The sequence below is a fragment of the Rutidosis leptorrhynchoides genome, chromosome 3 (assembly GCF_046630445.1).
Source record: "Rutidosis leptorrhynchoides isolate AG116_Rl617_1_P2 chromosome 3, CSIRO_AGI_Rlap_v1, whole genome shotgun sequence".
Lineage (NCBI taxonomy): Eukaryota > Viridiplantae > Streptophyta > Magnoliopsida > Asterales > Asteraceae > Rutidosis > Rutidosis leptorrhynchoides.
Window position 1 is genome coordinate 550,587,472 of NC_092335.1, and position 72,089 is coordinate 550,659,560.

The following is a 72,089-nucleotide window of genomic DNA, read 5'->3' on the forward strand; positions in this document are numbered from 1 at the left end:
GTCAGGCCACTTCTATAAATTCCAGTGTTTTCGCTCGATTAAAATCACACACATACACAAATATATATACTCCGTAATATTATTTATTTATTATTATTATTATTATTATTATTATTATTATTAATAAGATTATTATTAATCGTATTATTTTTTTATTATTAGTGTTATTATTTTTGCGATACAAAAATAATAATGTACATAAAATATTACGACGGAGTGCTGTCCAAGTAATTTTCAAAACGAGTTTCCGAGCGAGCTAGAGTTAAGGAAAATATGAGTTATTGCCAAGGAAATTATGGGTAATGTTCGGGGGTATTTTTGTGAATCAAACCTCGTGTTTATCATCTCCGATGCGTCTACGTGCTTTCCTGCAATATTGTATATCAATATTAAACTGTGAGTTTCATTTACTCCCTTTTTAATTGCTTTTGCAATATACATTTTTGGGCTGAGAATACATGCAATTTATTTTAAACGCAATGGATACAAGTACATACTTAATTCTACACTGAGTTTAAACCGAAAATCCCTTAGCTTTGGTAACTAGTAACTGCCAGTACATAGGATGCGGACTGGTGGGCGCGAATAATAGTATATGGATCCATAGGGCTTGACATCCCCGTCCGAGCTAGAGCGCTAGCCTTTTAACGGACGTGTGTTATTTGAGTTTAGGACACGTTGGTTTACGTGTATTAAAACGAATGGGGTATTTATCATTATAACGTTAGAGTTTAGTTACCAGGGTGCTCTGTTATGTAGAATCTATTGATAAACGTTTCTGGATGAAACAACTGAAATCTTGTGATCCATTTTTATATAATCTATTGATAAACGTTTCTGGATGAAACAACTGAAATCTTGTGATCCACTTTTATATACAGATTATGCGAAACACTAAAACTATGAACTCGCCAACCTTTGTGTTGACACTTGTTAGCATGTTTATTCTCAGGTTTCCTAGAAGTCTTTCGTTGTTTGCTTATATGTTAGACAAGCTATGTGCATGGAGTCATACATGGCATATTTTTCAAGGAAACGTTGCATTCACCAAATCATCACCATGTATCTTATTTTGACTGCATTGTCAATGGAAGTACTATTGTAAACTATTATTTACAGTGATTGTCTATATGTAGAAATCATCAGATGTCGAAAACCTTTGATTCAAATATTCATTTATGGTGTGCCTTTTCAAAAGAATGCAATGTTTACAAAACGTATCATATAGAGGTCAAATACCTCGCAATGAAATCAATGAATGACGTATTGTCCATATGGATTTGGAGCGATCGTCACACCAAGTAATTAACTAGTAACATTAGTTAATTAAAAATGATCAATATTAATTAATCATGAGTGTAAATAATATTCGAAAATATTATTCGTGAAAAGTACGTGTGTCACAAAGACAAATCGGGTCACGAAAAGTTAAATACGGTAACAAGTAACATGTATAAGAACACGTTTAGTAAAGCACAAGCATTAATAATAAATTATTAATAATTAAACGTTGGAAAAACCAGGGTCGTTACACAATCGGATGAAGATGATAATCAGATGATAACATGAAAGAAAACCATAAAAATTGGGTTTTATCCTGGAATGAGACTTGCCCGACTAAACGTAATAAATTACACAACAACCCCTCCAACTTTTATCTTTTAGACTTGAGCCACTTGAACTTCTAAACAGCAACAAATCAAGTATGAAAAATCCAACTTTAGCCACTAACAATTCCAAGCTTTAGCATAACAAATCCAAAAATTAAACCTGCAAATTAAACTAGATCAAACCGTAAGTGAGAATCTAAAACAAAAAGAAATAAACTTGATTTATATTATTTAACAAGGATTATATGTTTAAAAGGTTATGGTGTGTTCATTGTTGTTAGCTTGATGTATGGTAGATTAGAAATTATCATACTGTTTGTACAATTTAGAAAGGGAAAATTCCATTAAAAGGTAACTATTTTGCATGATTTTCCTATTATAGATAATATATTTAGCTTCGCATCAAAAAAAGGAGGACGTTTTCAAAAGTTAATCAAAAAAAGGGTCTCGTTAACTTTCTTCGTTAAATCGTGACATGGCTTGTTAAATCATGACGTGGCTTTCCACGTCACCATTTTGTTCACTTTGGATTTTGTTTTAGCGAGGTATGTCTATACCATTTAGATACAAAACGTCAGAACCCTAAATCCCTAAATTGCTAAATCCCTAAATTCGCATTATCTAAACCCTAAATTGCTGCAACGTCTCAAATTGATACCTTAATTACCTGAAATTCGCACCAGATCAAAACCGTAAATCTCCATGGAACCTTCTTCAAAGTTATGTAAAGTATTTGTTCGCTACGGTGGAAGGTTTACAGAAGATCCGTTCAATTATGTTAAAGGACATTCAGTCACAATCTCAGGTGTTAATTGACATTTCATACGATTAAGGTTGTGAATTTGGGGATTTAGGGTTGCGTTTTTGTATAATAATAAATTTGGGGATTTAGGGTCACGTTTTTTGTAACGTAATGAAATTGGGGATCTAGGGTTCAGATGCTCGTTTACATACAACTCGCCACATAAAACGAAATCCGACGTGGAAAAAAATGGTGACGTGGAAAGCCACGTCATGATTTAACAAGTCAGGTCACGATTTAACGAAGAAAGTTAACGAGGCCCCTTTTTTGATTAACTTTTAAAAACATCCTCCTTTTTTTGGTGTGAAGTTAAATATATTACCTATAATAGGAAAACCGTGCAAAATAATTACGTTTTAATGGAATTTGCCCATTTAGAAATGAGATGCTTTTGTTTGATATATAAGTTGAGTTCTAACTGAATTAGAAAATAATTACGGAGTATGACATAATATGAAATTTTGTATCATATTATGTCACTATGGAAGATTAAAAATTATGATCATGTTTGATTAACAATTGTGACTATGTTTTGGTCTCTAATAAGGAATTAGGGATTTTTTTATTGTCTATAACAAGAAAAATGTGACCAATTTTTGATCACAAATAGTAAATATTAGTGACTATTTTATTCCTCTCTAATATTAGTAACCATAATTAATTGGTCTCTTACTATATTTTGTGACAAACCGATAATAATGAAAAGTGACTAACATACTTTAGTCACTAATGTGACCTGATGACTATTTTTTTTACTGTTTAGTGATAGTTACTAAAGCTATTTTTTCTTGTAATGATGTAACTACCAAACAACAACTAAGCTACATTAGATGTACGTAATTACGTATTATAGTTGATATTCAAAACCTACGTAACACATGGACATGAAAACGTATTGTATATCATATCACCAAAAAAAAAAAAAAAAAAAAAAAAAAAAAAAATGAAAAAAATAGAAAGATGACAGAAAGAATCCAACTAAAACCACCTAGCTAAGCCACCCACCGTCCCTCCAATATTTTATACGACCTCCCTTTCTCACTATCCCTCTTTTTTATCTTTCATCTACAAAATATAATTAATTTTAAATTTTAATTTTATGTGATACAAAGAATACAAAGATTGTGGGTATTGTTACTTTGTTTGTTTGCTGAAAATTAAAGCAACCATATTCATATCTTTTTTAACAGCAAACAAATATATTAAAAATAACTACCAAGATTCATAACCAGAAGAAATAAATTAATATACGATGGTGGGTTTATTTTCAAGGTTTTCTGTCAGCAAATACGGTGCTCATCGTCGGTCACAAAGTACTGCTGCAATCGTAAGCAAACAATTACCCCATTTACCTTTTCTAATTTTCTTTTTAATTTACAGTTACGTTTTTGATTCATGGTTGACATTTTGGAAAGGTTGAAATTTGACTTTGATTAGTCAACTGGTTGAAGATTATCTTTACTTTGGTTCTCCAGTTTACAATTTTTGTGGTCAGGAAATAATTGAACATTTGAAGTCAACTTTTCATTTTTCTCTATATATCATATTTGACTTCAGGTGGTCATATGAGATTATAGTTAAAGTAAATATGGACAAGAAAGAAATGTAAGAACACTCAAAATTTATATATTTTAATCATGTTAGTATAGAAATTTATAAGTGACATTTTTGTTTCTCAAATTTGTGTATAAGGATGTTTCTGTAAGTTTAAAAATTAAGATAGTAGATGCACAAATTTGCATACTTGCATCCGTTATGGATGCACAAATTAGAAGTTGTGATTTTGCTAATTTTGTTACTGAGCACTACAATAAGTTTGTTAAAGTATAACTTGTAGTATTGATATTTATGGATGAATATTGGCTTATTGAATCATATACTGTATTCATTAATTAGTATATACTTTATTTAGGGGTTCCAGTTAGCATCAAGTTTGAAATCGGTAACCATATTTTTTTTATAAACCGACCCGCTTTGCGAACCAACCAATCTCGAGGCGACCAGATTATTTGTATTACTTGAAGTTGTTTGTAATAAATTTTAGTGTCAGACGAACAGGGGCGGTGTTCTAGTATTCATTCACTGAGCTACAAGTGAAATACGCGATGTAGTGGAAATTTTTTTGGGCTTTTAACTAGTGATAGCAATAGATAGTGTAAATTTGTTTGGGTGAGACTATCGGATAGTGTAAATTTTCTTGAGTTTTTAACTAGTGACACCCATGACTAGTGACTACGATTCTTAGATCCGCCACTAGACAAACAAGTTTTTCTACTCGTTGGCTGTTCATATGGGGCTTATTGACTTGTATTTTTGATTATATGTTTGGTTGCTTAATCTCATGAAGGATGAAAGGGAGATTGTTCCCCAAGATACAGTGGTTATAGAAACTATGAGTAACGTTGCAGGAGTTATGTCGACTTCTCATCATGGAATCGAAGTAGCCGTTGAGTTTAAGCCCGTTGAGCATCCTCTTGAGCCTCTTGATGTTGATCAACCCATCCAGTGCCCGTTGCCCGAACCTTCAATTCTCAATGTAAGCGTCCAATAATATATTATTTTTTCATTTGCTTACAAAATCATCTGGTTCTCTATTCTTCAATTGTACCACTGCCTGCTTCTACACACGTTAAAAAATATGTTGAGTTTTTGTAATAATCAAGAAACAATCAGATTTTGCTGATCCTTTTTTTTTTTTTTTTTTCCTTTCTTTCTATTATTCTATTTGACTATTTGATTTAAAATCTTGTGTTTGTTAATTATTTATGTGGAGCTGCTCCTGTGAACTTTTCATATATAGAGTGCTTTTTTTTTTTTTTTTACCTTTTGAGTCAAGTAATTTTGCACAAAATATCACTCTAAACGTTAAACAAATAAGATTTTCATGTTCAGGCTACCCGCGGAGAGCAAATGTTTTACTCGGATGTAAAAAAGTTCATTTTGGCAGGATTAAATGGTCATTTGATGTAAAATTGTTGATTTATTTTCATCCTAAAACTGTAAAAATGTATTTATGGATCTTTTACTTTTACTACTAGTTAATTTTGAGACTTTTAACTGAGTATTTGTATTGTTGCATAAAAGGATGGAAGAATATGGAAAGAGCGTGTATCTGCAGGGGTGCAGAGAAGGGCAGACTTGTCCATAACGGAGGAAGAAGCAGGGGGCCCACCTCAACCCGAAACACCCAGAATGAAATCAAGACCTCGAACAAATCGCATGATACTACCATCAATCAGTGCACCTGAACATAACATTCTCAAACTCCTTGAAGAGTCGGGAATGTAAATATATGCCGCGATTTCTTGCGAATTTGGAAACCATTCTTCGGTCTATATTCATAGTTCTCAAACTTCCTCCTACATATTTATCCAAATCACCTCTATATGTATTATCCTCAAAAACATGAACAGAAACACACATATACTATGTATATACGCTATAGCTGTATATGGCTCATAGTCTTTTATACATGTAATCGAATTGATATCTATTGGTCTGTTGTAGTCTTGTAGATGTGGAAAATTCGGCTAACTTTATTACCTAACATAATTTCAAATATGATAAATTCACCATTAGATTTATCAAATGTACATGGACTGTTACAAAGACCTTGAGGGAACTTTTCATCTAAACAATGAAAAGCCTAAAATGTACATGAGAAGTTACATAAGACCTTGAAACCTCCAAGCCATTTATACCAAACACGACATGAACTATTAAAATTATCTATGATGCACAACATTTGTAATCCTCGCGCTAAGCATTTTGTATCAAAAGCCAAGGTTGTGATAATCAAATATGAAGTTGATGTAACTAGCGAAGATTAGCGTTTGGTACCCATAAAACCAGTGGCGGAAATAGCATGGGGCAAGGGGGGGCAGATGCCCCCAGTCGATTTGCAATTTTTAGTGTAAAAATTTTGGGTTTTTCGATTTTGCCCTCGGTGGAAAAAATCTTTTGCCCCAAAACCACCGTATTTTGCCCCAAAACCTCCGTATTTTGCCCCAAAACCTTCATATTTTGCCCAAAAACCTCCACATTTTGCTCAAAAATCACCATATTTTCCCCCAAAAACTCTATATTTTACCACAAAAAAATTGATATGCTTTAAAAAAAATTTCGCCCCGGGTGAAAAAAATTCCTGTTTTCGCCACTGCATAAAACCGAAGCAGGACAGCAATCAATCCACTCTTCATTCACCAAAACACGATCAATACAAGACCGTGTACCTCGTGACCATTCCACGCGATTCTTGCATTTTGTAACGGTTGATCGATAATATTTGCCCATAAAAAAATTATTGAAATGGGTCATATTTGCAAATGGCAATTATTTCACTTTTTCCTAGTTTCCCAAAATACCCAAAGGGCCATTCGACTATTCGGCCCATGAAACGATTTGGTTCCAAACCGCACATTTTAAAGATTCAAGTTGAGGGGCATAAACCTTTATAATAAGAGCCTTCGAATATTCACACATTTGGTCCCTGACAATTTACACCCTTACCAATCTTTTACAATAATAATTAATAGGCGTATGACTGACAGACGATCTACATAACATTTGCAAGGGATGATTCACAGAAAATCAAATCTTTAACGAGACGATCTACATCACATTTGCAAGGATGATTCACATAAAATCAAATCTTTAACGAAACGACTAATAATTTGAGACAAATATCATACACTAGCCATGTAATTATGTCCTTTATCAACACTTTACCAAGTACTACGTGACCCTAGTTTGGTACTAGTTTGGTAGTACAAACACTTGTCTTTTGAGCAAATTTTTTTTTCATTTTAAAAGAAAAAAAAAACGATAACCTTTATCGAATTCGAAGATCAATAACTACAGTCGTACAAAGGGAAAACCAAATCAAGGAAAACAAGCGACAGTATGTTGTAACCTAAAACAAACGGTCTCAATCACCAACTAGGGAGACACACTTTGCTCGGAATAAAAATTGTCTAATACTCCAACAAAGGAATCTAACTACCGATTGCACTACACAAAGAAAAATAAATAACCAGCGTCGACGACTGGGAAAACGTCGACCGCAACCGCAAATAAACAAGAAAATACAAACAACCAAAGACAGACCGGAAAACAACCGAATATATGTATAGGGGAGAGAGAGAGAGAGAGAGAGAGAGAGAGAGAGAGAGAGAGAGAGAGAGAGAGAGAGAGAAAGATCAAATGATTAAAAAGGGTTACAAATCATACAGATCCAAACAATTTGTTGTGCAAGAACCTACGTTCAAACGAACCGTTCGCTAATGAGCAACAAACATATAATAACATAAGCCACCGAGTTCTAACCAATCCTCAGCGACTGACCACCAGAACAACCATACCTCGAATGCCAAACAACCAAAATCCCAAGGTTTCAATATAAAACCCCAACAACCTATCCCTGCCAACAAGCACCAAATCATCAAGCGCCTGCCGTGAACCTAACAGAGAGCCACCAAGAGCCATCGATCAGACTAAAAACGACCGCGCGGGTGTGACGATCGCTCCAAATCCATATGGACGAACACGTCATTCATCGATTTCATTGCGAGGTATTTGACCTCTATATGATACGTTTTGTAAACATTGCATTCTTTTGAAAAGGCACACCATAAATGAATATTTAAATCAAAGGTTTTCGACATCTGATGATTTCTACATATAGACAATCACCGTAAATAATAGTTTACAATAGTAATTCTGTTGACAATGCAGTCCAAATAAGATAGATGGTGATGATTTGGTGAATGCAACGTTTCCTTGAAAAATATGTCATGTAAGACTCCATGCACATAGCTTGTCTAACATCTAAGCAAACAGCGGAAGACTTCTAGGAAACCTGAGAATAAACATGTTAACAAGTGTCAACACAAAGGTTGGTGAGTTCATAGTTTTAGTGTTTCGCATAATCTGTATATAAAGGTGGACCACAAGATTTCAGTTGTTTCATCCAGAAACGTTTATCAAAATATTCTACAAGATTGAGCACCCTGGTAACTAAACTTAGCGTATATATAATTTGTACCCTTTGTATAATCATCTTAATAATACACGCAAACCAACGTGTATGCTTCTCAAATAGCATACGTCCATTAAAAGGCTAGTGCTCTAGCTCGGACGGGGATATCAAGTCCTATGGATCCATATACTACTACTCGCGCCCACCAGTTCTTATAACTGGCAGTTACTAGTTACCAAAGCTAAGGGATTTTCGGTTCAAACTCAGTGTAGAATTAAGTATGTACTTGTATCCATTGCGTTTAAAATAAATTGCATGTATTCTCAGCCCAAAATATTTAAAGCATTTAAAAGGGGATCTATAAACTCACCTTAGCAGCATATAAAGTCGTTCACCAAAATGTGATCGAAACTCGGATTACCAAATACCCGTAGATCTCAACATATCAATATTGTGATTTAATATTGTAGGAAGGTACGTAGATGTAACGGAGATGATAAACACTAGGTTTGATTCACAAATATACCCCCGAACATTACCCATAACCTCCTTGGCAATAACCCATAATTTTCTTAGCTTTATCCCGCTCATAAATCTATTTTGAAAGTGACACGCTCATGACCTCGTCGTAGTATTTTATGTATAATACTAATAATATTACTAATAATAATTAGATTAATAATAACATTAATCTTAATAATAAAAATAATAATAATAATAATAATAATAATAATAATAATAATAATAATAATAATAATAATAATAATAATAATAATAATAATAATAATAAATATAAGATGTATCGTATATGTGTGCGAGAAAACAGAACCGAAGTCGAGCTTTTATATAGACTTGGCCAGCAATATGGTGCCATGCGATCGCATGGCTTCCAAGCCTTTCTCCCATGCGATCGCATGGGCAAGATTTCCAGCTCACGATCTTTTAACATTTAGCTTGTCGACATAATATTATATAATATATATAATATATTTAATTTATATAATTAATTATATATTATATTAAATTCACATGCATAGTTGACTTGTAATTTTTGTTCCGATAAGTCGTACGTTGTTACTCGACTTATGTCCCGGTTCCGGTTTCTCGAACGCATTTTCGTACACTTAGAAAACTCGCTTTTTACGTTTCGTGACTCGTACCTTTGTTAAAATATAGTCTTAAATTATCCCTAAACCATACCACTCGAGGTATAACTTATACATTTGAGTGTTTTGGTCATTTACTTCTATAAATCATCGTCTCGCTATTTGTTAATATATATATATATATATATATATATATATATATATATATATATATATATATATATATATATACATATATAATACATACATACATTTTCATTTTGAAATAGTGTTTACTGTAGCAAAGTTACTGTAGCAAAGTCAATTTCACTGTAGCAAATAGTGATTTTTGAAAACACTGTAGCATTTTGGGTACTGTAGCAATTTGAAAATACTGTAGCAAATTAGTGTTTTACTGGTTCATCTTAAACGCTTTAGTTAACTTATCTAAATATCAACCGAATCAATAAACGAATGTTACTATCGTTTACTAAATAACTTGAAATTATATATATGTATATATCTTTTTAATATACATAAATCAATTTTTAAATACACATAAAATTTAATAATAAATATTTCAACTTATCATATATATTGTAACATCCCGCCTTTTTTCGGTTACTTTCCGTTTAACTATTTTAAAGTCCGTTATATATTTATAACATCTTTCGTTAATACGCATTTTAAATTATCTCGATTAGGTAATTCACGCACCCGATTCAAACTTGAGGGACTAAAATTGACACGGGGCAAACTAGTTGACTAGGTCAACTAGTCCACCCCAATCACCACCATTCAATCATCTCCATCTCTCTCTCTCTTTCTCTCTAGCAAGAACACACACACATTTACCAAATTCATTCAATCATCATCTAAATTCGATCTAGGAGGCTTACAACAAAATAAATTACATATTCGTGATCCTCTCTTCATCCTCTTCATTTTGGTACCAACTTCATCTCGTTTGGGTAACATTTCTAAAACTCTAGATTTCTCTAAATTCGTGTTTTTGACTTGAAATGCTGTTAGTTAGTGTCTATGGCTCATTGTGATGTCGTGTATGTAATTTGTATGCTCGATCTTGTTATTTGGTGTAACTAGCATGAACACTTGAAATGGGTTAGTTTAATCTTTGATTTTGATTGATTAAATGTTGTTAGATGTTAAACCCATTGTGTTAAAAGTGTTACTAGCATTGTTAGTTTCGTTTTGGTATGTTGGATGATATGAAAACCTTGCGTTAACATGATTATTGATTTTGTGATTCTTAATTAGGGTTTGATGAACCTTAAAATGAACTTTTGATGCATTGAATGCTTGTTAATGTTGTTAGTAAATGTTTAGTTGCAATGTACGTTTAATTACCTTCGAAACGGCATATCGTATGTGTAGATTGGACTACCGAATCATGAAATGAATTTGTGAACTTGAAACTTGGAAAACGAACTCTAAATGATCACTTGACGAGAATTCGGTTATTGTAAATGATAAACTCGATTGATGATATGTGGTTAGTTGTATCCTTTGTCAAAATACCTTTCTGATGATATAAGATACATGTTTTCGTTGTTTGCGGATCATAAAATGTGTTAGTTTGGTTTTTGGTTCGTGTACTTACAAGTTTTCTGCATCAGACTGGAATACCAATCTGGACGCCGTCCAGACCCTTGGAAGCCGTCCCAGATTTCAAAGCTGGACGCCGTCCAGATATTTGGACGCCGTCCTAGCCTTCAAAGCTGGACGCCGTCCAGACAATCTGGACGCCGTCCAGATACACTGGCAGACTTCTGTCTTCGTTGGTCATTTTACGAAAAATGTTTGCTATGCTATGGACCTCCGATTCACATGTAACTTGTTCTAACATGCTCATATATGATTAAAAACCTCAGAAAAATAGTTCGGGACCCGACCCGAACGTGTTGACTTTTTCGTTGACTTTGACCCGACCAAGTTGACTTTTAATCAAACTTAACCAAATGTTTGTGCAAATCGTTCTAACATGCTTTTATACTCGTATCTTGCATGAAACATGACAATTTGACTCACATGTTGTAGTATTCGAGTCGTAACGAGCCATAGGACTAATTGAACATCTTTGACCTATCGTGTTTACCGTTATTGATACAACCTATTGTTTAGGTCAAGACTAGCATTGTTCTTTGCACACGTTTACTTGTTGAAGTACTTTACTACTCGTGCACTCAAGGTGAGATCATAGTCCCACTTTTACTCTTTTGAAACTTACATTTGGGATGAGAAAACATAAACGTTCCTTTTTAACTAAGTGAACACAAGTACAGGAAAACAAACATTCTACATACGAGTTTAGAACAAAAATCCTCAATTCGATTATCATTAGTTACACTTGCCAGGTGTAAGCGAGAACTTATGTTATATGGCCATATGGGTTTGACAAACCCTCATTCAAATGGTTCGCTACCGTTTATGAATGAAATATATTTTCGAGAAACAGTGTATGTTCTAGCACTAAGGTGATGGGGTTCTATGGAAGGAATGTTAAGCATTGATAATTGGGTGCTCGTGATAACAAAATTTTTGGAATGGTTAACTATTATTGAAATGTTATAAATCTTGTGGTTCATTTGTACTTACTTACTTAAACCTATGATTTCACCAACGTTTTCGTTGACAGATTTCTATGTTTTTCTCAGGTCCTTGAACGATACATGATACATGCTTCCGCTCATTATTTTGATACTTGCATTGGATGTCGAGTATATATGCATACATGGAGCGTCTTTTGGCTACTTTTAAATTGTGTCGCATAAGTTTCATTTGTACTTATAACTTTGTAACGTAACTTGTGGTGGAACTATTCTTGTAAACTTTGAACAATCTTTACATTTGAAATGAATGCGACATATCTTTTGGTCAAACGTTGTTTTAAAGACTTATGACCACGTAACGGGACCTAAGTAGACGGCGCCGTCAATGACGATTTTGTCGGGTCGCTACAGATGGTATCAGAGCTTTGGTTGTAGGGATTTAGAGTTCATTGGTGTCAACCTCGAGTCATAGGGTACATTGGTGAGTCTAGACTACAACCGGCATATAGACTTGAAGTAGGAATTACTTGACTACTTGTGCATTTATACTCGAACGCTTCTACTCATATCTACTCTTAGTTCATCTTAATCTCACGTTGTTAAATTTGATTGACACGCCACCTTGACTATATGAAATGATGTCGAATGCACATATGAATCAGGGTAATATAATTTCCGGGATTATATTACGGTGACTCATATGAACGTTCCGACAATGTGGCATAAAGAATTTAAGGCGAGTCAAGGAAAATTTTCTCTCTATCTTTATTTCCATATCACGGTTAGTATTATTTAGAATACTAACCAACGGTATTCTTTTGTTTTGAAGGAACAATGCCTCCTCGCCGTGCGGCACGCCGTGAAACTCCCGAACAAGCTCTACAACGCATGATAGCCACCGCCGTAGATGCGGCCATGGCTGGTCACTCATCCAACAACAATAATAATAACAACCACAACAACAACAACAACAACAACAATGGAGCCGGTAACTCAAACGAGGGATGCTCCTATAAAGCTTTCATGGGGTGCAAACCTCACACTTTCGATGGAACCGGAGGACCGGTTGCTCTCACTCGATGGTTTGAGCAAACGGAAGCCGTTTTTAGCATAAGCAGTTGTCGGGACCAAGACAAGGTCAAGTACTATACTCACACTTTCTCCGGCGTCACTCTCACTTGGTGGAACACCTATGTACAATCGGTGGGTACCGATGAAGCCCACGCTCTCTCTTGGTCCGATTTGAAAGGAAAGATGATCACCGAATACTTTCCGCGCGAGGAAACCCGAAAGCTCGAACAAGAGCTAAGAACTCTAAAAGCGGTCGGAAACGATCTCAAGGCCTATAATCAACGATTTTCTGAACTAGCCTTGATGTGCCTAAACCTTGTGAACCCCGAGTCTTTAAGGGTTGAACTTTACATGGATGGTCTTCCAAAGAGCATCAAACACGGAGTAATGTCATCCAAACCCCCTAATCATCAAGAAGCTTTGAACATGGCCCGCAAATTGATAGAGACGGTGGATGAAATCATAGTACCGGCACCTAAAGCCGAGGACAAGTCGGGTAACAACAAAAGAAAATGGGAAGCTCCCCAATCAAGCAACAACAACTTTGCCAAGAAATCTTTCACCTCCGACGGCAAGAAGGGTTATGCCGGAAATCTACCTCTTTGCAACAAATGCAACAAACATCACTTTGGCGAATGTAGTAAGCTAATTTGCCATCGGTGCCAAGGAATTGGTCATAAGGCCAACGATTGTAAAAGTGCCACTCCCGTCGCTCGAAAGTGGCCCAATGCACCAAAGACGGGCACTTGTTACGAATGTGGCCAAACGGGTCATTATAGAAATGCATGCCTAAAGAAGAAAGATAACCACAACACGCGCGGCCGAGCTTTCAACATCAACATCGAGGAAGCCCGGGATGACACTGAACAAGTCACGGGTACGTTTCTTCTCAACAATTCTTATGTCTCTTGCTTATTCGATTCGGGTGCCGATAAATGCTTTGTATCCAAGACTTTGACTCATTCTTTTAGCACTCCACCTCTTCCATTAGATACCACTTATACCATTGAAGTGGCTAACGGGAAACTATTAAGTGCCGACACATATTACTGGGGGTGTACGTTAAACATTTTGGGTAAGGAATTTGAAATTGACTTGATACCCATGGAACTAGGAAGCTTTGATGTAATAATCGGTATGAATTGGTTAGTCAAAACGAAATCTCACATCCTTTGTGATCTTAACGCAATCTGAATTCCTATCGAGAATGGTGAACCTTTGATTGTTTATGGCGATAAGAGTTGCACCAGACTCAACCTCGTTTCGTGCCTTAAAGTTAGAAAACTACTCCGTAAGGGTTGTTTTGCGATCCTTGACCACGTTAAGAAAGTCGAGTCCGATGAGAAGCATATCGATGGTGTGCCAATTGTTAGTGACTTTTCCGATGTATTTCCCGACGAATTGCCGGGTCTTCCACCTCATCGACCGGTAGAATTCCAAATCGATCTTATTCTGGGAGCCGCACCCGTAGCACGTGCACCGTATAGACTTGCTCCATCCGAAATGCAAGAATTGCAAAGTCAAATCCAAGAACTACTTGACCGTGGTTTTATCCAACCTAGCCATTCACCATGGGGCGCTCCGATTTTGTTTGTTAAAAAGAAAGACGGATCCCTACGAATGTGCATTGATTATCGTGAACTAAATAAATTGACGGTTAAGAACCGATATCCTCTTCCTCGCATCGATGACCTCTTTAATCAACTACAAGGGTCTTGTGTATATTCGAAAATCGATCTCCGCTCGGGTTATCATCAATTAAGGGTTAAGGGGGAAGATGTCTCCAAAACCGCTTTCCGGACTCTTTATGGTAGTTATGAATTCCTTGTCATGCCATTTGGTCTCACTAACGCACCGGCGGTGTTCATGGATCTTATGAACCGCGTGTGCAAACCGTATCTCGATAAATTCGTTATTGTGTTCATCGATGACATATTGATCTATTCTAAAAATGAAGAAGAGCACGAACAACATCTCCAACTTGTGCTTGAACTCTTGAGACAAGAACGACTTTATGCCAAATTCTCCAAGTGTGAATTTTGGTTGAAGGAAGTTCAATTTCTTGGTCATGTTGTAAGTGATCAAGGTATTAAAGTCGATGTAGCGACCCGACAAAATCGTCATTGACGGCACCGTCTACTTAGGTCCTGTTACGTGGTCATAAGTCTTTAAAACAACGTTTGACCAAAAGATATGTCGCATTCATTTCAAATGTAAAGATTGTTCAAAATTTACAAGAATAGTTCCACCACAAGTTGCGTTACAAAGTTATAAGTACAAATGAAACTTATGCGACACAATTTAAAAGTAGCCAAAAGACGCTCCATGTATGCATATATACTCGACATCCAATGCAAATATCAAAATAAAGAGCGGAAGCATGTATCATGTATCGTTCAAGGACCTGAGAAAAACATAGAAATCTGTCAACGAAAACGTTGGTGAAATCATAGGTTTAAGTAAGTAAGTACAAGTGAACCACAAGATTTGCATCAATGAAATAATAGTAATACATTCCAAAAGTTTGTTTCACGAGCACCCAATTATCAATGCTTAACATTCCTTCCATTGAACCCCATCACTTAGTGCTAGAACATACACTGTTTCTCGAAAATATATTTCATTCGTAAACGGTAGCGAACCGTTTGAATGAGGGTTTGTCAAACCCATATGGCCATATAACATAAGTTCTCGCTTACACCCGGCAAGTGTAACTAATGATAATCAAATTGAGGATTTTTGTTCAAACTCGTATGTAGAATGTTTGTTTTCCTGTACTTGTGTTCACTTAGTAAAAAGAAACGTTTATGTTTTCTCATCCCAAATGTAAGTGCAAAAGAGTAAAAGTGGGACTATGATCTCACCTTGAGTGCACGAGTAGTAAAGTACTTCAACAAGTAAACGTGTGCAAAGAACAATGCTAGTCTTGACCTAAACAATAGGTTGTATCAATAACGGTAAACACGATAGGTCAAAGATGTTCAATTAGTCCTATGGCTCGTTAAGACTCGATCATAATAGCATGTGAATCAAATTGTCATGTTTCATGCAAGGTACAAGTATAAAAACATGTTAGAACGATTGCACAAATATTTGGTTAAGTTGATTAAAAGTCAACTTAGGCCGGGTCAAAGTCAACGAAAAAGTCAACACATTCGGGTCGGGTCCCGAACTATTTTTCTGAGGTTTTTAATCATATATGAGCATGTTAGAACAAGTTACATGTGAATCGGAGGCCCATAGCATAGCAAACATTTTCCGTAAAATGACCAACGAGGACAGTAGCCTGTCAGTGCATCTGGACGGCGTCCAGATTTTCTGGACGGCGTCCAGCTTTGAAGGCTGGGACGGCGTCCAGACTTTCTGGACGGCGTCCAGCTTTGAATACTGGGACGGTGTCCAAGTATCTGGACGGCGTCCAGGTTGGATTTCAAGTCTGATGCAGACTCCTAAGTGCACGAACCAAAAACCAAATAAACACAATTTATGATCCGCAAACAATCAAGTCAAGTATTTTATACCGTTGGGAAGGTAATTTGACGAGGAAGACAACTAAACACATTTCATCAATCAATCTACCTATTATAACAACCAAAACCGCATCTAATGCTCAACAATAATCGCATACAAGTTCATAAATGCAATTCAATGATTCGGGCAACCAATTTACATGAGTGATATGCCGTTTCGAAGGTAATCAAGCATACAATCCAACTAAACACTTACCAATCAGAATCCATGGCATTCAATGCATCAAGAGTCCATTTCAAGTTCATCATACCCTAACCCAAATTCACCAAAATCATAAATCAAGTTCAAGAACTTTTCTAAAGCAACCTACACATCAAATTGGAACTAGTGATACTAGGAACACAATTAGAACATGAACTTTTAACATCTAACAACATATGATCATCCAAAATTCAAGAACAACACACCAAAATTCAAGTTCATGCTAGTTACACTAAAACAACGAGATCGATCATATAAATCATATAATCATGTTAGACTTGAGCCATAGACACTAATTAACACTTTTATAAATTAAAAACATCAAGAACACAAAATCTAGTGATTTTAGAAAGTTACCCAAATGTAATGAAATCGGTATGGAATCGAAGAGGAAGTTGCAAGGATTCCAAAAATGTAATTTGTTTTGCAAAACACCCGCTAGTTCGGATTTGGATGATGATTCTTTGAAATGGAGTGTTGAGAGAAAATGGAGGAAGTAGTAAAATGAGAGAGAGATGAATGAATGGGTAAGAGGGGTTTGACCCTTTGACCTAGTCAAAGGTTTGATCCTTTGGCGAGTTTGGTCCCTCAACTTTCATTCGGGTGCGTGAATTACCTAAACGAGATAATTTAAAACGCGTATCAACGGGAGATGTTATAAATATATAACGGACTTTAAAATGAATAAACGGAAAGTAAACGGAAAAAGGCGGGATGTTACATTACCTACTCCTTAAAAGAAATTTCGTCCCGAAATTTAAGTAGGCGTAGTAGTCGTTGTTTCTTCCTCGAGATCTTGCGTTTCCGAATTCACGAATAGATGAGGATACTTCCTTTGCATTTGATCTTGTCTTTCCCAAGTAAACTCGGGTCCCCTTTTGGCGTTCCAACGGACTTTAACAATCGGGATTCGGCTTTGTTTCAATGTCTTGACGGAGGTGTCCACAATTTCAACCGGTTCCTCCACAAAATGAAGTTTGTCATCAATAGTAAGTTCCTCGAGAGGGATGACGATATCGGGTTCGGCAAGACACTTTTTCAAGTTAGATACATGGAAGGTAGGATGAACGGAGTTCAATTGAGGCAGAAGATCTAAACGATAAGCAACGGTTCCAATACGCTTCAAGATTTCGAAAGGACCAATATACCGCGGATTTAGCTTCCCGCGTTTCCCAAAACGGATTACACCCTTCCAAGGTGCGACTTTTAACATTACTCGGTCACCGACTTGAAATTCAAGATCGTTGCGTCATTTGTCGGTATAGCTCTTTTGACGACTTCGGGCCGTCCTAAGCCTATCTCAGATTTGAACGATTTTCTCGGTGGTTTCGTGAATGAGTTCGGGTCCGGTGATTTGCACGTCGCCTACCTCGGCCCAACAAAGAGGTGAACGACATTTGCGGCCATATAGCGCTTCAAAAGGTGCGGCTTTAATACTCGCGTGATAACTATTGTTATAAGAGAACTCGGTGAGAGGTAAGTGCTTGTCCCAAGCTTTTCCGAAATCAACCACGCAAGCTCGTAACATGTCTTCCAAGGTTTGAATTGTGCGTTCGCTTTGTCCGTCAGTTTGTGGATGATATGCGGTGCTCATGTCTAAACGCGTTCCCAACGCTTCTTGCAATGTACGCCAAAATCTAGAAACAAAACGGCCATCTCGGTCGGAGATAATCGATAAAGGTACACCGTGTCGGGCTACGATCTCCTTAATGTAAAGTTGTGCAAGTTTCTCCATTTTGTCCGTTTCTTTCATGGCAAGGAAGTGTGCGGATTTGGTGAGACGGTCAACAATAACCCAAATGGTATCATAACCGCCCGTCGTTTTTGGTAGCTTGGTGATAAAATCCATCATTATCCTTTCCCACTTCCATTGCGGGATCTCGGGTTGTTGAAGTAGTCCGGACGGTCTTTGGTGTTCAGCTTTGACTTTGGAACATGTCAAACACTTGGAAACATAAGTAGCTACGTCCCTTTTGATGCTCGGCCACCAATATAGTTGTTTAAGGTCGTGGTACATCTTATTGGCACCGGGGTGAATCGAGTATCGTGACTTATGGGCTTCATCTAAAATAAGGCTTCGTAGGTCCCCATAACTAGGCACCCAAATCCTTCCGGCGTAATATCGGAGTCCGGTCTCCCTAATTTCGAATCGAGAGACGAGAATGTTCAAGAGCTCGTGTGAAAGGTTTTCATCCTTGAGAGCCTCATCTTGGGCTACCCGAATTTGGCTATTAAGGTTTGTGTGGATGGTGATGTTTAAGGCTCGGACACGAAGAGGCACCGCTCTTTCTTTTCGACTTAAGGCATCGACTACTACATTTGCCTTTCCGGGATGGTAACGAAGCTCGCAATCGTAATCGTTTAAGGTTTCAATCCACCTTCGTTGTCTCATGTTTAGTTGCTTTTGATCGAAAATGTGTTGGAGACTTTTGTGGTCGGTAAAGATAGTACTCTTGGTTCCATAAAGATAGTGTCTCCACATTTTAAGTGCAAAGACAACGGCTCCGAGTTCGAGATCATGCGTCGTGTAGTTTCGTTCATGAATTTTGAGTTGTCGAGAAGCATAAGCAATGACTTTCGTTCGTTGCATCAATACACACCCAAAACCATGTTTCGAGGCATCGCAATATATAACAAAGTCATTATTGCCTTCGGGAAGTGACAAGATAGGAGCGGTGGTTAGCTTCATTTTCAAGAATTGGAACGCGGATTCTTGCTCGGTCGCCCAAATGAATTTCTTTCCCTTGTGAGTTAATGCAGTTAGAGGACGTGCAACCAAAGAGAAATTTTCGATGAATCTACGATAGTACCCGGCGAGACCCAAGAATTGACGAATGTGAGTAGGAGTAGTAGGAGTCTCCCATTTACTAATGGCTTCGATTTTTGTGGGATCGACTTTAATACCTTGATCACTTACAACATGACCAAGAAATTGAACTTCCTTCAACCAAAATTCACACTTGGAGAATTTGGCATAAAGTCGTTCTTGTCTCAAGAGTTCAAGCACAAGTCGAAGATGTTGTTCGTGCTCTTCTTCATTTTTAGAATAGATCAATATGTCATTGATGAACACAATAACGAATTTATCAAGATACAGTTTGCACACGCGGTTCATAAGATCCATGAACACCGCCGGTGCGTTAGTGAGACCAAATGGCATGACAAGGAATTCATAACTACCATAACGAGTCTGGAAAGCGGTTTTGGAGACATCTTCCCCCTTAACCCTTAATTGATGATAACCCGAGCGGAGATCGATTTTCGAATATACACAAGACCCTTGTAGTTGATCAAAGAGGTCATCGATGCGAGGAAGAGGATATCGGTTCTTAACCGTCAATTTATTTAGTTCACGATAATCAATGCACATTCGTAGGGATCCGTCTTTCTTTTTAACAAACAAAATCGGAGCGCCCCATGGTGAATGGCTAGGTTGGATAAAACCACGATCAAGTAGTTCTTGGATTTGACTTTGCAATTCTTGCATTTCGGATGGAGCAAGTCTATACGGTGCACGTGCTACGGGTGCGGCTCCCGGAATAAGATCGATTTGGAATTCAACCGGTCGATGAGGTGGAAGACCCGGCAATTCGTCGAGAAATACATCGGAATAGTCACTAACAATTGGCACATCATCGATGTGCTTCTCATCGGACTCGACTTTCTTAACGTGAGCAAGGATCGCAAAACAACCCTTACGGAGTAGTTTTCTAACTTTAATGGACGAAACGAGGTTGAGTCCGGTGCAACTCTTATCGCCATAGACGATCAAAGGTTCACCATTCTCGATAGGGATTCGGATTGTGTTAAGATCACAAAGGATGTGAGATTTCGTTTTGGCTAGCCAATTCATACCGATTATTATATTGAAGCTACCTAGTTCCATGGGTATCAAGTCGATTTCAAACTCATTACCCAAAATGTTTAACGTACACCCCCGGTAATATGTGTCGGCACTCAATAGTTTTCCGTTGGCCACTTCAATGGTATAAGTGGTATCTAATGGAAGAGGTGGAGTGCTAAAAGAATGAGTCAAAGTCTTGGATACAAAGCATTTATCGGCACCCGAATCGAATAAGCAAGAGACATAAGAATTGTTGAGAAGGAACGTACCCGTGACTAGTTCAGTGTCATCCCGGGCTTCCTCGGTGTTGATGTTGAAAGCTCGGCCGCGCGTGTTGGGGTTATCTTTCTTCCTTGGGCATGCATTTCTATAATGACCCGTTTGGCCACATTCGTAACAAGTGCCCGTCTTTGGTGCATTGGGCCACTTTCGAGCGACGGGAGTGGCACTTTTACAATCGTTGGCCTTATGACCAATTCCTTGGCACTGATGGCAAATTATCTTACTACATTCGCCAAAGTGATGTTTGTTGCATTTGTTGCAAAGAGGTAGATTTCCGGCATAACCCTTCTTGCCGTCGGAGGTGAAAGATTTCTTAGCAAAGTTGTTGTTGCTTGATTGGGGAGCTTCCCATTTTCTTTTGTTGTTACCCGACTTGTCCTCGGCTTTAGGTGCCGGTACTACGATTTCTTCAACCGTTTCTTTCAATTTGCGGTCCATGTTCAAAGCTTCTTGATGATTAGTGGGTTTGGATGACATTACTCCGTGTTTGATACTCTTTGGAAGACCATCCATGTAAAGTTCAACCCTTAAAGCTTCGGGGTTCACAAGATTTGGGCACATCAAGGCTAGTTCAGAAAATCGTTGATTATAAGCCTTGAGGTCATTTTCGATCGCCTTTAAAGTTCTTGGCTCTTGTTCGAGCCTTCGGGTTTCTTCACGAGGGAAATATTCGACAATCATCTTTTCCCTCAAGTCGGCCCAAGAGAGGGCGTGAGCTTCATCGGTACCCACCGATTGTACATAAGTATTCCACCATGTAAGAGCGACACCGGCGAAGGTGTGAGTGGAGTATTTGACCTTGTCTTGGTCCCGACAACTGCTTATGCTAAAGATGGCTTCCGTTTGTTCAAACCATCGGGTGAGCACGACCGGTCCCCCGGTTCCATCAAAAGTGTGAGGTTTGCACCCCATGAAAGCTTTATAGGAGCATCCTTCGTTTAAGTTACCGGCTCCATTGTTGTTGTTGTTGTTGTTGTTGTGGTTGTTATTATTATTGTTGTTGGGTGAGTGACCGGCCATGGCCGCATCTACGGCGGTAGCTATCATCCGTTCGAGAGCTTGTTCGGGAGTTTCATTGCGGCGTACACGACGAGGAGCCATTGTTCCTTCAAGACACAAGAATATCATTGATTAGTATTCTCAATAATACTAACCGTGATATAGAATAAAGATAAAGAGAAGTTTTTCCTCGACTCGCCTTAAATTCTTTATGTCATAATGTCGGAACGTTCATATGAGTCACCGTAATATAATCCCGGCAATTATATTACCCTGATTCATATGTGCATTCGACATTATTCTATAAAGTCAAGGTGCCGTGTCAATCAAATTAAACAACATGAGATTAAAATGAACTATGAGTAGATATGAGTAGAAGCGTTCGAGTATAAATGCAAAAGTAGTCAAGTAATTCCTACTTCAAGTCTATATGCCGGTTGTAGTCTAGACTCACCAATGTACCCTATGACTCGAGGTTGACACCAATGAACTCTAAATCCCTACAACCAATGCTCTGATACCATCTGTAGCGACCCGACAAAATTGTCATTGACGGCGCCGTCTACTTAGGTCCCGTTACGTGGTCATAAGTCTTTAAAACAACGTTTGACCAAAAGATATGTCGCATTCATTTCAAATGTAAAGATTGTTCAAAATTTACAAGAATAGTTCCACCACAAGTTGCGTTACAAAGTTATAAGTACAAATGAAACTTATGCGACACAATTTAAAAGTAGCCAAAAGACGCTCCATGTATGCATATATACTCGACATCCAATGCAAGTATCAAAATAAAGAGCGGAAGCATGTATCATGTATCGTTCAAGGACCTGAGAAAAACATAGAAATCTGTCAACGAAAACGTTGGTGAAATCATAGGTTTAAGTAAGTAAGTACAAGTGAACCACAAGATTTGCATCAATGAAATAATAGTAATACATTCCAAAAGTTTGTTTCACGAGCACCCAATTATCAATGCTTAACATTCCTTCCATTGAACCCCATCACTTAGTGCTAGAACATACACTGTTTCTCGAAAATATATTTCATTCGTAAACGGTAGCGAACCATTTGAATGAGGGTTTGTCAAACCCATATGGCCATATAACATAAGTTCTCGCTTACACCCGGCAAGTGTAACTAATGATAATCGAATTGAGGATTTTTGTTCAAACTCGTATGTAGAATGTTTGTTTCCCTGTACTTGTGTTCACTTAGTAAAAAGAAACGTTTATGTTTTCTCATCCCAAATGTAAGTGCAAAAGAGTAAAAGTGGGACTATGATCTCACCTTGAGTGCACGAGTAGTAAAGTACTTCAACAAGTAAACGTGTGCAAAGAACAATGCTAGTCTTGACCTAAACAATAGGTTGTATCAATAACGGTAAACACGATAGGTCAAAGATGTTCAATTAGTCCTATGGCTCGTTAAGACTCGATCATAATAGCATGTGAATCAAATTGTCATGTTTCATGCAAGGTACAAGTATAAAAACATGTTAGAACGATTGCACAAATATTTGGTTAAGTTGATTAAAAGTCAACTTAGGCCGGGTCAAAGTCAACGAAAAAGTCAACACGTTCAGGTCGGGTCCCGAACTATTTTTCTGAGGTTTTTAATCATATATGAGCATGTTAGAACAAGTTACATGTGAATCGGAGGCCCATAGCATAGCAAACATTTTCCGTAAAATGACCAACGAGGACAGTAGCCTGTCAGTGCATCTGGACGGCGTCCAGATTTTCTGGACGGCGTCCAGCTTTGAAGGCTGGAACGGCGTCCAGACTTTCTGGACGGCGTCCAGCTTTGAATACTGGGACGGCGTCCAAGTATCTGGACGGCGTCCAGGTTGGATTTCAAGTCTGATGCAGACTCCTAAGTGCACGAACCAAAAACCAAATAAACACAATTTATGATCCGCAAACAATCAAGTCAAGTATTTTATACCGTTGGGAAGGTAATTTGACGAGGAAGACAACTAAACACATTTCATCAATCAATCTACCTATTATAACAACCAAAACCGCATCTAATGCTCAACATTAATCGCATACAAGTTCATAAATGCAATTCAATGATTCGGGCAACCCATTTACATGAGTGATATGCCGTTTTGAAGGTAATCAAGCATACAATCCAACTAAACACTTACCAATCAAAATCCATGGCATTCAATGCATCAAGAGTCCATTTCAAGTTCATCAAACCCTAACCCAAATTCACCAAAATCATAAATCAAGTTCAAGAACTTTTCTAAAGCAACCTACACATCAAATTGGAACTAGTGATACTAGGAACACAATTAGAACATGAACTTTTAACATCTAACAACATATGATCATCCAAAATTCAAGAACAACACACCAAAATTCAAGTTCATGCTAGTTACACTAAAACAACGAGATCGAGCATATAAATCATATAATTATGTTAGACTTGAGCCATAGACACTAATTAACACTTTTATAAGTTAAAAACATCAAGAACACAAAATCTAGTGATTTTAGAAAGTTACCCAAATGTAATGAAATCGGTATGGAATCGAAGAGGAAGTTGCAAGGATTCCAAAAATGTAATTTGTTTTGCAAAACACCCGCTAGTTCGGATTTGGATGATGATTCTTTGAAATGGAGTGTTGAGAGAAAATGGAGGAAGTAGTAAAATGAGAGAGAGATGAATGAATGGGTAAGAGGGGTTTGACCCTTTGACCTAGTCAAAGGTTTGATCCTTTGGCGAGTTTGGTCCCTCAACTTTCATTCGGGTGCGTGAATTACCTAAACGAGATAATTTAAAACGCGTATCAACGGGAGATGTTATAAATATATAACGGACTTTAAAATGAATAAACGAAAAGTAAACGGAAAAAGGCGGGATGTTACAGTCGATCCCACGAAAATCGAAGCCATTAGTAAATGGGAGACTCCTACTACTCCTACTCACATTCGTCAATTCTTGGGTCTCGCCAGGTACTATCGTAGATTCATCGAAAACTTCTCTTTGGTTGCACGTCCTCTAACCGCATTAACTCACAAGGGAAAGAAATTCATTTGGGCGACCGAGCAAGAATCCGCGTTTCAAATCTTGAAGACAAAGCTAACCACCGCTCCTATCTTGTCACTTCCCGAAGGCAATGATGATTTTGTTGTATATTGCGATGCCTCGAAACATGGTTTTGGGTGTGTATTGATGCAACGGAAGAAAGTCATTGCTTATGCCTCTCGACAACTAAAAATTCATGAACGGAATTACACGACTCGTGATCTCGAACTCGGAGCCGTTGTCTTTGCACTTAAAATGTGGAGACACTATCTTTATGGAACCAAGAGTACTATCTTCACCGATCACAAAAGCCTTCAACACATCTTCGATCAAAAGCAACTAAACATGAGACAACGACGGTGGATTGAAACTTTGAACGATTACGATTGCGAGCTTCGTTACCATCCCGGGAAGGCAAACGTAGTAGCCGATGCCTTAAGTCGAAAAGAAAGAGCGGTGCCTCTTCGTGTCCGAGCTTTAAACATCACCATTCACACCAACCTCAATAGTCAAATTCGTGTAGCCCAAGACGAAGCTCTCAAGGATGAAAACATCTCTCTCGAACACTTGAACGTCCTCACCTCTCGATTCGAAGTTAAAGAAACCGGACTCCGATATTTCGCCGGAAGAATTTGGGTACCTAGTTATGGGGACTTGCAAAGCCTTATTTTGGACGAAGCTCATAAGTCAAGATATTCAATTCACCCCAGTGCCAATAAGATGTACCACGACCTCAAAGAACAATATTGGTGGCCGAACATTAAAAGGGACGTCGCTACTTATGTTGGAAAGTGCCTAACTTGCTCCAAAGTCAAAGCCGAACATCAAAGACCGTCCGGACTACTTCAACAACCCGAAATCCCGCAATGGAAATGGGAAAGGATAACGATGGATTTTATCACCAAACTACCAAAGACGGTTGGCGGTTATGATACTATTTGGGTCATTGTTGACCGACTCACCAAATCGGCGCACTTCCTAGCCATGAAGGAAACCGACAACATGGAGAAACTCGCACAACTCTACATCAAAGAAATCGTAGCCCGACACGGTGTACCCTTATAGATTATCTCCGACTGAGATGGCCGTTTTGTTTCTAGATTTTGGCGTACTTTGCAAGAAGCATTGGGAACGCGTTTAGACATGAGCACCGCATATCATCCACAAACTGACGGACAAAGCGAACGCACAATTCAAACCTTGGAAGACATGCTACGAGCTTGCGTTGTCGACTTTGGAAAAGCTTGGGATAAGCACTTGCCTCTCGCCGAATTCTCCTACAACAATAGTTATCACGCGAGTATTAACACCGCACCATTCGAAGCATTATATGGCCGAAAATGTCGTTCTCCTCTTTGTTGGGCCGAAGTAGGCGACAAACAAATCACCGGTCCCGAACTTATTCATGAAACAACCGAGAAGATCGTTCAAATCCGAGATAGGCTTAGGACGGCCCGTAGTCGTCAAAAGAGCTATACCGACACTAGATGCAACGACCTCGAATTCCAAGTCGGTGATCGCGTAATGTTAAAAGTCGCACCTTGGAAAGGTGTAATTCGTTTCGGGAAACGCGGGAAGCTAAATCCGCGGTATATTGGTCCTTTCGAAATCTTGGAGCGTATTGGAACCGTTGCTTATCGTTTAGATCTTCCGCCTCAATTGAACTCCGTTCATCCTACTTTCCATGTATCTAACTTGAAAAAGTGTTTAGCCGAACCCGAACTCGTCATTCCTCTCGAGGAGCTTACTATCGATGACAAACTTCATTTTGTGGAGGAACCGGTTGAAATTGTGGACACCTCCGTCAAAATGTTAAAACAAAGCCGAATTCCAATTGTCAAGGTCCGTTGGAATGCCAAAAGGGGACCCGAGTTTACTTGGGAAATACAAGATCAAATGCAAAGGAAGTATCCTCATCTATTCGTGAATTCGGAAACGCAAGATCTCGAGGAAGAAACAACGACTACTACGCCTACTTAAATTTCGGGACGAAATTTCTTTTAAGGAGTAGGTAATGTAACATCCCGCCTTTTTCCGGTTACTTTCCGTTTAACTATTTTAAAGTTCGTTATATATTTATAACATCTTTCGTTAATACGCGTTTTAAATTATCTCGATTAGGTAATTCACGCACCCGATTCAAACTTGAGGGACTAAAATTGACACGGGGCAAACTAGTTGACTAGGTCAACTAGTCCACCCCAATCACCACCATTCAATCATCTCCATCTCTCTCTCTTTCTCTCTAGCAAGAACACACACACATTTACCAAATTCATTCAATCATCATCTAAATTCGATCTAGGAGGCTTACAACAAAATAAATTACATATTCGTGATCCTCTCTTCATCCTCTTCATTTTGGTACCAACTTCGTCTCGTTTGGGTAACATTTCTAAAACTCTAGATTTCTCTAAATTCGTGTTTTTGACTTGAAATGGTGTTAGTTAGTGTCTATGGCTCATTGTGATGTCGTGTATGTAATTTGTATGCTCGATCTTGTTATTTGGTGTAACTAGCATGAACACTTGAAATGGGTTAGTTTAATCTTTGATTTTGATTGATTAAATGTTGTTAGATGTTAAACCCATTGTGTTAAAAGTGTTACTAGCATTGTTAGTTTCGTTTTGGTATGTTGGATGATATGAAAACCTTGCGTTAACATGATTATTGATTTTGTGATTCTTAATTAGGGTTTGATGAACCTTAAAATGAACTTTTGATGCATTGAATGCTTGTTAATGTTGTTAGTAAGTGTTTAGTTGCAATGTACGTTTAATTACCTTCGAAACGGCATATCGTATGTGTAGATTGGACTACCGAATCATGAAATGAATTTGTGAACTTGAAACTTGGAAAACGAACTCTAAATGATCACTTGACGAGAATTCGGTTATTGTAAATGATAAACTTGATTGATGATATGTGGTTAGTTGTATCCTTTGTCAAAATACCTTTCCGATGATATAAGATACATGTTTTCGTTGTTTGCGGATCATAAAATGTGTTAGTTTGGTTTTTGGTTCGTGTACTTAGAAGTTTTCTGCATCAGACTGGAATACCAATCTGGACGCCGTCCAGACCCTTGGACGCCGTCCAGACCCTTGGACGCCGTCCCAGATTTCAAAGCTGGACGCCGTCCAGATATTTGGACGCCGTCCCAGCCTTCAAAGCTGGACGCCGTCCAGACAATCTGGACGCCGTCCAGATACACTGGCAGACTTCTGTCTTCGTTGGTCATTTTACGAAAAATGTTTGCTATGCTATGGACCTCCGATTCACATGTAACTTGTTCTAACATGCTCATATATGATTAAAAACCTCAGAAAAATAGTTCGGGACCCGACCCGAACGTGTTGACTTTTTCGTTGACTTTGACCTGACCAAGTTGACTTTTAATCAAACTTAACCAAATGTTTGTGCAAATCGTTCTAACATGCTTTTATACTCGTATCTTGCATGAAACATGACAATTTGACTCACATGTTGTAGTATTCGAGTCGTAACGAGCCATAGGACTAATTGAACATCTTTGACCTATCGTGTTTACCGTTATTGATACAACCTATTGTTTAGGTCAAGACTAGCATTGTTCTTTGCACACGTTTACTTGTTGAAGTACTTTACTACTCGTGCACTCAAGGTGAGATCATAGTCCCACTTTTACTCTTTTGAAACTTACATTTGGGATGAGAAAACATAAACGTTCCTTTTTAACTAAGTGAACACAAGTACAGGAAAATAAACATTCTACATACGAGTTTAGAACAAAAATCCTCAATTCGATTATCATTAGTTACACTTGCCGGGTGTAAGCGAGAACTTATGTTATATGGCCATATGGGTTTGACAAACCCTCATTCAAACGGTTCGCTACCGTTTACGAATGAAATATATTTTCGAGAAACAGTGTATGTTCTAGCACTAAGGTGATGGGGTTCTATGGAAGGAATGTTAAGCATTGATAATTGGGTGCTCGTGATAACAAAATTTTTGGAATGGTTAACTATTATTGAAATGTTATAAATCTTGTGGTTCACTTGTACTTACTTACTTAAACCTATGATTTCACCAACATTTTCGTTGACAGATTTCTATGTTTTTCTCAGGTCCTTGAACGATACATGATACATGCTTCCGCTCATTATTTTGATACTTGCATTGGATGTCGAGTATATATGCATACATGGAGCGTCTTTTGGCTACTTTTAAATTGTGTCGCATAAGTTTCATTTGTACTTATAACTTTGTAACGTAACTTGTGGTGGAACTATTCTTGTAAACTTTGAACAATCTTTACATTTGAAATGAATGCGACATATCTTTTGGTCAAACGTTGTTTTAAAGACTTATGACCACGTAACGGGACCTAAGTAGACGGCGCCGTCAATGACGATTTTGTCGGGTCGCTACATATATTCAAATAGATATTTAAACCAATAAGTTTAATGTACGGTATCAAACAATTAATACATTGTTACCTTTTCAAGTTATAGTATATATGTATATATTTACATATAATTGTTCGGGAATCGTCGAAAACAACCGAAGGGTATTTAAATATATAAAAGTAGTTCAAAAATTTTGAGATTCAGTTTTACAGACTTTGCTTATCGTGTCGGAAATGTTAATCATACAAAGATTAAGTTTAAATTTGGTCAGAAATTTCCGGGTCATCACAGCGGGAGACCGAAAAACCTCCGAGAGACTACCCCGAAAATTTTTATTTTTCGAAGCCGAAACCAAAAGTCGGTGACGGCGGCAACAACATCGACCCACCCGAATATGACACGACAACGGGGCAGATGGTGCGAGCGAGACAAAATGAAAAGCGATAAAACGAGGACCCAACACAAAGACAGCCCGGATTCTAGCAAGAACACCGGAGCTCCGACCACAAAGCCACCATCTCAACTAGGATCTACCCGACCGAAAAACGTACCAGAGTTCGACCAAAACTCCCGCACCCCGACCGAAACCAAAAACAGAGGAACAACAAGACCAGAAAGATGCCAAAAAAAAAGAAAGAGTACGTCAATCTTAAGAAATCAAAAGGGAAATCCGACATCAGCCGAAGCAAAAATCCGACACCATCACCAATAGCAGAAAATGGAAACCAAGATGAAAAAAGGAAAGCTTACCCCCCTTGAACCTCCTAGAGTGAGCGTAGACTGCCACATTGTGCGATTCGTCGCATGTGAGCTGCCTAAGGAAGAAGAGGAGGGTATAAGTATGTGGCGAACGAAAAGCTGACAGAACCAATCCTCAACCGAGAAAACGAACCTTAACAAGCAAACAACCCAGTAAAACAAGCCGAAATGCAGAGGGCTAAGGTCCTCGCTGCATGCCTCCGACGTCAAACCGGATAAACCTGCCGGAGAAGAAACGAAACACATAAAGAAAGGTCGAAGGGGAAATGATGAGAGAGAAAGAAAAAAGGCAGAGAAAGAAAATGTCCGACAAACCACTGACGAGATGCATGAATGTCACAGAACGGCAAGGCTTCGAACTTGTAATTGTAATTTGTAGGGCCGTCTTACTGATTCTGAGTGCCTTGTGCAGACATAAAAATATGCCCTTAAACGTTAATTACGTTTTAGGTTAAACTGATCCGATCTGCTTTGTAAATTAACACTAATTTTTTGGGTTAAATGTATAAAATTATAAAGGATTCCCAAAATTTTGGGCCCGTGAAATTTCGGACGCTATACGACTGCACACTTTACACATGTCCTAAAACGTCAATGGTAATTTGCAATTTCTCATGTCCTAAAACGTCACTGGTAATTTGCAATTTCTAATTAAAACGGAGTACTGTAATAAAATAACGATCCTTTGTTTATTACCTTAACCTCGTTCCGTTCCAAATAAAAGTTCATTTGTTGCTTGATGCGCGAACGGGTCGTGGGTCGGGTTAATAACCAAATATTTAAATCAATAGAATTCATCTTTTAATCAGCTTCTTGTTTCTTTGAGGAAAAGAAAACCATCAAACCGCATCAAATTAGGGTTTATATTCAAAATCCACTCCCTTAATCTTCGGAATCGATCAGGAAATGGCAGCTCTGCAATACCTGGATTCACTTTGTACTACTCACCCTGAACTCTCCGAATGGTACAATACGCTTGCCGATTTGTACCAACGGAAGCTATGGCATCAACTTACCCTCAAACTCGAACAATTCGTTGCACTCACTGTTTTTCAGGTACATTTATCGTGAAATTTAGCATATAGACTGTTTATAACTACATCTAGGGTTAATTTTGATTTAGTTTGAATAAAAATTTGAGCTTGTGTGTCCTGCAACTTTGACTTTGATGTTTTATTAGTATAAGTTTTTGGCACTATAACTAATATGATTTATGTGAGTATAGATGCAGTATTGCTTAATTGATAAAATTTTGGAAATATATATGTATAGTAATTGAAAAGTGTTCATGTTGAATCTATGTTGCAGTGAAATGATATTTATAATGATTTGTGAATGTTAGTGTTGACAGTTCTGAAAAGTTGGGATATAGGGTGAAGACATGAGTAAAGAAGAGATATCGTAAATTATTACTTCCATTAAACCCGCACAATGTGGCGTTAACGATGGCATAGTTATTGGTTTTTTCTTTTATATATGGTAAGAGAAGGAAATCGACTGTTTACAATCAAGCTAATGAAGGAAGGAAAGTGTCTTGTAGTTGTATTTGTATTAGATAATAGATTTTTATATTTATATCTAGTATGAGAGTTTGGTTAATTAACAAGGAAGGCTTTAGGTTTTATTAAACAAAAGAGAGAGCATAAATACCCTCCTGAAGTCTCTGTATTTTCTATCAGTGTTTACTCCTGAAGTCCCTGCGCCCTAACGTTAGTGTTGTATGCAAGTTGACGTCCTTTAAAATCTGAAAAGTAATTTACTTGGTCACAAAATATGTAGTTCGTTTTAAGTTTTAAGATGGAGCAAGTATACAGATGCCTTTGTAGTCAGGAGTGGAGTTTCAATGCTTTTGTTTTCCTGATTGAACTAAAGAGTGAGTAGTTAATAGACTTGATAGTGATGGTATGCGTCTATAGCTCTGATTGTATGCATTAAGTTTTCAAAATTAAATTTAGCATACAACACGTCTATAGCTCTTTTTTTTTTTTTTTTTTTTTTTTTTTTTTTTTTTTTTTAATGTCATGGATATGTTTGCTTTTGGTGACTTGATCTAGCACATCATGTTATAGGTCATTCATGTTAATTGTTTGCAGTTATCCCTAGTCCAAACATATGAACTTTTATAAATTTAACAATTTACCATTATCGTAATGCAACTCTCTCCTAAATTATTTCAGGCGGGTGATGCTCTCATACAACTCTATCACAATTTCATAACTGATTTTGAGACTAAGATCAATCTTCTCAAGCTTGCACATTTTGCTGTTATAGTCTCTCGCCAGTATTCAGAAAAAGAAGCTGCCATTAGTTATCTTGAAGGAGTAATTGAAAAGCTTCGAGCTACAAAAGAGACACGTATAGAGGAACCAATCCTTTATATTAAAATGCAGATAGCCATCTTTAATCTTGAAAAAGGAGATCAAAAGGAGTGCAAAAATCTTCTAGAAGATGGGAAGAGTACCCTTGATAGCATGACCGATATTGACCCATCCGTATATGCTAACTATTATTGGGTTTCATCCCAGTACCATAAATCTCGCCAAGAATTTGCCGAGTTTTACAAGAACTCTTTATTGTATTTGGCCTACACCTCTGTTGAGTCTCTTTCAGATTCATTTAAGCTGGTATGTTCTTATATTTACAATATGTTCATCTTTTTCTTTATTTTAGATACGTATAAGTATTAATTAGTAAAATCACTGTTCTTATGGATTTACATTATTAATTTTAATTTTTATTCTTTATGGTATGTTAGAGTTATAAGAGAGGTTAGCAGTTATGTTAGAGTTGTAACTTGATATGTCAAAGGTTGTAGTTTAATTTTTGGACAATATTGGTTTCTACTTCTATTTTTGTAGGTATGTGTTATTGTGCTATTGTGCTATATGTTTCTCTCTTATTATAGAGTACAATTAACAATTTTGTATTCTTATAGAAAGCTGACAGAGTTTACAACAAGCCTTATCTCTTTTATTAATAATGTGATTAATTGCCAAATAGTTCATCATACTTGGTGAAAGGAGTATCTGCTGGTTTCAGTGTTGCAAGTATATGTCTTTCCACTTATATACAAGTCATAACTATATTTTAGTAATTGGACAGAACATGGAAAATTAGATAGGTTTAATCAAAGGTGAGTAACTTCTAATTGTAATTTTGATATATTACAGGCTTTAAACAGTATGGGATGGACGATATTGTCTAATAAGGCGATGAACAATTAGTCATCTGTATATCTAAGATAAAAAAATGATGCTTTTCAAACATCTTACAGAGGTGCACAACTAACAACGATCTAATCCATCATGCAGAAGTAAGGGTTAGGATACAACAAAACTTATCTATCTTAAATGTTTCTCGCTGCTGTCTGTGTTTCCACGTTCCATCCGTCCCTTTATTTCTTCTATATAGAGAAAAAGGGAACAAACAGAGCTATAAGATAAAGACATAGAAGAATTTCAGTTCCATCCACGGTTGTCCAATCTTCAGAGAATTTGGCTCTAAGGTATCTCCAACCCTTCTTAATTACCACGTATGACACGGTAATTAATGCGAAGGTCATTACTATAAGATACGTTCTCCTTGAAACTGCATTTTTATCACTGCCAAGTCAGCATGTATCAGCTGGGCCACCTTGAATAGTAAAGTCATGCTGCTAGTGCGCACTATATAAAAAATAAAATAATACACGATGAGAATTCAGCAAGTTAGTTCAACATAATATTGAACTATGCTGAATTCTCATCATATACTACTTTATCTTTTTATATAGTCAATGGACTTTGGCTGGTAACATGACTTTACTAATCGGGGTGACACAACTGATACATGCTGATCTATGCTGATACATGCTGATCTGGAAGTGATTAAAAACGCAGTTTCGAGGACAGCGTATCTTATGCTAATGACCATTGCATCAAATATCGTGTCATACGTGGTAATCAAGAAAGGTTGGAGATACCTTAAATCTAAATTCTCTAAAGGATACGATTGGACAACCGTGACTGCAACCGGATTACTTCAGTGCCTTCATTTTGTAGCCTTGTTTGTCACTTCTTCTCTAAAAAGGAGGGATAAAGGGACTAATAGAACGTGGGAACACAGATAGCAGCGAGAAACTTTTAAGATAGATAAATTTTGTTGTATCTTAACATTTGCTTCTGCATGATGGATGAAATCGTTATTAGTTATACACCTACGTAAGATGTTTGAAAATCATCATTTTTTTATCTTGGATATACAAATGACCAATTGTTCATCGCCTTGTTGGAAAATGTCGTCCATTTCTTTCATAGCCTACAATATATCGAATTTACAGTTAAAAATTACGCACCATAGATTGAACCTATCCAATTTTCTATGCTTTGTCCAATTACTAAAATATAGTTATGACTTGTATAGAAGTGGAAAGACATATACTTGCAACATTGAAATCAGCAGATCTTCCTTTCACCAAGTACGATGAACTATCTGGACATTAATCACATTATTGATAAGAGAGATAAGACTTGTTGTAAACTCTGTCAGCTTTCTGTAAGAATACAAAAACTGTTAATTGTACCCTATAATAAGAGATAAAAACATATAGTACATAACTACAAAAATAAAATTAGAAACCAATATTGTCCTACAACCTTTGACATATCAAGTTTTAACTCTAACATAATTTGCTAACCTCTCTTATAACTCAACATATCAAGTTAGAACTCTCCGATAATTCCGATTACTCATTTTTAGAAATCAACCGATCTAAATTTCCAAAATCCGAGTAATTGATTGGTCAGCATCGGTCAATGGGTCCAAATCGGAAAATTATTTAAAGTTAATATCGGTCAACATATTGGTATGAATTTAAATTAGAATGTTACTTGAACGAATAATGATTACATTTATGTTCCCAGAGAATTATATTAACGTTTATGTTTATGGATTTCTTGTATATTTACGCATATAATTTTCAAATATATTATGTATAAAAATTCCAATCTCCCGATTACTCCCCGAGCTGTCGATTACTCCTTCAAGAATCCTGACTGATTAACTCCCGGACTGTTATGTATCTTACTGTTTTGTTTTCTATTTTGTTAGGATCTTGCATTTGATCTATCATTATCTGCTTTGCTGGGAGACAACATTTACAACTTTGGAGAACTTCTTGCACATCCAATAGTGAGTTCATCTCATCACCTTTTGACATGGCATGTTCTTGTTCTGTTTTTACTGCATGACCACCATTTGATTTTTGTCAAACTATATATGTTACCTTATGTTAAACTCAATAGTTAAGTTTGTATTCCTGCTATCGAGAAAGTTCACACAATCAATTTCTAATGTGTTAAACTCACTGTTGTAAAAGTCGGTTGAGTCGGCCGAATTTGGTAATCTTTCTCGTTTCGCCCAAAAACACCTAAAAAGTCGGTCAACGTTAAAAAGTCGTTCCACGCTGTTAAAGTCGGGCTAAGTCGGGTTTGATTAAGTCAAAGTCAAAGTTGGTCAAAATTTTTAATATTTTTAAAATTAGATTTTGTACCCTATATCTATGTTTGAAATATCTATGTTTTATGTTTGATATATTATGTGTAATATATATATGTTAAATTATTTATCACTAAAAGTCAACGTTGGTCAATGCCTGACTTACGACGCATCACTCCAAGGTCTCGACTGACTAGTCCCCGACTTGTGACTTTTGCAACCTTGGTTATAATAAAGCTGAAGATGGTCTTCACAAGTATTCTGATTGCATACACGTACACTTGAATATCTTGATTATTCATATATTCAAATGCATAGTTCAGATGAAGATCCTAGGTTCTTTATATACGTAAAGTTTCTGTTAATCTTTTCAGAAATTTCTGTTAAATTTCCACAAAAGTTATAAATACTAGAATTGATAAAAAAAAAAAAAAACATTCTTTAACTAGCCCAAAAGTATCTGTACATCATTTTGGTAACTAAAAATTAAAACTTGCTTGAAAAATATTTAATCATGAACATCTGCAGATAAAAAGTCTGATAGGGACGAAAGTTGAATGGCTCTACTACATTCTTGAAGCATTCAACTCAGGAGATCTTTTTCGTTATCAAGAACTATGTCGTGTTCATGCTGCTTCTCTTAATGCCCAGCCCGCTTTATTGGAGAATGAGAAGAAGCTTCTAGAAAAGATTAACATTCTCTGTTTGATGGAAATCATCTTCAGGTCTCTAGTTTCTTTGCATAATCTCTACATCTTTTGAATTCAAATGTTGTGATGATTAGGGCTGCAAAAGTTGTTTTTAATATATTTGTTGTTGCTTGCAGTCGACCATCAGAAGACAGAACAATTCCATTGAGTATCATTGCAGAGCAGACAAAACTGACAGTTGAAGATGTGGAATACCTTCTCATGAAGAGTTTATCTGTAAGTAATTGTTCCTTAGTCAATGAAATCCCAACTTTTTGGTCATAAATAGAGGTGGCCAATTCGACCCATTTACTTAAGAATGGATCAATTGGGTCAAATGGGGTCAAACGAGTCGGAAGTCGCTCAAAGTTTATTCTTAATGCATAAAACCTCATATATATAAATTTCTTTCAATTGTATTATTGTTGATGGTGCAGGTGCATCTTATTGAAGGGATAATTGATCAAGTTGAGGGAACGGTTTACGTGTCATGGGTGCAACCTAGAGTTTTGGGTATAAGTCAAATAAAATCTTTGCGTGATCGGTTAGACAGCTGGGTTGGGAAGGTGCATACGGCTTTGACATCTGTTGAAGCAGAAACACCTGATCTAGTTGCATCTTAAAGTCATTTTACCTATCATCTTTTCTTTTGTAACTGTCTGAAAGCCCTAAGAATAGCTTGCCAGTGTTGTTAAAGATAAAGTTATTAGTGCGGGGGTTATTTTGGGCGATCTCTATGTAAGATGCCTATTCGTTTTGGCTTTTTTTAAGGAGTCTATCTTTGAAAGAAGTCTCTTGTGTACTTTACTTTTGGTTTTTGACTTTTTGTTGGAGTTTGATTATATTCAAGCGGGAAAAATTCTTGTTCGGTACATGTTCCGATAAAATTATTGCGTATCACACTAATTGATAATACCTTTAATGCTATCTTAATTTCATAAGCTCGTATACTCTTTTTATGTTTAGGTTCGTTTTTTATTTTATTACCCAACAGCTTGATTAAAGATTAATTCTTAAACTTTTTATTTGTAAGTTCAGATCCCAACAATTTGTAAAGTATGTGTCTTTATGTGGTGAGACTTGGTCATGAACTTCCAAGATGAAATATTACCCATTTTTGTTAGGAAAAAAGGTAATTTGTAGTACCATTAGAATGAGTATATGGACACCCATAATAATCACGTATAAATGATGTACCATATGAATTGATAAAATAAATATGCGGTGTTCACGTCAATATTTATCGTGTACACATCATCAGTCGATACCTTACTAGATAGTAAAACTGCATCTGCACACAGTCCACTCAACTAGTTTCATGTTTGGAGATGATACATGCAACTAGTTAGTCTAGTTTCATATATAGAGGTGATACACGGTCAGTTTAAGCTTATAGCGTAACCATGGATTAGTGATTCCAATCCGGAGTCATACAGCTGGTTTGAGTGATGCTTACCTACTTAAAAGTTATCTGGTTTTACGCTATCGGATGTTTACACGCATTTATGCTGTTCGTTTTTTAACACATAGACACAATAATTGATCCTATATACTAATAAAAGAAGCAACAATTTACGACGTTTAATGTGTTACTCATGTCATGTCGTTTTGTTGGTGCTTTAAGCGCATAATTTAAGATTATTATATATATATATATATATATATATATATATATATATATATATATATATATATATATATATATATATATATATATATATATATATAGGTGCATGATCAATGGGGAAGTAACCAATCGGGGGGAAACGGGGGGAAGCAATTTTTTTTTTTTTTTTCGTTTTTTTTGGAATTTTTTTTCAGGCATCAAGATCACACGAAAATATGAACATTTAGAAGAGACACTTCATGATGAATGTTATTATTTAGGCGGAAAAACGATCGACAAAAATAACATTCAAGATAATATTGTTCGTGAAGAATATGAACGTTTTTTTTTCCATGTTTTGTGAAGTAAAATTTAGCCCGATTTAGGGTTTAGGGTTTAGGGTTTAGGGTTTAGGGTTTTGTCCATAAACCCAAAACACCAAACCCTAAACCCTAAACTCTAAACCGTTCGTGTTAAAAACTCAATCTAAATCCTAAATATAAACTCTACATCTAAACCCTAAACCCTAAATTTCTAAACCCTAATATCTAAACCCTATAAACCCTAATATCTAAACCCTAATATCAAAACCCCAATAGCTAAAACCTCAACATACGCTCGAAAAACACGATAATTGTTATATATTACTTCTTCGAGCGTTTTCCCGCCAAAATAAAAACATTTATCACAAAGTGTCTCTACTAAATGTTCATATTTTCATCTCATCTATAATGTTCGTGAACAAAGTTTTTTCAGAAAACGAAAAAAAAAAAAAAAAGTTTTTTCTTCCCCCCGCTTCCCCCCGATTGGTTACTTCCCTCTTGATCCTACCACTATATATATATATATATATATATATATATATATATATATATATATATATATATATATATATATATATATATATATATATATATATATATATATTTATGTATATATATATATATATACATATGTATATATATATACATATATACATATATATACATATATATATACATATATTAATGATACCGCAACCCGCATGCGCATTCCATACGTATGCGGGCACTCGCTAGCATGCATATGCGTGTACCTTGTATGCGGTATGCGGCATGCGGTGATGTATCGAATGCCTTTGTTTCCGGTACGGCGGTTACTTGGTCATCAAGTCGATATCTTTTCCATAATTATATCCGTGATTCGGGGGAGTTAGTTATGGACGAGATTATCATTATCTTGGATGGTTCTAGAATTAGGGTTTGCCTATATATACAAACCCTAATTATCATTCTAGGAACAACCAACATTACGTAACCACCACCTACTACACATCCTACGTAACAAGCTATCATCATTCATCTTCTCAAGGTTTACAGGTTAGTTTCTTATTAGCTAGCACCTACAGCCTTGCTAGGGGCCTTCTGATCAACGACCGTTATCGAAGGTGGACTTAATCACTTGGCCACCCCGCCGACATCATCATGTCGGCCAAGGTTATTCACGGTAGCCGGACCGGAGAGCCTTGTTCTAAGATCCTTAAACCCCCCTTTTTACGTATTGAACAGGCATATTGACCCTATGAAAAATATATGCATGATCAAGTGGTGCTTTCATTGAGAGTTGAATTAATTCAAGACATGTTTAATTGTTTTTTCTTTTAAAAAAAGTTTTGAATTGTAAGGCTCAATCTTCACAAAATTTCTGAATTTTTTGTCTCTTTTACAGTATCATGACTTCCGGGGACTCATCGGAACGTACTCAAACAGACAATCAAAACACGTCGTCTTGTAATCAGCAGACGCAAGCTATGACTACAGGGGCGGGATATACGCCTTACCCTCCGCCAGTGTCCGGCGAGCCTTTCCAAAGGTACAAGCCGATATATCCGGATGGAATTACACCGCCAAGGGCAAACTCACCAGTCACAACCACGCGGCTGGATTTTTCCTCGGTAGATCCAAGGGTCATCTTGGTAGGCACCAGCGGTGAAACAGTAGGTCCGCATGTGGTATGCTGCGGCCAGGTACCTATTTACAGTACCACGATTTCAATCCCTCTGCAGACGCAGAGTGTTCAGCAAAATTAGTCGTTTACACCATTGCAACCTTGGCAACCGCCGCGTCCAGTATCGCAGTTTCTGACCCCTGCGGATGCGCATGCATTACTAAATAGTTGGGGGTTTGGTGTCATTATAGATGCAAACTCTCATTGGACGCCAATAACTGCGCAACAGCAAAGCACTGCGCATACAGTTGGGCTCTTAATAGCATACCCTCAGGTTTCGCAGACATCTGCGCCACATGTTTCGGTCCCTTTGCAGCTACCTGTATACTCTGCGCCGTCAAGTCTTCCCTCTTTTTCGACGCAACAGTCGTGGTTATATCCGCAGACGTCGGTGTAACCTTGGTAAAATATTCAGGGACAGGCAAATCTGGTAGGTCAATTTATGCAGGCTGCACCTCCTGACATGGTTCACTTATTTTCACAGCCTGACTTTGTTCAGGATATGATGAAGCGTTTCTTCGCGGGGCTAAAAGGGGACCCTGTTAAACCACCTTTTGAGCTGCCAACCACTTTTGATAAGTTTCCTCCGCATATAACTGCATATCCGTTTCCATCAGCACCAAAGATACCTCACACGTTAGGTACTTACAACGGCTTGACTGATCCAGATGACTTCCTGCAGCGTTTCGAGGGCGCAATGCGCACCCAAGGTTGGGTGGATCCGGTTGCGTGTCAGATATTTCCCATGACGCTGCAGGGCATTGCTCGCGAATGGTTTAATAAACTCCCGGCGGGCAGCATATGAAATGTCCCGTTCTTATTGATTAAAAACGTTCCATATTAATTGATTTCGTTGCGAGGTTTTGACCTCTATATGAGACATTTTTCAAAGACTGCATTCATTTTTAAAACAAACCATAACCTTTATTTCATAGATAAAGGTTTTAAAAAGCTTTACGTAGATTATCAAATAATGATAATCTAAAATATCCTTTTTACACAAGACCATTACATAATGGTTTACAATACAAATATGTTACAACAAAATAAGTTTCTTGAATGCAGTTTTTACACAATATCATACAAGCATGGACTCCAAATCTCGTCCTTATTTAAGTATGCGACAGCGGAAGCTCTTAATAATCACCTGAGAATAAATATGCTTAAAACGTCAACAAAAATGTTGGTGAGTTATAGGTTTAACCTATATATATCAAATCATAATAATAGACCACAAGATTTCATATTTCAATACACATCCCATACATAGAGATAAAAATCATTCATATGGTGAACACCTGGTAACCGACATTAACAAGATGCATATATAAGAATATCCCCATCATTCTGGGACACCCTTCAGATATGATATAAATTTCGAAGTACTAAAGCATCCGGTACTTTGGATGGGGTTTGTTAGGCCCAATAGATCTATCTTTAGGATTCGCGTCAATTAGGGTGTCTGTTCCCTAATTCTTAGATTACCAGACTTAATAAAAAGGGGCATATTCGATTTCGATAATTCAACCATAGAATGTAGTTTCACGTACTTGTGTCTATTTTGTAAATCATTTAAAAAAAACCTGCATGTATTCTCATCCCAAAAATATTAGATTTTAAAAGTGGGACTATAACTCACTTTCACAGATTTTTACTTCGTCGGGAAGTAAGACTTGGCCAATGGTTGATTCACGAACCTATAACAATATATACATATATATCAAAGTATGTTCAAAATATATTTACAACACTTTTAATATATTTTGATGTTTTAAGTTTATTAAGTCAGCTGTCCTCGTTAGTAACCTACAACTAGTTGTCCACAGTTAGATGTACAGAAATAAATCGATAAATATTATCTTGAATCAATCCACGACCCAGTGTATACGTATCTCAGTATTGATCACAACTCAAACTATATATATTTTGGAATCAACCTCAACCCTGTATAGCTAACTCCAACATTCACATATAGAGTGTCTATGGTTGTTCCGAAATATATATAGATGTGTCGACATGATAGGTCGAAACATTGTATACGTGTCTATGGTATCTCAAGATTACATAATATACAATACAAGTTGATTAAGTTATGGTTGGAATAGATTTGTTACCAATTTTCACGTAGCTAAAATGAGAAAAATTATCCAATCTTGTTTTACCCATAACTTCTTCATTTTAAATCCGTTTTGAGTGAATCAAATTGCTATGGTTTCATATTGAACTCTATTTTATGAATCTAAACAGAAAAGTATAGGTTTATAGTTGGAAAAATAAGTTACAAGTCGTTTTTGTAAAGGTAGTCATTTCAGTCGAAAGAACGACGTCTAGATGACCATTTTAGAAAACATACTTCCACTTTGAGTTTAATCATAATTTTTGGATATAGTTTCATGTTCATAATAAAAATCATCTTCTCAGAATAACAACTTTTAAATCAAAGTTTATCATAGTTTTTAATTAACTAACCCAAAACAGCCCGCGGTGTTACTACGACGGCGTAAATCCGGTTTTACGGTGTTTTTCGTGTTTCCAGGTTTTAAATCATTAAGTTAGCATATCATATAGATATAGAACATGTGTTTAGTTGATTTTAAAATTCAAGTTAGAAGGATTAACTTTTGTTTGCGAACAAGTTTAGAATTAACTAAACTATGTTCTAGTGATTACAAGTTTAAACCTTCGAATAAGATAGCTTTATATGTATGAATCGAATGATGTTATGAACATCATTACTACCTTAAGTTCCTTGGATAAACCTACTGGAAAAGGGAAAAATGGATCTAGCTTCAATGGATCCTTGGATGGCTCGAAGTTCTTGAAGCAGAATCATGACACGAAAACAAGTTCAAGTAAGATCATCACTTGAAATACGATTGTTATAGTTATAGAAATTGAACCAAAGTTTGAATATGATTATTACCTTGTATTAGAATGATAACCTACTGTAAGAAACAAAGATTTCTTGAGGTTGGATAATCACCTTACAAGATTGGAAGTGAGCTAGCAAACTTGAAAGTATTCTTGATTTTATGTAACTAGAACTTGTAAAATATATGAAGAACACTTAGAACTTGAAGATAGAACTTGAGAGAGATCAATTAGATGAAGAAAATTGAAGAATGAAAGTGTTTGTAGGTGTTTTTGGTCGTTGGTGTATGGATTAGATATAAAGGATATGTAATTTTGTTTTCATGTAAATAAGTCATGAATGATTACTCATATTTTTGTAATTTTATGAGATATTTCATGCTAGTTGCCAAATGATGGTTTCCACATGTGTTAGGTGACTCACATGGACTGCTAAGAGCTGATCATTGGAGTGTATATACCAATAGTACATACATCTAAAAGCTGTGTATTGTACGAGTACGAATACGGGTGCATACGAGTAGAATTGTTGATGAAACTGAACGAGGATGTAATTGTAAGCATTTTTGTTAAGTAGAAGTATTTTGATAAGTGTCTTGAAGTCTTTCAAAAGTGTATGAATACATATTAAAACACTACATGTATATACATTTTAACTGAGTCGTTAAGTCATCGTTAGTCGTTACATGTAAATGTTGTTTTGAAACCTTTAGGTTAACGATCTTGCTGAATGTTGTTAACCCATTGTTTATTATAACAAATGAGATGTTAAATTGTTATATTATCATGATATTATGATATATAATATATCTTAGTATGATGTATATACAGTTAAATGTCGTTACAACGATAATCGTTACATATATGTCTCGTTTCGAAATCATTAAGTTAGTAGTCTTATTTTTATATATGTATTTCATTGTTAATACACTTAATAATATATTTACTTATCATTTAACATAATTAACCAAGTGTATCAATATCTTAATATGATTCATATGTACCTAGTAAGACGTTGTTATAACGATAATCGTTATATATATCGTTTTCGAGTTTCTTAAATTAATAGTCTCATTTTTATGTATATAACTCATTGTTAAAATACCTAATGAGATACATACTTATAATAAAAACATGTTAACTATATATATAACCATATATATGTCATCGTATAGTTTTTACAAGTTTTAACGTTCGTGAATCACCGGTCAACTTGGGTGGTCAATTGTCTATATGAAACATATTTCAATTAATCAAGTCTTAACAAGTTTGATTGCTTAACATGTTGGAAACATTTAATCATGTAAATATCAATCTCAATTAATATATATAAACATGGAAAAGTTCGGGTCACTACAGTATATCCGGGTTCATGGATCTGCGGACGAAGTTTTTGCTGCAGTATCAGAATCAGAGACCGCACAAAGGCACTCATATCAAATGTCACGACATTGTGCAGAAACTCAAGGAGTCTTTGGGAGAATTTCTCACGAGATATACTAATGAGTGCTTGCGCATATCGGACCTAAAGCCAGAGCAGCAGATTTCCGGAATGATACATGGTATAAGTACAGAGCGTCATCCAACGCTGGTAAGGCGTCTGCGCCATACCGTGCCAACAACTTATGCTGAAGCGCTTAATGAATGCCATGATTATATGCGGAGTGGCGAAGATAATGATATTCCAACAGCTAGCTCACGCAACGAAAGGAAAGACGATGATGATCGTTCGCTCGATCAAAATCGCGGTAACAGCTCTCGCGAAAGATACCCTAGTGGTGGTCCTATCAGAAATGATAAAGGGCGATTAAGTGGTAATTATCGAAACAATAATCAGCGCGGCATTAATAATCAGAATTATGCGCTGCTCAAAAGTTTGTCTAAAACACCAAAGGAAATTTTGGCAACCGAACCAGTGTGTGCGACCTTAGCGGTTCCAACTCCGTTGACTGAATTTGGTAAGCGGGATAAAACAAAGTATTGCGAATTCCATGACGATTACGGTCATGACACTAATCGGTGTAAAAACTTAATGGAGCGAGTGCTTGAAGCGCTGCGCGCGGGTAAATTGGATCACCTGAAGCCACCAAAGAAGGATAAGGGAAAGGCTGCAGAAGAAGGTTCAAAAACCAAAACTTTCGCATGGCAAAAAGTAGATAAAAACAAAAACGCCGATATAACCATCAATATGGTTGACGCAGAGAAAGTTAGCCAGCGAAGGAAATACAACGACTCTCAGGATTGGGAACTACTTCCAATCACATTCCCTCCTGTAATGTCAATCGACACAGTTAACGAGTCTATTATCATCAATGGTCGCATTCCCAATTGTGGAATACAAATTAAGCACATGCACGTTGACACCGGAAGCGGAGTCGATATTATGTATGAGCATTACTATCGTTTCCTTCCCGCAAAAGTTAAAGCACAGTTACGCAGCCCGATATTATGCTATCGGGCTTCTCTGGAGAAAGCTCATGGCCGTTAGGCCAGATATAGCTAATAATAGAGCTTGCGGATGATAAGAATCCACAGTTAGTGAGACACGAGTTTGTTGACTTTTATGTGGTTCGTTCGACTTCGCGTTACAATGCGCTACTAGAGAGAAATTTCATACGACATTTTAACATTATACCATCGGTGGTGCATGGCTTGATTAAGTTTCCTACAATAGGAGGAATTGCCACGATTGCGTCACATCAAACAACCGAGTTATGTGGCTCAGTAGTGCCTGTAAGCATTCCCAGCGTGGGAGATCAACTTGCAAGCAATACGGTCATAGCTAACCGCTTGCACCTGGATAAGCGAATCAAAATCGGCGCAGGCTTGTCAGCCGAAACTAAGGCCAAATTGCATGGAATATTATCCACTAACGCAGATGTTTTCGCATGGCATGAATCAGACATGACAGGGGTTCCGCGTGATATTGCAGAACATAAGTTGAATGTTAATCCATCACTCACACCCGTTAGACAAAAGAAGCGGCATATGGCTCTTGAGCGCAATGATTGGTTGTGCGCAAAGGTAGATAACCTTGTCAAAGCAAACATTCTGCGAGAAGTGCGGTACCAGACATGGGTTGCTAATCCTGTGTTGGTAAAAAAGGCTGACGGTAATTGGCGAATGTGCGTTGATTTTAAAGACATTAATAAAGCGTGTCCTAAGGACAACTACCCTCTCCCGGAGATAGACTGGAAGGTAGAATCATTATCAAGTTTTCGGTACAAGTGTTTTTTGGACGCATATAAGGGTTATCACCAAATCTTAATGGCTGCGGAAGATGAGGATAAAACTGCTTTTAACACGCCACAGGGTATTTATTGTTATACGAAGATGCCTTTCGGATTAAAAACGCAGGCGCTACTTATCAGCGTGTAATCGACGCAGCCTTCAAGCACCAAATCGGCAGAAATCTTGAAGCATATTTCGATGACTTGGTAATTAAAAGTAACACCAAAGAAGAAATGCTCGCGGGCATCCTAGAAACGTTTGCGTCTTTGCACATGATCAACATGAAGCTTAACCCGCTCAAATGTAGTTTTAGGGAAGAGGAAGGCAAGTTTCTAGGTCACGTGGTGACAACGCGGGGAATCAAGGCGAATCCCAAAAAGATTGAAGCCATTGACAGTTTACCATCTCCAAAGACAAAGAAGAATGTGCAGAGTCTAACTGGGAAGCTCGCGGCAATCACGCGGTTCTTGTCAAAAGCCGCTGAACGACAGTTACCGTTCTTCAATACTTTGAAGAATTGTTTAAAGAAAAAAGACTTTGTATGGACTCAGGAAGCGAAATCAGCTTTTCAAGATATGAAGAAGGTGCTTGCTGAATTACCAACACTTAGTGCACCATTTGCAGGCGAAACGCTTACGCTGTACCTTGCGGCGTCCAAAGAAGCTGTCAGCTCGGTCCTTATCGCAGATCCCGGAAAGACGCAAGTGCCGGTCTACTTCGTAAGCAAGACGCTTACAGCAAGCGAAGTAAACTATTCACCAATTGAGAAGCTAGTGTATGCGCTAGTTCACACAGCGCGACGTTTACGTTGGTACTTTCAGGCGCACCCAGTTGTAGTTCTAACTGATCAGCCGATCAAACAGGTGCTATATAAGCCTGAGATTTCTGGCCGAATGGCTAAATGGGTAGTTGAATTAGGAGAACACGAAATAAATTTTTCTTCGCAAAACGCGGTTAAAGGACAAATACTTGCGGATTACCTAGCAGAATTGCCTGCGGATGTGGAGGCATCGGCTGAGCAGCAGGATGCACCTGCACCACCCTTGTCATCATGGGAGTTATATACCGATGGTGCCTGTAGCGCAGCTGGCGCGGGTGCAGGTGTAATTTTATCTGGCCCAGATGGCGAAGAGCACACATATGCGTTGCGGTTCAATTTCGCTGTTACGAACAACGAAGCAGAATATGAGGCTTTGTTAGCAGGTATGCGGATTGCGCATAAATTAAATGTTAAAGTGTTGCACGCTTATGTGGATTTAAAGTTAGTATGCAACCAAGTTAGTGGTGATTTCGAAGCGCATGACATAGCCATGCAGCAATATCTGTCGCTTGTTCATAATCTCGCTGACCAGTTCTTTAACGCCTTGAATCGAGTAAAATTTTTTTTTTTTTTTTTTTTAAATTCAAGTCACTGGCCGGACAAGGCTTATGCCGCGGCGCGGCAAGCCTTGTCGCGGCGCGACACAACACATAAAATTTTAGACTCCTTAACCCTGGTCCTGTTTTGAACTTCAGTGCATTGCCGCGGCGCGGACCCCTTTGCCGCGGCGCGACATAACTCTGTTCCGGGTGCCTGACCTGCAACATTGTATATAAACCAATTTTTGCACATTCCATCATTCTCAAACACATATAAAACAACATTATTCATACCCAAACATCTGAAATCAGTTTCTAACATCGTATACCATCTAATAACAACATTTAGACATCAAACGTGTTTCCATGAAACAAAACCATCATTTGGTCCCAAATTCAATAATGACAAACATGACACTTCAAATACATGGCGTTTGATAAGCGGTAACCATAGAGCGTGATTACAAAAGGGACTTGCAATACCACTTACGCTAATGCCAATGCTCCTCTAGCACTTCACACGGGCTCCTTACCTTCACGATGAACCTTAGCACCTAAAACATAAAACATCATGGGGGTAAGCTTTTACACTTAGTGAGTTATAGGAAAGCAATAAACATAAAACATAAACATAAATCATTTGGGCATAATCGAAACACTTATCCTTCAACCCTTAGGTTGCTTGCATACTTTCGGATCCGATCATTCATACCATAGACATGACTTACTAGGCCGAACCTAGTAATCATGTCTAAGCTAACCATAGACATACTAAATATGCCTAAGCTATCATCATCTCATACGTAGACACCCAAAGTGTCTAAGCTAACACGAACCATAGGCAAGATTACTAGCAATGTGATAACCTTGCCTAAGCTAAACATCAACCATAGATACAACTATTGAGCTAACCCAATAGTTCTATCTAAGCTACATACTAGTGCACTTAGTCGTTACTCTCTTGCACGGATGCAATCCGAGAACACTAAGCCACTCTTGACCCGCCCATATTACCCCCTATAAACTCACCTTGTTTAAATGGATTTCCTTGGTCACTTGAGGCTCCTTTACCTTGATTAGCACCTTAAATATTTGGGATGTTACAACTCTCCCCCTCTTGGATCGTTCGCGTCCTCGCGAACCATTCTTGATGCAACGACGGATAATACTTCAAGAGCCATTCTTCGGGTTCCCATGTACACTCGGAACCTTTTCTAAATTGCCATAATACCTTCAATAATATTACCGACTTATTCCTCAAGTGCTTAACCTTTTGATCCATAATTTTTATCGGCTTTTCCGCATACCTTAACTTATTATCGACCTCAATTTCATTCAAAGGAACATAGGTTGATTCATCCGCCAAACACTTTCTCAATTGCGACACGTGAAACGTGTCATGTATATTACTCAATTCATCGGGTAAAGCCAAACGGTAGGCTACCTTCCCAACTTTCGCCACTATCTCAAATGGTCCCACGAACCTTGGACCCAATTTTCCCCTCTTTCTAAAACGGATAATGCCTTTCCATGGAGAAACTTTCAGCATCACTTTATCACCTACTTGAAATTCTATCGGCTTTCTCCTCTTATCAACATATGACTTTTGTCGATCTTGTGCCGCCTTCATTCTTTCACGAATTTGATCAATCATCTCGGTGGTTTGTTGCACTATTTCCGTGCTCCCCAATTCTCGTTGACCTACCTCGCCCCAACAAATCGGGGTTCTACACCTCCTTCCATACAACATCTCATATGGTGCCATTCCAATCGTAGAGTGATAACTATTGTTATATGAAAATTCAACTAAAGGTAAATGAGTATCCCAACTCCCACCAAAATCGATGATACATGCTCTTAACATATCTTCAAGAGTTTGTATAGTCCTTTCACTTTGACCATCCGTTTGCGGGTGAAACGCGGTACTTATGTGTAACTTAGTACCCATTTCCTCTTGAAATTTCCTCCAATATCGAGATGTGAATCGAGTGTCTCGATCCGAAACTATGGAAACCGGCACTCCATGCCTTGCAACAACTTCTTTCATATATAACTTAGACATTGCTTCCGAGGACGAAGCTTCTCTTATTGCCAAAAACAATGCACTCTTAGTCAATCTATCAACAATAACCCAAATCGCATCGTGTTGTCTAGGGGTCTTAGGTAACTTAGTCACCAAATCCATCGTAATATGCTCCCATTTCCAAACCGGTACCTGTAAAGGTTGCATCTTACCGTAAGGCATTTGATGATCGGCCTTCACTTGAAGACAAGTAAGACACTTGTGCACATACTTAACTATATCCCTCTTCATTCCCGGCCACCAATAGTCTTTCCTTAAATCTCTATACATTTTCGTAGCACCGGGGTGAATCGAATACTTAGACTTGTGAGCTAAGTCAAGGAGCTCACTTCTAACATCACTTTGCAAAGGTACCCAAATTCTCCCATATCTAAGCCTTAAACCACGAGAATCTACCACAAAATCGTCAACTTGCCCCTTGATTCTTTCTTTTCTCACGTTTTCGGGCGATAATGCTTCACCTTGTGCAACACGAATATCATCAAATATTTGAGGTGCTATTACCATAGCCAAACTTGTTATCTTAATCGGTTGATGACTAGACTTCCTACTAAGAGCATCCGCTACTACATTCGCTTTTCCGGGGTGATATAAGATCTCACAATCATAATCTTTCACTAAATCAAGACCCCTCCTTTGCCTATCATTCAAATCCCTTTGATCAAACAAATACTTTAAGTTCTTATGATCGGTATAAATGGAAAACTTAACACCATAAAGATAATGACGCCAAATCTTTAAAGCAAAAACTACGGCCGTCAATTCTAGATCATGTGTGGGATAACGTTTCTCGTGTTCCTTCAATTGTCGGGAAGCGTATGCTATGACCTTCCCATTTTGCATCAATACACACCCTAAGCCTTTCTTAGAAGCATCACAATAAACCGTCATGTTCTCATTTCCTCCCGGTAAAACTAATATAGGAGCTTGAACAAGCTTCTCCTTAAGGAGTTGAAACGCTTGTTCTTGCTTTTCTTCCCATTTCCATGGCACACTTTTACGAGTCAACTTGGTGAGTGGGGTGGCTATTCTAGAAAAATCTTGTATAAATCGCCGATAATACCCCGCTAAACCTAGAAAACTCCTAACCTCGGTAGGATTCGTAGGTGGTTCCCATCTCATAATTGCCTCTATTTTAACCGGATCAACACAAATACCCTCCTTGTTAATGACATGACCCAAAAATTGAACTTCACGAAGCCAAAACTCACACTTAGAGAACTTAGCAAACAATCTTTCTCTTCTTAAAGTCTCTAATACTTGTCTTAGATGTACCGCATGTTCCTCTTCACTCCTAGAATATACCAAAATATCATCAATAAATACAATTACGAACCTATCAAGCATCGGTCGACAAACTCTATTCATCAAATCCATAAATGCGGCCGGTGCATTCGTTAACCCAAACGGCATAACCACAAACTCATAATGACCATACCTCGTTCGAAAAGCCGTTTTAGGGACGTCTTCTTCCCTCACTTTCAATTGATGGTAACCCGACCTTAAATCTATCTTTGAAAAGAAACTTGCACCTTGTAATTGATCAAACAAGTCGTCTATCCTTGGCAACGGATACTTATTCTTAATCGTGACTTTATTCAATTCTCGATAATCAATACACATTCTCATAGTTCCATCCTTCTTTTTCACAAATAAAACCGGAGTTCCCCAAGGTGAACTACTAGGACGTATAAAACCTTTATCTATCAAATCTTGTAATTGAGTCATCATTTCTCTCATTTCCGACGGGGCTAGTCGATAGGGAGCTTTGGCAATTGGCGTGGCCCCGGGTATCAAATCTATTCTAAACTCTACCTCTCGCTCGGGAGGTACACCGGGCAATTCACTTGGAAACACATCCGGAAACTCGTTAACTATTGGTACATCATCTAATTCAACAACCTTTTTCGAATCATCAACAACATGTGTCAAAAACGCACAACACCCATGAGACAAAAATCTTTTAGCCTTAGCATACGTGCATATAGGAATAGCACGCCTAGCTCTTTCCCCATAAATCCATATAACCTTCCCACTAGGTGATTGAACTAACACAATTTTCTTACGACACAAAATTATCCCCTCATTGTTATCTAGCCAATCCATGCCCACAATTACTTGAAATTCCCCCATTTGCATGGGTATTAAATCAATGACAAACTTTTCATCATCCAAAATAATTTCACACCCCTTAATGATACTATACACCATCACGGTCTTATTATCCGCTATTTCAACCTCTAATGGGTGTTCTAACATACTTGGGGTCATATTAAAATGCTTACAAAAGGAATATGATACAAACGACCGCGTAGCACCGGAATCAAACAAAACATGCGCAGGTAAAGAGTTTACAATAAAGGTACCTGACACCACATTTTGGGACTCCTTCGCTTCGAGTGCGGTAATCTGATGAGCTCGGGCCCTTGGTCGGCTATCACTAGTCTTCGGTTCCGTCTTAACCTCTTTCTTAACACTACCACTAGCTAAATCCTTCTTGTATTCCGGACATTCGGCTTGAAAGTGACCTTTCTCAAAACAATAATAACATTGCTTACCTTTCTTAGGACATTCGGCGGCCCTATGTCCCGGCTTTCCACAAAAGTAACAATCGGAGGTACCCGCTTTACATTCACCCGTATGATTTTTACCGCATCTAGTACACAACTTGGCTTCTTTCCCACCGCTCTTACCCGACACAAAACCCCCTTTTGACTTGTGCGGGGATTCGGAACCAAACTTACCCTTCTTCGGACTAACATTATGCATCGCCTTAGAGTCTTGATCTAACTTCCGTTTAAACGCCGCCTTCTTCCTAAGTTCATGCTCTCTAACAAGTGCTCTATTCATCATCTCGGCTAAGGTCTTATAAGTGCTCTTGTCGATAAATTCACTTATCTCGGGATTTAACTTTTCATGATAATGATCCATCATCAGCTTGGGACTTGACACGAAGTCCGGACAAAAACGAGACTTGTCATTGAACTCGGCATTAAACTCGGTCACCGACTTACTTCCATGCTCTATATTCATAAACTCGGATTTCAACCTACTAACCTCGGCGGGTGGAGCAAATTGAGTCATGAACATTTCACGGAACTTGTCCCATGAGAAACTTGTAGCCACGTCTCGCCCATGAGATTTAACTATGAAATTCCACCACTCGTAACCACTACCCTTCATTTGATGAGCCGCATAAATTACCTTCAAATGTTCGGGGCATTCACACAACATGAAAGTTTCTTCAATCTCATCAATCCATCTTTGACTAACAATAGGGTCAACCTTACCATGAAACTCGGGAGGATGGCAATTTGCGAAGTTCTTATATTCAAAACGGTCATCCTTTCTCTTAGGGGCTTCTACCTCTTCTTGCCTTACTCCACTTCCCCCTTCACCTCTTAAGGTAGGGTTATTAGCAACAAAAGTCTTTAACTTCTCATCTAATTGATCATTGATCAACGTCTTAATCTTCTCTAACAAAGTTGGAGTATAACGTATCAAGGCTTGCCCTATTTGCCCCGAAATGTCATTTGGCATGTTAACTTCTTCCGATTCGTTGTGAGAGTCTTCTATAGACTCTGTGGATGGGGTGCGGACGTACTCATCATCCTCATCTTGACCTCGGTTTGGTGATACAATAGCCATTTCTAAAAATTACATTCAACCCATTAGTTCAAATACCGGTAACACCATTATTCATCAAAACCAAACAATCCGAAAGAATTCCTAACTCGATTCACCATGACCATAGTAGACGTCCATGTGTACTAGAATGAAGTAATAGCAATGGCCTGTTGTTATTACACCATTTCATTACACATCTAGTCTACCACGACATCATGGCTAGCGAGCATCAAACTCCTTACATAAACCAATTCGTAATCTTATTCATTATTCTATGGGTCTTGTCAATGACTCTACCCTATGGAGCATGGCACAACTATACGACTTAAACACTTATGCAAGTCCTAAACCGCTTATCCTTTCACAACAATGGTTTAAGCCTAGATAATCCCTATCGTGGATTATCCAAGTCCCTTAAACCACAGCTCTGATACCAACTTTTAACGCCTTGAATCGAGTAAAAATTTTTTTTTTTTTTTTTTTTAAATTCAAGTCACTGGCCGGACAAGGCTTATGCCGCGGCGCGGCAAGCCTTGTCGCGGCGCGACACAACACATAAAATTTTAGACTCCTTAACCCTGGTCCTGTTTTGAACTTCAGTGCATTGCCGCGGCGCGGACCCCTTTGCCGCGGCGCGACATAACTCTGTTCCGGGTGCCTGACCTGCAACATTGTATATAAACCAATTTTTGCACATTCCATCATTCTCAAACACATATAAAACAACATTATTCATACCCAAACATCTGAAATCAGTTTCTAACATCGTATACCATCTAATAACAACATTTAGACATCAAACGTGTTTCCATGAAACAAAACCATCATTTGGTCCCAAATTCAATAATGACAAACATGACACTTCAAATACATGGCGTTTGATAAGCGGTAACCATAGAGCGTGATTACAAAAGGGACTTGCAATACCACTTACGCTAATGCCAATGCTCCTCTAGCACTTCACACGGGCTCCTTACCTTCACGATGAACCTTAGCACCTAAAACATAAAACATCATGGGGGTAAGCTTTTACACTTAGTGAGTTATAGGAAAGCAATAAACATAAAACATAAACATAAATCATTTGGGCATAATCGAAACACTTATCCTTCAACCCTTAGGTTGCTTGCATACTTTCGGATCTGATCATTCATACCATAGACATGACTTACTAGGCCGAACCTAGTAATCATGTCTAAGCTAACCATAGACATACTAAATATGCCTAAGCTATCATCATCTCATACGTAGACACCCAAAGTGTCTAAGCTAACACGAACCATAGGCAAGATTACTAGCAATGTGATAACCTTGCCTAAGCTAAACATCAACCATAGATACAACTATTGAGCTAACCCAATAGTTCTATCTAAGCTACATACTAGTGCACTTAGTCGTTACTCTCTTGCACGGATGCAATCCGAGAACACTAAGCCACTCTTGACCCGCCCATATTACCCCCTATAAACTCACCTTGTTTAAATGGATTTCCTTGGTCACTTGAGGCTCCTTTACCTTGATTAGCACCTTAAATATTTGGGATGTTACAAGTTCGAGGCTTTTCAAATTTCCCATGTAATGCAGGGGCAAAACAAAAAGGCGGATGCGCTTAGCAAATTGGCTGCATTGGCCTTTGATCATCTGGGAAAGAAAGTTCTTATAGAAGAATTGCATGCGAAATCCATTGTTATGATGCCTTTAGTGGCACCTGTTGAGGAATCCAGCTCAACGTGGATGACACCTATCATTACTTTTCTGCGGGATGGCACTTCACCTGCGGATACCGTTGACACAAAGAAAGTCCGCACTAAGGCACCACTATATGCCCTTGAGGGTAAGGTCCTATATCGAAAAAATTATTTAGGGCCGCATTTAAGGTGCATTGGCCCAAAAGAGGCAGAGGAAGTTATACGCGAGGTACATGAGGGTGCATGCGCTCTTCATTTGTGGCACAGATCTATCGTGTCAAAGATTATGTGGTTGGGTTATTATTGGCCTACCATGTACGCAGATACCGAACGTATAGTTAAACACTGCGAGTACTGCCAAATTCGTGCACCTATCAGCAGAGCACCTGCGCACCCAATGATCTCAGTCTCATCACCATGGCCATTCTGCAAATGGGCAATTGACATAGTCGGGCCATTTCCGAAAGGCCGAGGTAATATTATCATTTATTTTATACCATATGCTACTTACATCAGTATCTTACGCATACTCTGCACACGCAGGAAACATCAAATTCTTGATTGTTGCAATTGACTATTTCACGAAGTGGGTTGAAGCACGACCGCTAGCAACAATTTCAGGAAAAAAGGTGCGAAATTTTGTATGGGAGGACATTGTTTGTGGATTCGGTATACCAAACGAAATCGTTAGTGATAACGGTACGCAGTTTGCGGGGGATCATTTTCGCAGTTGGTGCGCGGAGCTTAATATTAACAAACTTTTACATCCGTTGCGCATCCGCAGGCGAATGGCCAGTGCGAAGTCACCAACCGGGATATAGTGGCTGGAATCAAAGCTAGATTGGGTCATGGTCTCATTGGTTGGGTGGGCGAACTACCAAAGGTTTTATGGGCACATAAAACAACACCCAAAGCATGCACTGGTGAGACTCCATTCAGTTTGGTCTATGGGTCAGAAGCTGTTGTGTCCGCAGAGATTGGGGTACCAACGTTCCGCATACAGAATTTCGACGAGCAGAATAACTCAGAAGCTTTGCGGAAAAATCTTAATTTTTTGGAAGAACGCAGACTTTCTGCGGCGATAAACGAAGCCAATAATAAGCAGAAAATTGCAAAGTACTACAATCAGCATGTGCATTCGCGCTCTTATAAGTGCGGGGACTTAGTTTGGCGTCAGGATGATGCGAGTCATGCGGAAGATACTGGGAAGTTGGGCCCCCGTTGGGAAGGTCCATATAAGGTAGTGGGAGCAAGCAACACCGGGGCATATCATCTCGCGACATTAGATGGAAAACCTGTGAAACGCACTTGGCACGCGACGTTGTTGAAAAAATGTTACATGTAGCTGGTTGGACCTGATCACTCCAAATATTTCATTATTTTTATGTAATTTCCGTCCGTTTGGATGTGTCGCGGTTGTAATCATGATTAATGCCAATTAAAATATTTACTCGCGCATGCCTTTGTTGTATATATCTTTCTTTTTTGTATGCGGTTCCTGCCTACTTAAGGGGTGTCCTCTAGCCCTCGTACGGCAGAAGCCTGTTTGGTTACAAGGCTAGACATTAACGGCAGGTGGAGGGAATTGGTTTTCCCCTAATCAATGACCACGCAGACTAGATGCCTGCCAAGTCGACTTAAAAATACAAGCATTGGGTTGCTTGTGTATAATTACTCTCGCATTGATTTGCATGAGGAACTCAAGTATAAAAGCATTGGTTTGTTTTTAGTTGCGTTGCTTACCATACAACTAAAGTGCACCTCTAGCACATGACAAAGCGATAACGCAGTAGCTTTTGAGTCTAAACTGTTAAAGGTAAAATTGCTAAAGTATTGGTTAATTTTACGTAGTACCTGCGTGTGCGCATGAGTTTTGGTTAATTATGCACATACGCATGCGGTTCGTCCTTTGTTTTGATTCGCGATATATAAACAATTAATACATGACGCATGCATGACACAAAAATATATAATACAACTAAGTTATTTCAAATAATAATTGTTTCCAATGCCTGCCCAACATGAGACTTAGGGCTCAAAAATTATAATTACAAATTGCCTGTCTAAGCACAGGACTTACGGCGCAAGCGTTTAAAGCGTTACAATTAAAAATCTTCCTTGAGGAACCCATCAACTGACATATTTAGATCCGCAGCTAAAACATTTATTAAGGAGATCGGGATAGACTGGATGGCCTGCTCAGCTTCAAGGAGCGCCTCAGCTGTACCCTCCTTCAAGTATTTCTGAACAACTTGGGGGTATGGTAGAGTAAGTTCGCAGCCCTGGATCACCTCGAGCATCACCTTATTGCGGTCATGGTCCTTCACCGCGTCAATATAGGCATTGAACTTTTCGGATACTGGGTCCTAGTCCATCACCTTTTGCGCAATGGTAGGGAGGGCGGTGCGAAGCTTTAACAAGTCTGCCTCTGCCAGCTCGCGGCCAGTTACCGCGTCATCCATTTTCCTGCGCACCCTTTCTAGTTCCAACCGCAGGCGCTCCGTCTCCCCCTTAGCCTAGTCAACCGCACCAACCAACTCGCGGTTTTTCTTCCTTTCCTCAATCAGTGCGGTCTTTGTTTCTGCCGCAGTCACCTCCACCGCCTTGCGCGCCTCTTTCGCGGCATCCCTGTCTTTTTTAACCTGATCAACCCCCGCCTGCAGCAATCCAAGCTCTGTTTCTTTCCGCACGGACACTTGGTATAGGTTAGTGGAACGACGGGCTTGATCCGCAAACATGCCAAAGAACACAAGGCCGTTTTGGACAAAGGCGTTGTGCGCTTGGTTGAAGGGCAGTGCGGCTAGTTGCTCGCGGAATTCAGCAGGGAAAATTTGTTGCAGAAAGGCGGACTGCTCTGCGGCATTTTCAGCAGAGGACTGGGTGAGCTGCGTCAGATTCGCCAATCGAAAGCTACCGTGTGGTGGGGTTGGCGTAGAATCAGAGTCAAGATGTATCGCCTTGTCTCTTGATGTGGCGGTGGCTTCAAGGTCCGGATTGCCTCGTGGTGGCGTCTGATGCGTCTCCTCGATATGCTCTGGATATTAGCAATTAGTTAGCACGTGAAGTTAATTGTGTGGTATTTACATAATAAAAGAGACGCTTACCAGTAGTGGGGGGAGGTAGATCTGCAGACGCTGGCTCCACGGGAACAAAGTTGTCATTCTGCATGTCCATTATTTACATAATAACACCGGCCATTTTTTTTTTATATATACACAGCGGAAGACTTCATTTACATAATTACCCTTATTCGATAACAACATGATTACCATAAATCCTTAGTTAATTACTTTATTACAAACCACAGGTGTTACGTTATTACAAAACATTATTTAAACAAAAGTCCACATCAGAGTTGGTTGTCAAACATGTCATCTGCTGTATCACCCATCCCGAATAGCAGTACCTAAACCTGCAAGGGGGAAAACATGTGGGGGATTAGCGCACCGCTAAGTGAATGGAATCTATCTAACAGATATAGCTTAAGTCACACACAAGCTATATACATCAACAATACCTGCTAACTACCAACTAGCATACAAAAGACAATACGAGGATCGGCGGCTTGTACGAGCACACGACTCCCAGCTGATCGGGCCTGAGTCTACCGATAGTCCCTGCTACTCAATTCACAGTATAGTTATCCAGATGCAGGGGATGCATCATTCACACTATACTCTACAATCAGTAGCCTATGGACCCAACCTCCCCTAGGCACGGTTGACCTCATACGGACTCTAACCTCTCCCAGGCACGGTCTCGAGTCCCCAGTCTCCCTAGGCCCGACTGGTGCCATTCACACAGTGTACACATAATTCACATACAACATCAGGCAAACGATATTATTCTATCATGGCAATTCCTACACTATGCATGGTAAAAGAGTCAACCACAGTAGCATGATATGCTACTTAAACTCTATCCGTAGATAGACCCACTCACCAATTACCAGCAACTGCTCAGTTATTATTTCTGAGCTTCTTCCTTGTCCTTACCTCCTGAGAACAGCAAAAACCAAGTTAGAATAGTGTTCCCATCAAGATTAGACACACTGACAGCGAATTATAGCGAATTATAGCAAATTAGTAAAAATTTGCGTCCGCTAAAATTTTCATGCTTAACACTTATGCACTATCAAAATTTACATCCTGAACACCAAAATACAAACGGGCAGCATAACGGCTAGAATTCCACACTTAGTAAGAATTTCACTGTCTAAGACCATCGGTCGATGGTCCCATCCATCGGCCGATCGTCAACACACCATCGGTCGATGGTCTCCCCCAATCGGTCGATCGTCAAAATTACATCCGCTGGTCAGAAATCCTACACCATCGGTCGATGGTCTCGTCCATCGGTCGATCGTCCTCACCATCGGTCGATGGTCAACGACCATCGGCCGAAGGTAGTTCATCAGCTGCAACAGCAGCAAAGTGACAGGTTTCAACCCAAAATCACCAAATCTCGACTTTGGACACGTTTTTGCTCAAAACTGGTTACATCTTTTACACTAAACATTTAGAAACATAAACCCACAACTTTTATGAACAAACAACAACAAATTGAACCAATTTGGACATCAAAACCCACTTTTATAAAACTTGACTAAAACACCCATTTTGACACTGATTTGATCACGAAATCAGATAAACTTTACCTTGTTAGAATCACAACAACATAAGGAACGATTTGACACCAAAATCAAGCTTTAATTCGAGATCAAATGATTTAGGGTTGTTTGAAGGAGGTGAAGTTAGGTGAGAGTGAGTGAGAGGAAGGTTCAGGAGCAATTGAGAGGAAATTAGCTGGTCTCACACTTAATTTGGGGTTAAAACCTCATACCCCACAACACACGGGTATTTACCAGTTATCTGATATCTTTCGCACAAGATTAGGTAACCCAAACGAGGTCCAAATAAAATAAACAAACCTGTTCTGGGACCCTTGTCACAAACTGGTCACAACACAATTATAATAAAATACTAATAAAATAATTAAAATAAAAGCACTTAAGACTTAGCACAAACCCTAAGGGCAAAATAGTCCACTTACAACTAGCCCGGGTTTCGGTCTGTTACAAATCCACCCCCCTTAAGGAGATTCCGTCCTCGGAATCTGGTCTTGGTCAAACAAATGAGGGTAGCGGTTTCTCATCAACTCTTCCGTTTCCCACGTAAGATTAGAACCCAAACTGTGTTTCCACTCAATCAACACCATCGGTATCTCTTTATATCTCAACTTAGTCACCTTTCGGTCAACTACACGGACCGGCTCTTCCACCAATTTCTTATTCAAATCGACCCTTAAATCTTCTAAAGGAAGAAGTTGCGTTTCATCATCGACTTTACACTTACGAAGATAACACATGTTAAATGTATTATGAATACCGGCTAACTCTGGCGGAAGATCTAACACCACAGTCTGATCATTCAACACTTCACTGATCTGGAAAGGACCAATAAATCTCGGTGCTAACTTACCACGTTTACCGAATCTGATAACCCCTTTCCACGGCGAAACTTTCAGATACACTCGTTCACCCACATTAAAGGTTACCGGACGTCTACGCGGATCAGCATACATTTTCTGCCTATCTCTAGCGGCTTTCAACTTTTCTCTCGCAATTGCAACTTTTTCGGCTGTCATTTGAACAATTTCGGGACCTGCAAACTGCTTCTCCCCGGCTTCTAACCAACAAGTCGGAGTTCTGCAACGACGACCGTACAACATTTCATAGGGCGGCATTCCTATACTCGAATGATATGAATTATTATACGCGAATTCGACCAACGGTAAATGTGTATCCCACGAACCACCGTATTCTAACACACAAGCCCTTAACATATCCTCCAAAGTCTGTATCGTTCTTTCACTCTGACCATCTGTCTGAGGATGATAAGCTGTACTTAAATTCACACGTGTACCCAAATTTTGTTGAAGACTGTTCCAAAAATTCGACACAAATCTGGAATCTCTGTCTGAAACGATCGATAACGGCACACCATGTCGACTAACTATTTCTTTCACATACAAATCGGCTAACTCACTTAACGAAGCTGTCTCCCGAGTAGCAAGAAAATGAGCACTTTTAGTTAGACGATCCACTATTACCCAAATCGTATCATGTCGTTTCTGAGTTCGAGGTAATTTGGTCACAAAATCCATCGTTATATGTTCCCATTTCCACTCTAGAATCTGTAACTGACGTAGCGAACCATAAGGTTTCTGATGTTCTGCCTTCACTTGAGCACAAATATGACACTTTTCGACATATCGAGCGATATCTGTTTTCATTGTCGGCCACCAATACACTGTTTTCAAATCATGATACATCTTATTACTACCCGGATGTACTGTCAGTCTGGATTTGTGAGCTTCCGTCATGATTAAATCCCTCAAATCTCCAAGCTTAGGCACCCAAATACGATTGTTTAAGGTCTTTAGTCCACGTGAGTCATCAATTAAGTCCACTTTTCGTTTGGTCATTTGTTCAGATTTAATATGTTCGTCCTCTAAAGCACAGGCCTGAACGGTTCTTAAGCTGTTAATCAAATCTGAAGTTATATTCAAACGAAGGAATTTCACATTTTCACTTGACTTTTTACGACTTAGCGCATCTGCAACCACATTTGCCTTACCCGGATGATATTTAATTTCACAATCATAATCTTTGATCAACTCTTGCCACCGTCTCTGACGCATATTCAATTCTTTCTGTGAGAAGATATATTGCAAACTCTTATGATCTGTACAAATAACACAATGAGTTCCATACAAATAATGTCTCCACAGTTTCAAAGCAAACACTACTGCAGCCATTTCAAGATCATGCACTGGATAATTCTTCTCATGAACTTTCAACTGTCGCGAGGCGTAGGCGATTACTTTATCTCTTTGCATTAATACACAACCCAACCCAGCATATGATGCATCACAGTATACCACGAAGTTGTCTGAACCTTCTGGTAAAGCTAACACTGGTGCCTGACACAGTAGCTGTTTCAAAATCTGAAAAGCCTTTTCCTGTTCATCAGTCCATCGAAAGGCTACATCTTTACGAGTCAACTTAGTCAACGGACCCGCTAATTTAGAAAAATCTTTGATAAACCTGCGATAATACCCAGCCAATCCCAGAAAACTCTTAATCTCAGTCGGAGTCTTCGGAGAATTCCAATTCATTACCGCTTCTATCTTTGTCGGATCAACTTTTATACCCTCGGTACAAATCACATGACCCAAAAACTGCACTTCACGTAACCAAAATTCACACTTTGAAAATTTTGCAAATAGTTGCTCACGTTTTAACAAGTTCAAAACCAACCTCAGATGTTCAGCATGTTCATTCTCTGTTTTCGAATACACCAATATGTCATCAATAAACACAATCACAAACTTATCTAAGAATGGACGACACACTCTATTCATTAGATCCATGAAGACTACTGGCGCATTCGTCAACCCAAAAGGCATGACAAGAAATTCATAATGACCATACCTAGTTCTAAACGCTGTTTTCGATATATCTGATTCAGCAACACGAACCTGATGATATCCGGATCGTAAGTCTATCTTAGAAAAGAATGAAGCACCCTGTAACTGATCGAACAAATCATCTATTCGAGGTAACGGATATTTATTCTTCACAGTTCTTTTGTTCAATTCACGATAATCAATACACATACGCATTGACCCATCTTTCTTTTTAACAAACAATACCGGAGCACCCCACGGTGAAGAACTCGGTCGGATAAACCCACGATCTAATAGTTCTTGAATCTGTGACATCATTTCACGGATTTCAGACGGCGCTAATCGGTATGGAGCTTTTGCAACTGGAGTTGTTCCAGGAACCAATTCAATCTTATATTCAACTTCCCTTACCGGCGGCAGACCTGGTAACTCATCTGGGAACACTTCGGGAAATTCTGATACTATCGGAATATCGGCCACTGTTTTCTTTTCTTTCTTCGCATCAATCACATACGCAAGAAACGAATCACAACCCTTTTCCATCGACTTTTTCGCTTTCATCATGGTTATCAACGGAAAATTATACCCTCCCGGCTCCCCTCGGGCCACAACACGGGTTCCATCGGTCGAACGAAAGGTAATCATTTTCCTATCACACTTAATATTAGCCCTAAGCGAGCTCAACCAATCCATTCCTAGTACTACATCAAAGCTAGGAATAGGTAACACTAAACAAGTCACCGGGAAAGACTTCCCTTCGATCTCTATACAAACCCCAGTCACATAGGTTGTGACGGGTGTGGTCTTACCATCAGCTACTTCTACACTAACCGGCTTGGGTAACACAGTAGCTGGTAAATTCAACTTAGCATAGAAATCTAGGGACATAAAACACCTATTGGCACCACAATCAAGCAATACACGAGCAGGTATTGAGTTGATTAGAAACATACCGGTGATCACTTCGTCAGTTGCCACAGCATTCTCAACTGACATCTGGAAAGCTCTAGCCTCTGCTGTTGGAGGGTTCTTCCTCTTCTGCCCACTCGAGGCAGTTGACCCTCCAGCTGATGCTGAACGCGCCCCTGACCCTGACCCTGCCCCGGAACTACCACTCTTCGACGGACAACTAATTGCACGATGCCCTGGTTTGTGACAACTCTAACATACACTATTCGGATACGGGCATGCTGAAGACTCATGCCCAACAACACCACACTTTAAGCATCTTCTTGTAGCCTCGGAACACTGACCACTGTGAGAAGATCGACACGTGTGACACCAATTCCCTTTACCTGATCCAGATCCAGAACTATTCTAACCACTTTTACCCTTCGATTTAAACCCACTAGACTTCTTGGATTTAGATCCTGATTGACCAGATACTTGCCCACCTTGTTGTAGCACATTACCAAACATTCTGTTTCTGGCGGCCTGAACATCACTTTCTACCATCTTAGCCATCACAACCGCTTGAGACAACGACGTAGCCGTTCTAACAAAAGTTCGGTACTCTGGCAAAATGATATTAATAAAATGTTGTATACGAGACGCTTCGTCTGGCACCCACTGTTGTACAAACCTTAGTTTATCCATATACTTCTCTACTACCTCGTCGATCGTCATTTGAGGTGTCATCTTCATTTCAAGAAACTCAGTCTTGATTCGGTTCATATCAAAAGGATTACAATACTGTTCACACACCTTCCCATGAAACTGCTCCCATGTGATCATACTCACTTGTTCTTTTGGTATACTAGAAATCAAAGAATCCCACCAAATCATAGCCCTACCTTTCAACAGTCGACTTGCATATGTCACTTTCAGCTCGGGTTCACACTGGCATGCTTCAAATACCCTTTCAATTTCTCGCAACCAATTGAGAGTTACAGTCGGATCAGTACTTCCAGAGAACTCAGAGGGTTTGCAATCACGGAAGTTCTTATAAGTACACTTTTTGGGTGGTTGCATGTAAGGTTGTTGGAACATTTGCATTTGGTATGGATTCATCATCATGGGATTTTGGTAAGTAAAAGTGTTTTGCGGTGGCATATAATATTGGTTAGGTATTTGATTCTGAAACTGGTTCTGGTGCACATTAGGTATCGTTTGGGATTGCGCGGTTGGGAATCCAGGTGGTGTATCATCATTTCCAGAATGCCTTGCCAATTCAAGCTCATTAATTTTGTCCTCGGCCTCTTTTAGCTTACTTTCTAATTGAAGGATGTAACTACTCTGATCATCATCAGACTCAACACCCTCTTCTGGTGCTCTAAATGTTCCGGGGTTAGATGGGCCAGTTGCGTTTCTATCAGCCATACCTGTGCTACAAAACAGCTTACACAAAAGCTTAGTGGATAACAGTTAGTTCAATCACAACTAACACACGTATATCCTATTTTCACTTAGCCCCCACTCCCACAGACATGTTTGACTTGCCTCAGGGTTTGGGAACAAAATACGCGCACGTATTTGCTGCCAAACCATGCTCTGATACCAACTTGTAACACCGGCCATTTTTTTTTTATATATACACAGCGGAAGACTTCATTTACATAATTACCCTTATTCGATAACAACATGATTACCATAAATCCTTAGTTAATTACTTTATTACAAACCACAGGTGTTACGTTATTACAAAACATTATTTAAACAAAAGTCCACATCAGAGTTGGTTGTCAAACATGTCATCTGCTGTATCACCCATCCCGACTAGCAGTACCTAAACCTGCAAGGGGGAAAACATGTGGGGGATTAGCGCACCGCTAAGTGAATGGAATCTATCTAACAGATATAGCTTAAGTCACACACAAGCTATATACATCAACAATACCTGCTAACTACCAACTAGCATACAAAAGACAATACGAGGATCGGCGGCTTGTACGAGCACACGACTCCCAGCTGATCGGGCCTGAGTCTACCGATAGTCCCTGCTACTCAATTCACAGTATAGTTATCCAGATGCAGGGGATGCATCATTCACACTATACTCTACAATCAGTAGCCTATGGACCCAACCTCCCCTAGGCACGGTTGACCTCATACGGACTCTAACCTCTCCCAGGCACGGTCTCGAGTCCCCAGTCTCCCTAGGCCCGACTGGTGCCATTCACACAGTGTACACATAATTCACATACAACATCAGGCAAACGATATTATTCTATCATGGCAATTCCTACACTATGCATGGTAAAAGAGTCAACCACAGTAGCATGATATGCTACTTAAACTCTATCCGTAGATAGACCCACTCACCAATTACCAGCAACTGCTCAGTTATTATTTCTGAGCTTCTTCCTTGTCCTTACCTCCTGAGAACAGCAAAAACCAAGTTAGAATAGTGTTCCCATCAAGATTAGACACACTGACAGCGAATTATAGCAATTTAGTAAAAATTTGCGTCCGCTAAAATTTTCATGCTTAACACTTATGCACTATCAAAATTTACATCCTGAACACCAAAATACAAACGGGCAGCATAACGGCTAGAATTCCACACTTAGTAAGAATTTCACTGTCTAAGACCATCGGTCGATGGTCCCATCCATCGGCCGATCGTCAACACACCATCGGTCGATGGTCTCCCCCAATCGGTCGATCGTCAAAATTACATCCGCTGGTCAGAAATCCTACACCATCGGTCGATGGTCTCGTCCATCGATCGATCGTCCTCACCATCGGTCGATGGTCAACGACCATCGGCCGAAGGTAGTTCATCAGCTGCAACAGCAGCAAAGTGACGGGTTTCAACCCAAAATCACCAAATCTCGACTTTGGACACGTTTTTGACCTCAAAACTGGTTACATCTTTTACACTAAACATTTAGAAACATAAACCCACAACTTTTATGAACAAACAATAACAAATTGAACCAATTTGGACATCAAAACCCACTTTTATAAAACTTGACTAAAACACCCATTTTGACACTGATTTGATCACGAAATCAGATAAACTTTACCTTGTTAGAATCACAACAACATAAGGAACGATTTGACACCAAAATCAAGCTTTAATTCGAGATCAAATGATTTAGGGTTGTTTGAAGGAGGTGAAGTTAGGTGAGAGTGAGTGAGAGGAAGGTTCAGGAGCAATTGAGAGGAAATTAGCTGGTCTCACACTTAATTTGGGGTTAAAACCTCATACCCCACAACACACGGGTATTTACCAGTTATCTGATATCTTTCGCACAAGATTAGGTAACCCAAACGAGGTCCAAATAAAATAAACAAACCTGTTCTGGGACCCTTGTCACAAACTGGTCACAACACAATTATAATAAAACACTAATAAAATAATTAAAATAAAAGCACTTAAGACTTAGCACAAACCCTAAGGACAAAATAGTCCACTTACAACTAGCCCGGGTTTCGGTCTGTTACAAGATGTATCGCCTTGTCTCTTGATGTGGCGGTGGCTTCAAGGTCCGGATTGCCTCGTGGTGGCGTCTGATGCGTCTCCTCGATATGCTCTGGATATTAGCAATTAGTTAGCACGTGAAGTTAATTGTGTGGTATTTACATAATAAAAGAGACGCTTACCAGTAGTGGGGGGAGGTAGATCTGCAGACGCTGGCTCCACGGGAACAAAGTTGTCATTCTGCATGTCCTCCTTTTGTTTAGGAGTAAGCTTCTTCTTCATTTGTTTAGTTTGGGGGGCTTCGGTTTCCTTGCGCTTATTGGCCGAGGTAGCAGGTGCGGACACCTCGTTCTCACCGGACCTCTCCTGCTCAAGAGGTTCGTTAACATTCTGCTTGCGGAAAGAGATAGCCGCAATCTCCTCCGCGGTGAGCACTTTCTTCATCTTCATCTCTGCAAACATATGCGCAATATTAGAACATGTATGTATACGCTAGTGGTTATATATTCATATGCATTTGTACTATTCCTACCCTTGCCATTCGGCGCGATTATGGCTGGACGCATGTTCTCCCATGGCCAGTGCGCGGATATCTTTCCTAACCGCAGCATAACATGCCCATATGACCGGTGTACAAGCTGTGCATTAGCGTACTCCTCTAACAACTTCGTTTCCTCATCATCAAGGACGGGGGTTTTGTTCACATCCTTAGCCACGCTTTCGCACCAGACAAGTGTTTGCGGAAAGTTGGCTTCAACAACAGATTGGTCAATAAAAAAGAATGTTTCTTTCCATTGACCCGCGTTCGATTTGGGGTTTTGGTAAAGTTTTGACGGTCGAAGAAAGTGAACCATGACTTGTGATGATTAGCTAGGCGGTATAGATGGCAGAACACCTTAACTAGTGGTACCTTGTTGAGTGCAACACACCACATCTCAAACAATACTATTTCCCCTATGGCGTATGGGTGCAATTGTCCTAACCCTACATGAAAATGATCTAGTACGCCTAGAAAGAAGTCTGAGGGTGGAACCCTAAAATTCCCATGTTTAAACGCATGCTCGTATATCGCTACCTTCTTCTCCGGTGGCGTATGAGCATGTTGGTTAGGAAGGGGTGGCACCAGTTTATACTGTGCTAACGGCGGGTATTGTTTCACTAAATAATCTATATGTTTTTGCTCTATTACCGATACTACGCTATCTACATAAGTCTTATTTGCCTTAGTCATTTTCTAAGAGTGATCGGAGAATTACTAACCTTTTGTAGTAGGCCGGAATATATGGGATTTGATCGGAATTGATTTTGCAGCGTATCAGATGAGCTTGAGGCGGAAAAGTATAAATGAGGATGAATTGAGTCTATTTATAGTGGAGATTGGGAGTCATGGGGTGAAACGGTTTCATCGTGGCTGTACACATGTAACGCAATCAACGATCGACATTTTTTGCACGCGCGTGGATGTCAGTTTGATGTGCCCAATGTTGAGCGCGTGGCTAACACACGCCTGCCAACTGCCACTTTACGTCTTGTCAGCTGAATGGGCTTCTGTGACAGTGACAGGCATTTAATGACCTCGAGACGCACGCAGAAAATTTAATGCTAGCCGTTTTCTTGTTTTTTCTTTTTCGCTTAATAGTTTGATATCATATGTCTTGCGTCATATAACATCAAACTGGGGAGACATAATGATACCGCAACCCGTATGCGCATTCCATACGTATGCGGGCACTCGCTAACATGCATATGCGTGTACCTTGTATGCGGTATGCGGTGATGTATCGATTGCCTTTGTTCCCGGTACGGCGGTTACTTGGTCATCAAGTCGATATCTTTTTCATAATTATATCCGTGATTCGAGGGAGTTAGTTATGGATGAGATTATCATTATCTTGGATGGTTCTAGAATTAGGGTTTGCCTATATATACAAACCCTAATTATCATTCTAGGAACAACCAACATTACGTAACCACCACCTACTACACATCCTACGTAACAAGCTATCATCGTTCATCTTCTCAAGGTTTACAGGTTAGTTTCTTATTAGCTAGCACCTACAGCCTTGCTAGGGGCCTTCTAATCAACTACCGTTATCGAAGGTGGACTTAATCACTTGGCCACCCCGCCGACATCATCATGTCGGCCAGGGTTATTCAGGGTAGCCGGACCGGAGAGCCTTGTTCTAAGATACTTAAACCCCCCTTTTTACGTATTGAACATGCATATTGACCCTATGAAAAATATATGCATGATCATATATATATATATATATATATATATATATATATATATATATATATATATATATATATATATATAGGGGCAGGATCAATGGGGAAGTAACCAATGGGGGGAAGCGGGGGGAAGCAATTTTTTTTTTCGTTTTTTTGGAATTTTTTTTCAGGCATCAAGATCACACGAAAATATGAACATTTAAAAAAGACACTACGTGATGATTGTTATTATTTTGGCGGAAAAACGATCGACAAAATAACATTCAAGATAATATTGTTCGTGAAGAATGTTAACTTTTTTTTTCTTCATGTTTTGTGAAGTAAAATTTAGCCCGATTTAGAGTTTAGGGTTTAGGGTTTAGGTTTTAGAATTTAGGGTTTGGTGTTTTGGGTTTATTCCATAAACCCAAAACACCAAACCCTAAACCCTAAACTCCAAACCCTAAACTCTAAACCGTTCGTGTTAAAAACTCAATCTAAATCATAAATCTAATCCCTAAACTCTAAACCCTAAACCCTAAATTTCTAAACCCTAATATCTAAAACCTTAACATACGCTCGAAAACACGATAATTGTTATATATTACTTCTTCGAGCGTTTTCCCGCCAAAATAAAAACATTTATCACAAAGTGTCTTTATTAAATGTCATATTTTCATCCAATCTATAATGTTCGTAAACAAAGTTTTTTCAAAAAACAAAAAATAATAATAATTTTTTGCTTCCCTCCGCTTCCCCTCGTTTGGTTACTTCCCTCTTGATCCTACCACTATATATATATATATATATATATATAGTGGTAGGATCAAGAGGGAAGTAACCAATCGGGGGGAAGCGGGGGGAAGTAAATAGATTCTTCCGGCGGCAGATGAAAAAGAAGAATGACAGATATGAAAGTTATGATTATATCAAGAATCAGAACTGGATGGAGTATATTGACGAATGCTTTAAAGTATGAATTGAGGGAGAAAGAATAGAAGGTATGAGCTGTGGAAATAAGGAAATGAAGAGGGTGGATTTATACTGAAATATCCGACAGGGCAATCAAAATAGATTATCGCATTTAACCAAAGAGGATCCTAATTTACTTAATTTCCGAAGAATAAAATCTTATTTAGATTTCGAAGATTTTTCTCTAAAATTCCTTGAATTCCAAAAATCAACCTTGGCTACGTCACCGGATAAGACGAACATGTATTTACTCATATTCACTCTTTTGCGATAGCTTCACTTGTACTCTTCACAAAATCAAATTGATTTATCTATATTACCCAATGATGATAAAACTCTAATTTTTAGCTCTTATGCGTCATGAAAACATACTTATTGTCAGCCATGACGATCCCAATCAAATTTCGGGACGAAATTTCTTTAACGGATAGGTACTGTGACGACCCAGAAATTTCCGACCAAAATTTAAACTTAATCTTTATATGATAACATTATTCCGACATGATAAGCAATAAATTTTGACAAGTTTTAAAACTTTTGAAATGAGTTTCATACAAACAATTGACCAACCATTTGTTCGACGATTCACAAGTGACAACCCGGAAATTTCCAACCAAATTTAAACTTTAATCTTTATATGTTTCCGACATGATAAGCAATATTTGTTAAGTTAAATTGCAAGAATTTTAAACTATGTTCATACATTCATTCAACCTCGACCATGTTCCAACGATTCATGAACCATTAAACGAATATGATTATATATGTATATGTGTATATATATTATAACTTGAAACGTAAACAAAATATTAGATTAAATATTTTATATGATTGTATCTGTTTCAAAATATTTATCAATGGAATTAGAAGATAAGATCAAATGATTGAATTATCAGATATATTGAGTTATGATTACAAGTCTCTGTTGAAAGGCCCACGTTGATTTGAGAAATCTTTCCGTTTTAACAATATTCGGAAAATGGTAAAGTGATTTATAAATAAGAACAAATTATCAATCATTGAGAACTAGACAAAGGATAGTGGAAGATTGAATCTCATAAAGACTCGATTGATCTATTTAGTTTCAAACGTACAAAAACATTTTCAGTTTAAAAAGAACTTTATTATTAAAACGTATATAACTTTTATAAATATCTAGAACCACTTTTGACAACTCATTACTTAACTAGTATGATAAAGATAACGATATTTATATTTTATTTTATTAAATATATATAACGATTTAAATTAATATTATATATATTTATACGCGTATTATACGTACATAGTTTTATACTTTTACTATAATTAAACTTTACCTTTACTTTATTTTTACTTTACTTTAACTTTAATAATTTACTTTAATAATTCATACTTTAATAATTCACTTTAATAATTCATACTTTAATAATTCACTTTAATAATTCATACTTTAATAATTCACTTTAATAATTCAAAAATCTATTATAAATAGAATTCAATAGGTTTTATTATTTCATAGAAACTTGAAAATATTTTTCTTTAAACTCTCTCAATCGATTTACATATATATATTTACTCCGTATTATTTCAAGATATTATTAGTATACATAAAATATTACGACGGAGTGCTGTCCGAGTGATTTCGAAATTGATTTTCGAGTAGGATAGGATTAAGGAAATTATGGGTTATAGCTATGGAGGTGATTGAGTATGGTTCATGGGTATGCTCGTGAGGTCAATATAGTGTTTATCATTTCCGTTGCGTCTACGTACCTTTCCTGCAATATTGAATCTCAATATTGATACGTGAGTACTCATAATTTAACTTTTACATACTAATAGTGTATCCCTGACTAGTGCTCGAGTATTTAGGATTATGCATGCTTGTACTTTTGATATTACCCTTAGACAGGTTAGATTGAATATTGAATTAGTTATACTTGCGGTGGAGATAAGGTATAAGATATGCATGTCCTTGGAAAGCTAGCGAAAAATTAAGGACTTTTCCTTGAGATATCGAATGGTTTCGATGAATGGATTAGAAGTTATAATCAATTGAATTTTCTATATTTTTATTAAAAATGATTATTATTATCGTCGTTTTTATCGTCGTTTTTATCGTCGTTCTAGTTTTATCTTATTATTATCATTATTATTATCTTTATCAATAAAAGGGATTTATCATTAAAAATTGTTAATTTTTTTTTATTATCACTATCGTTATTATCGTTAAAGTTATAATTAGTATTATTATTATTATTATTATTATCCAATTATTATTATTATTATTATTATTATTATTATTATTA

General features: G+C 38.2%; 2 protein-coding genes across 2 annotated transcripts; both read left to right on the forward strand.

Annotated features, from left to right (window-relative positions):
• Positions 1–3,363: 3,363 nt before the first annotated feature.
• LOC139898522 (uncharacterized) lies at positions 3,364–5,926 on the forward strand. Its single transcript, XM_071881275.1, has 3 exons — positions 3,364–3,739; positions 4,760–4,948; positions 5,497–5,926. Exons 1-3 carry the CDS (start codon positions 3,665–3,667, stop codon positions 5,698–5,700), a joined length of 468 nt encoding a protein of 155 aa, XP_071737376.1. The 5' UTR covers positions 3,364–3,664; the 3' UTR covers positions 5,701–5,926.
• Positions 5,927–30,961: 25,035 nt separating this feature from the next.
• LOC139898523 (26S proteasome non-ATPase regulatory subunit 13 homolog A-like) lies at positions 30,962–37,199 on the forward strand. The gene is made up of 6 exons (XM_071881276.1): positions 30,962–31,217; positions 32,339–32,785; positions 35,250–35,330; positions 36,165–36,361; positions 36,463–36,562; positions 36,763–37,199. The coding sequence occupies exons 1-6, from the start codon at positions 31,068–31,070 to the stop codon at positions 36,946–36,948; spliced, it is 1,161 nt and encodes a 386-aa protein (XP_071737377.1). The 5' UTR covers positions 30,962–31,067; the 3' UTR covers positions 36,949–37,199.
• The last annotated feature ends 34,890 nt before the right edge of the window (positions 37,200–72,089 follow it).

Excerpts from the sequence above, each read along its gene's own strand:
- LOC139898522 (XM_071881275.1), top strand. The coding sequence starts at position 3,665 with ATGGTGGGTTTATTTTCAAGGTTTTCTGTCAGCAAATACGGTGCTCAT. Across the intron at positions 3,740-4,759 it reads CACAAAGTACTGCTGCAATC|GATGAAAGGGAGATTGTTCC; the intron begins GTAAGCAAACAA and ends AATCTCATGAAG. Across the intron at positions 4,949-5,496 it reads CCGAACCTTCAATTCTCAAT|GATGGAAGAATATGGAAAGA; the intron begins GTAAGCGTCCAA and ends GTTGCATAAAAG.
- LOC139898523 (XM_071881276.1), top strand. The coding sequence starts at position 31,068 with ATGGCAGCTCTGCAATACCTGGATTCACTTTGTACTACTCACCCTGAA. Across the intron at positions 31,218-32,338 it reads TTGCACTCACTGTTTTTCAG|GCGGGTGATGCTCTCATACA; the intron begins GTACATTTATCG and ends AAATTATTTCAG. Across the intron at positions 32,786-35,249 it reads TTTCAGATTCATTTAAGCTG|GATCTTGCATTTGATCTATC; the intron begins GTATGTTCTTAT and ends CTATTTTGTTAG.